Source organism: Camelina sativa, chromosome 9, assembly GCF_030686135.1.
Source record: "Camelina sativa cultivar CO46 ecotype springtype chromosome 9, ASM3068613v1".
NCBI lineage: Eukaryota > Viridiplantae > Streptophyta > Magnoliopsida > Brassicales > Brassicaceae > Camelina > Camelina sativa.
This window is the reverse complement of record NC_141888.1, coordinates 5,624,514-5,678,646: the sequence shown is the minus strand read 5'-3', so window position 1 is coordinate 5,678,646 and position 54,133 is coordinate 5,624,514. Positions and strand designations below refer to the sequence as shown.

The following is a 54,133-nucleotide window of genomic DNA, read 5'->3' as shown; positions in this document are numbered from 1 at the left end:
AAAAAGCTTTCATGTCTTAAGAAATAAGAAGAAAAGGGAACCATAGCAATAAGAAAGAAACCTCCATTCCACTAGAGAATTCAAATAAGAAACCTCTCCTAAGGCTTAAAAACAAAAGAGAAAAATGTATTTGAGAAGAGATCAACATAAAGGGTAGAACTAGGATCATTTGGGTTTAGAATGTTAGGATCAAACACTTTGGATACCTTTGGGTAGACAAGGTTTTGTTCTTGTATGTGTCTAAGTATTCTTACCTTTATCCTTCTTCTAAAGCTCAGTCTATTTTTATGAGATAACCTTGATATTGATAAGCCCCACTCTAAAGACAGACCATCATTGTCTCTAAACCTTTTACTACCAAGCCAAATGAGTTTAAGCATTGCATAAGTTGATTCATGTTCTTTTTTAATGAATGTTAAAGGAAATGGTTGATATGAATGCATGTGGATGTCTAAGGCTTAAATCAGTAAAGTTATGATAGGCTTATCTAAAATCTTTAAGTACAGCTCATTCAAATTGCATCATGGTATTAGTAACTTGGACATTGATTCTAGCTAGTTTATTAACAAGTTTTAGGTGCTGAGATCCCATTTTTAAACCTCACTTCCCTACTTATGTCTTGTTTATTTGCTTGAGGGCAAGCAAAGTCCATGTTTTACATTCGTTTATTTACATCTTTTGCATGATTTACTAGCTTGTTTGGCCATTATTGAGTAGTTTAAGCACTGTTTGTGCATTAGAGTAGGTTTGCATTGCATTTTCATGGTTTCTTGCATAAATAGGTGATTTGGACCCCAAGGAGCATGGAGAAGTGCTGAAGGAGAGTAGAGCCATCAAGTGAAGCATGCAAAGGAGCTAGAGCAGAAGAGAACCAAGGTCCGGAAGTCCACTCGACCACCACACTCGACCAGACACTCGACCGTGTGAGGAGAGGGACTCGACCGTTGGAAGAATCACAAGAAGAGGTCACTCGACCATGCACTCGACCGAGCACATGATCGAGTTGACCGAGCCGCCTCTCTATTTTGTCTTCTAGCCATTTTAGGGCTTCCCTTCCTTCCTATATAAACCCAATGTACTCTATGAGAAACCTAGTTTTTACCCTTTTGGGAATATTTACTTTTTGCTTAGATCATTAGCCACCTTTATTGTATTTTCACTAGAGTTTTAATACTTGTTGGTTCCATAACTTTCTAAGTATTAAGAATTTGAGTTTGCTTCCTTGTTCAATATTGTAGATCTTTGTCTTATCTTTCTAATCATGCAAGATTCATTAATTTCTGGGTTTATGATTTTGTTCATCATGGATGGATAAGGCTGGATAAGAGTTATGGTTGCTTAGACTGATAAAGATTGATTGTTAAATATCTCTTCTAGATTAGATGTGCTCTATGTTGTTCTTATATCTGAGAGGGTAAGAATAGATCTTAAGCTTCCTTGCATCATACCAATGTTTAGGTTGTTAGATATAGCTAATGCTAGATTATCATGCTTAACCTAAGAGATTAGATGTTTAAGGTGATTTTTGACATTGATGATCGGGATCTTTAATGCCTGTTTTTATGTGTCTTAGCTAGTGATAACTAGGTCTAGGAGTGTTTAAACTTGATTGTTATTGTCATGAGAATGGATTAGCAAGTATTAGAAGATCATTGTCTAGAGATTGAGATTTGTTGATCAGTTTAGGTGATTATAGCTTGATTCCAGCCCATGAATCCATCTCTAGGACCTACTTTGTTTATTGATTTCTCTATTTGAATACTGTTATTCGCTTCCTGTTTGATTTACTTGCATTTGGTTCTGTTTTGATTGTTGATCTTGGTTATGTTCTTCGTATCAATCCACTCGACCTGTCACTCGATCGAGCATATGATCGAGTGCTTGCTCGAGCTCCTTCCAGAGTTCTTCTTTATGTTATGCATCTTTCCTGTTTCATTTCTGTTCCATTGCATTCATTCTTGCTTAATCCTGTTTCACTATTTTTCTTGCACTAGTGTAGTTCTTGTTCTTGTTAGTATCATTTATGCTTTGTTTACACTGTTCACTTTGCATTTAGTCTCTTATCTTAGTAGTTTTACATTCTGCATTTCAATATTGTCATTAGGTTGTTAGAACAAAACCACTTTCATACTTGGCTTAACTTAAATAAGTGTTCACATCTTGATTGCTTGCATCTTACTCATTATGGATTGACATCTCTTATATTACAACAACATAAGAGTAATTGAAACCTCTTGCATTCCACCTGATCATTCATCATCACTGCTTATGTCTCTGTTTTCATGATTGCATACACTTATTGCATAAGTATCCTCTTTACACCACAAAAAAATATATGATTCAATTTGGCATCGTTGTCGGGGATCGAACCCGGGTCACCCGCGTGACAGGCGGGAATACTTACCACTATACTACAACGAACAGCTAGGGGAGTCCCAGAGATAGTAGAGGAGTTAGAGAGACCAGCAAGAGGTTGAAACTTCTCCAAAAGTGGAACAAGTGGCATGGCAAGACTGTTCACAAATTGAAGAAGAAGATGGGGAAGTCGACCAAGTACCTAAAGGGTTTAAAGAAAGAGATTGCTGAATTGAAGAGTGAAAATTCATCACCAGCACCATATAGACCTATTAGGAGGAGTGGCTCAACTAGAGCATTGTCTAGAGCTGAAAATCTTGTGGTACCAGCAAGAGCCTTGCTACATGAGCCAATTCAGAGGAGAAGAGGTTCAGGTCGCACAGAACAGCAGTTTCCAAGGCACTCGACCGGTTCACTCGATCGAGCACCTCCAATGCACTTGGCCGAGTACCTGTCCAGACTATCCAACATGACCTTGGAGGCGAGACCGTTGAGGGTGCTCGAGAGGAGAGTCAAAGAACTTCGGAGGAAGAAGATTCTTTTGATGAGAGTCCTATGGGACTGTGATGGTGTGGAGGAGCAGACTTGGGAGCCGGAGGTGAGGATGAAGGCAAGGTTCAAGAAGTGGTTTGAGAAGCAGGCCACGACTGAGCTTGTCTAGCCTGGTTCCAATTGGAGCGGGAATGGAGTATTCCAGCCAATCTCTCTTGATACTTGGTCGCTTAGGGGTGGTTGGTTGTGCGGGTAAGTACCAAGAAGAGTTGGTGATATCTAAAAATAGAAGCTTCTAGAAATAGGAAGTGTTGAGGTAGATCTAGTCGGGAGATACTCGTCGGCATCAGACTTGTTTGCTCAAGGCTGTGTGGGCCCAACTCATGTGATACCGATAGCTCGATGGACTTTGTGGCCAAAGATTGGGAGTGGTATGTTTGCTTGGATGACGATCCGAGAGTGCGCTTTAAGGTGACGACCCAAGAGCGGGATTTGGCGACTCCCTGGATACCATAGCTGTGAGCAGTGAGCCGGTATGTCTCGAGGGTTGCGACCTGAGAGCGGGGGAGTGAGTGTAAGTGACTTCCTGGATGTCGTAGCTTAAGGTGGTTAGCATGATAGCGAACCGGCATGATTCGTTGGTTGCGACCGCGGCCGGGGGGAGCACTGAGTTGTGAGCAAATATCATCTAGGATGTGAGTATATTAACTAGAGGGAGACCTCCTGGGTTCAGTCGGAGGTGTGCGGGCTGTTGCAACAGTGGCACGGGAAACCTTGGCTGACGGTGTTCAGTCCGATCGGAGGACGTGCGGGCCATGTTGATGGTGGCACAGAGTTCCTTGGTGGATGGACGGTGCCGCGGGATTCGAGGATGAATCCTTGTTGGTGAGGGAGAATTATAACCTCCGCAAACCAAATAGTGTGATTTGGGGATGGGTGTCGATCGACACCAGCTTTTTCTGGTTCAACCAGATTGAATTAAATTTTTGATTTTGGTTTGGTTGACTTAATTGGGTTTTCCCAAACTGAGTATTTAAGGGAAAAAGGTCGACATAATCTTGTTTAGAGGTTTTGGTCGCTGTTTGCAAAGAGAGAAAAGGAGAGAAAGCTTTTGTTGAAGTGTTCTTGAGTTTTTGGGAAGATTGCTAGCTGTTCTTGAGAGATCTGAAGCTAGGGGTGCATTAGGATCTTGTTAGGAGTGTGTGGACATCAGTTTTGAGTCAGAATCTCTTGCAAAAGAGGTGAGTGCATGACCATGGCTTATCTAATCTTGAGAATTCTATGTTTTTGTGTTCCTTGAGTTGTTTGATTGATTATTTGCTTGCTTGTGGTCGATTTGGGGTTTCTATGGCCTTATGTGGCGTGTGGAAGAGTTCGGGACGCTTGGGAATCGTTTGGAGGTGGAGATCTGCAATGGAGCTTTGAGGAAGACGATGCTAAATGTCAGTGTCGATCGACACCATTAGTGTGTCGGTCGACACTAGTGTGAGGACGGCTCGGGAATCTGTAGAATGTCGATCGACACCATGTGGAGAAGGCGGTCGATACAACTAGGGTTTTTGGGAGATGTCGAGCGGGTGTCGGTCGACACCAGGTTTTCAGTGTCGATCAACACTGGTATGGTATCAGTCGACACCAACCTTCGTTGGTTGATGATTGCTTGTTTCCTGGTTTGATGTATTTGTTTGATGTTTTTTTGACTTGGGATTCTCAAATGTTTGTGTGTATAGCCCAGTATATGGAAGGATTACCTCATTAAGTATTTCTGATAATACTTACGCATTTCAATTAATATTTTTGGTGTGCAGGTAAAGACAAAGTGTAATCATAGAACTAAAGCGATGGGAAGGAGGATGTTCTAGAAGCTTGATTGATTGTGGTCTAGCTATTGTTAGGTTGCTAGAGTTGAGTTGATAGAATATTGTAGGATGTTGGAATTTGTTATTTTGCTTGTTTGGTCATTTGATTATTATTGTTGGAATCTTTATTGGTTTATTGGAGTTATTTGGTTAGGGAAGGGTTGTTTCAGTGACTCATTTAGCAATCAAGATCGTTCGCGGCAAAAGAAACATTACGAGTTGTTTTTCTTCTTTCTGTATATCCTCTTCTCTATCAATTCATATTCTCATATGATTCAAGTTTGTTAGAATCGAGAGAGAGAAATAGTGAAATGGTTGTAGAGTCAACGAGCTCGAGTTTGAGCTAAATTTTGGAGACTACTCCGGCGAAACGCAGGATCTTATTTAATGATCCAAACTCATAAAATTCTCAGTATCGTTTCTTTTTTTACAAGCAACTGACAAACGAGTGAACGAGAAAGAGATTCGTTAGATCTAGATCTTTTAGAAGATGTAGAAGCAACAATATGTTTTATTGTTTTCCTTTATTGCAACATTAGTCCCCAAAGTGTTTTAGACATATTTAATCATCTTTTGGGTTTTAGAAACAGTCATTAATCATAAACATGTTTTCATTATTTAGAGGATCGAGAAGCAACAATATGTTTCATGTATTTAATCATAAACATGTTTTCATTTTTGGGTTAAAACAATCATTAACTTGTATCTTGTATAAAGTTACATTTTGATGTCTAAAATTATGAAAAAAACAAAACAAACAAAAAAAAAGTAAGTTAATCCGTAAAGAATGCTTTTGAATTTATATATGAAGAAAATATACAATTATTTTCTTTAGTATAGAGCTAAGAATTTGAAATTTGATACAATAATTTTAGATATTTTTTTTTATCCAAAAATTATATAATGTAGCGAAGGTGATATGTGATGGTAGTAATTAAACGACCGACCCATTTTTAAATATTTAATAAAGTAATGATCTCATACTCCATAACAACCTAACATCAACCAAATTCAAACAGCGGAAATACCAAACATTAAACCAGCAATTATTCGACAATAATCCAATAAACAATAAACCAATTATCAATAACTAACAACATGCTCAACAATAACCAGCAACTCATAATCTAACAATATCAAGAAGCAACAAATCAGCTACCTACCAACATTCTAATGACCTGACTCTATTGATATATCATGGTTTTTAGGTGTTTTTAGTCATGGTAGAAGTTTTATTTATGTAGTCTTTTAGGTGTTTTTAGGTTCTTTTTGAGTCTTTGCAGGGACATGTGCAATTTAGGAGGATTTAGAGCACATTCGAGCATTGAGGCTAAGTTGTGAAGTTGGGAGACGAGTTCAGAAGGATGCATCGACTGATGCAGTTGTTGGCATCGACCGATGCAGTGTTTACAAGTCAAATTGGAAGTTTTCCCAAAAGTTTTGAACATTTACAAAGCTGCCTCAAAATTTTTGATATTTGCATCATTAGTTCCTAGACGTGTTTTAGAAATATAAATAGAATTTTTAGGTCATTGTTTAGACCTAACCTTTATTTTTTCCTGCAATTTTAGAGAGAGATTTTAAAAGAGATTTTGGAGAGAAAAGCCAAGACTCCTTCAGAGAACCTTCAGAGAATATTCAGAACTCATTTACTTCTTCTTTTAATTTCTTAATGATATCTATTTTATTCATGATGTTTGTTTCATTCACCATGTCTGAGTAGATCTCTTGTTAGGTTTAGGGTTTTTAAAGAAATTCATGAATTGTTAGGTTATCAATTTTTTAGGATACAATCTATAGAGTTCTTCATCTAGATTGGTTTATTGTGTATTATTTAGTAGCAAGAGCAACCTAAAATCTGATCTTAGGTTAATTGATAGACATGAGAGTGTTATTAATTTCGTGAAATAATCTTAGATGAGCAAAATACTATTCGCAAAGAGATTTGGTTTAGGGATTTTGTGAACTTATCAAACATGAATTTAATGTTAGTTTAATCATTAGGATTTGCAAAGAGATTTGGAATTCAAGGTTTTAAACTTAGATAATTTTCACAGCGAGAGCTGTGATAACAGGATTTTCACCTAGAGTATCAATTCCCTATGCAGTTGTAGTACAAAGGGTTATCAATCCAAATGGTTGTTATGCTAGCAGATAAGATATGATCAGAAACAAGCAAGTCAAACCAAGCAATAATTGGGGTTTTATCTAACATCCTAGAAGAAATAAAAAGATAATAAAACAAGAACCACTCGACCTAAGTACTCGATGCAAGCATTCGAGTACATGATCAGGTGGGTTGGTCGGGTCAAGAAGTCAAGGATGAACAGCTCGAATGTATACACGAAGCTGGTGATCGAGTACCAGTTCGGGTAAAGGGTCGAGTTATAGAATGAAAGTTAAACAATCAATATAAGAAAGCTCCTAAGGATGGGGTAATTGACTCATAAGTGTTCCTGACCAATTTAGGATGTCCTACAAGCCTCAAGCAAATATTTCCTAGACAATGAATCTCTAAAATCTTGTTAAAACACTCACGTGATAGAAACAATCAACCTTGGTCACTCCCCTACCCAACTCTTGTTGGAGAAACATGACCAAGCAGGCATTACAAACCAATTCATTATTGTCAATAAACTCTTTACACATCTAATCTCTTAGGCTAAGTGAGTAAATCTCTAGCATTGATTGATTCAGCATTTGAACAACATTTCTCGATGGTAAAACACCCTAGATCTAATCTCAACCTCTCGGTCTGAAAATAGCATTAAGAGAACCAATCTAGAAAGGAATTTATATAACATAAACAATCAAGCTAAGACATCCTAACCGAACAAGAAGACATATTTTTCTATCCCATCCCTAGAAACTTTATTTCACTACTCAGATCTCATAGTAGAAAGCATAAAAACACAAATAAACGAAAATTGCATTATATTGAAAATAGAATAAAAGTAGAAGAGTACAGAATCGAATTCTAGAAAGAAATGTAAAAGAAATAAAAATGAATCCTGACGAAGTGAAAAAAGTGTTTGAATCGCTCAGACTCTCTTAGAGAAGCTCTCGCTCTCTGTTCTGAGTGTCTGCGGCGTGCTATGGCAAGAGGAAGAAGAGGGGGTTTATATATGGAGCCCCTTTTAACCTAGCTGCTCTGTCTGGCCCGAGGGTCTGCTTGATGCGGTGCACGAGGATAAGGTCTGGTTGTTCCTCGGGTAGGTCTTCGGGTTGTTCTTCCTGCTCTTAGATCCTCCTTGATCGGGTTGAGGTTCGGACTGTTCTTCTTGCACAATCGCTCCTTTGGGTACATGCTCGGGTTTCACCTTGTTTCCCCCATTTTAGGCTCTAAAGCACCTGTTTCCATCCAAAATGCACAAATTCAAGAATGCAGCACCCTAAATGGCCTAAATACAAATTTCTACAGTTAATGACCTAAAAACGCTAAGGTTATGGTATATATAATGCATAATATGGACAAAAGGGTGTCTAAAACATGTAAATTACATAGTTATCAAGCTAGTTAATTTTACCATTGTGATTTGAGTTCTAGAATTGTTCTTAATAAATCCTAACAATTATTTAATATGATTTTACGGAGTAACCTGCGAATTTCTCTGAACGTATCTTCTCTCTTATTGAATTCACTCTTGTTTTTATTGCTTTTCTTGCTCTTTTTATTTTAATGCAATTTATTCTGTTTAGCATAATGAAAAGACTATTAATTCTATTGTCTAAGCCTAGAGTCTATATGGATTAAATCCCAATATACTACAATGATCTCTTAATTTGAGAGAAAGTCGCTCTAGGGTAAATTTGAGCATATCAAATTTTTGCGTCGTTGCCGGGAACTCTTTCGATTCACCATTAGATTAAAGTCTTTAGTTTTGTCTAAATTTTTTTTTTCTTATTTTACTCACATGTTTTTTTTCTTTTTTTCTTGTCTGATTCAGGTATATGTCTTCTAAGCCTAAAACCAGGAACAATCGAAAGGTCCTATTGTGAAGCTTACGACCCAAGAGTTAAGACAACTAGAGCGTGAAAACAGAAAATCAGCCAAGTCAGCAAAGATGGTCAATCCAATCATTCTGAGATTTGATGAGGCTAGAGTTTTGAGGAATCAAGAGGATCATGTGCGCAACGAGCAAGGCCAGAAACTTGATGCTGAAGAGTGATAGAAGAAGAACTCGTCGTGGTTGATGAGAATGCATGTTGCATCGATCAATGCAGAGATGGCATCGATCGATGCAACCCCAAGGGCATCGACCGACGCAACGTTGGCATCAATCGACGCAATGTCAGAGCTGGTGCATATGTAGCTTAATTGACTGGACAGTAATGGAGAGCTTGTCAAGACTCTCGCAGACTTCAACAGGCTAGACTTGTTCTATGAGAACCGATCCGTGATTGTTCCTCCTCCATTTCCAAGGAATGACTTTGAGCTGAAGCCTGCCTACTTTGCTCTTGTTGGACAAAGGCCTTTCCAGAATTTGCCACATGAGAAGCCTCTAGACCATATGGAGCCCTTTGAGGATATAGTCACAAGCATTAAGGCGAATGGAGTTACAGAGGACTATCTCTACTGGAAGCTTTTCCCCTACTCTCTTGCTGGGGAATCATCTCACTGGCTAAGGCAACTGAAACCAGGACCACTAAAGACCTGGCATGACATCAAGGTGGCATTTCTAAACTACTTCTATGATGATGCGATGTCCGATAAGCTGAGGATTAAGCTTTTTCTACATTTAGAAAAGGAACAGTTGAGTCTTACAAAGCAGCTTGGGTGAGGTTCAAAGCATACTAGAGAGACCATCCGCATCATGGTTTCTCAGAAGTGCAGTTGATCAGTATCTTCTTCAGCGGTATTGACTGGAGGTATCAGATGGCTTGGATGCTACTAGTAATGGCAACTTCAAGATGAGGTACCCAGATGAAGTGGAACAGTTGATTGAAATACTAGCTTCAAGCAACAATACGAAGAATGTAGATCTACAGCGGAAGAGAACGCATGAAGGCCATGATTCAGTGCATAACCTTCTTGTGGGTAAGAAATCAGTCCACTTTGCTGCCGAAGTTGAGACTTGTGAGCCAGAGCCAGAGAATGAAGAGGATGTGAACTACATCAATGGGTATCAAAATCAGAGATTTTGTCCAAAGAAATTCTTCACAGGAAATCGAAACAACAACTTCACTAGGAAATATGGTTCTTCTTCTTACCAACCCCTCCCTCCACCCCATTCATAGCGCAAGATGGAATCAATGCTTGGATAGATTTTGGAAGGTCAACATAAATTAACAATCGATTTCAATTGAAAGCTTGATTCTGTCAACACTGAGCTGACCGGAAAATTTGATGCGTTTAACATTCATGTCAAGAAGCTGGAAAATCAAATTATTAAGATTGTTGGGTCTGTTAAAAGAAAAAATGGTTTTCTTCCTGGAAGAATTGAGTCGAACCCCAAGCAATTTAGGTGAAGGAAGAAGACACGTATACGGTAGCAGATGTTGCATCGACCGATGCACAGTTGCATTGATCGATGCAACCGCCACACAGTGTCGATCGACACCCCCCACAAACAGCTCCGGTTTCTCTTCCAGTTCCACCATTTGATTCAGAGCAAGCCTATAAACCTAAGGTCCCTTTTCCAAAGCATAGGAGGTCTAAGCAGGAGCTTGAGGAAGCTAGATGCAAGGAAATGATGGATAAGGTAATGATTGAGTTACCTTTACTAGATGCAATAAATCTTTCACCGCCACTTAAGAGAATGGTATCAAATGGTTTGAGCCCTGAAGAAGGAGTACTTCTTACCAAGGATGTCAGTGCGATTCTGTTGAACCAGCCTCCATAGAGAAAGAAGGTGACGAAGCAGGAAGTGGGTGTCTCTAAGAAAGTGAGTGCGATGATTCAGCCTGGAAGCTTTGTACTTGATTGCTCTATTTCAATAGAACGGTTTGCTCACTCACTTTGTGATCTCGGTTCTAGTATCAACTCAATGCCATATTCTGTTGCTGTGAGAATTTGGATGACATATTTCAAACCAATTAAAATCTCTCTTATCTTAGCTGATCGGTCCCGTAGAATTCTCGAAGGTGTGTTAGAGGATATTCTAATCAAGATTGGAGGTTGCATGATTCCTACTGACTTTGTGGTGTTGAAAGAGCCTAGTGATCCACTCATATTAGGACGATATTTCTTGGCTACAGTTGGGGCCATCATAGTTGTGAAGAAGAAACACATAGCCTTGAATGTGGATAATTTTATTATGAACTTTGACTTGGAAAAACTAAGAAGGACTCCTACTATTGATGGTCAGACATTCTCTATGGACATTCGCCCTAATAATAATCAAATCAATGAGCTTGTTGAAGACATTAATGATGGGTATTTCAATGATTTGGAAGCTATTGAGAAAGTGAGCAAGCAAGTTGTTAAGCTTGAGGATTGGAGTGGAGATCATCTAATAAAAACTAGAGACTGTGATGAGATTCTGATTTATGACAAGCTAATGCATGATGATATTTTTGTACTGGTAACAAGGATTGCTGAGATAAGCTGCAAAGCAGATCTGAAGACATAAGCATCAGGCTGTGCATCGATTGATGCAGCTGTTGTATCGGTCGACACACCTTCACAAGTCAACATGGACTTGGTTAAAACCGAAGATTTTTCGAGTTGATTCCTTAGCTGAAAGTCCTAGACCGATTGTGAAGCTGAAATCTCACAATTCCACACTAGATTCCGTAGGTAAAGCAAAGGTACGCATCTCATTTACTGAAACCTCTGTCTATCATCAATAAGACTTTCAAAGGTATTAAAACTGTTTTGTAGTTAACTAAGCCACGAGATTATCGTATATCGCTTGTTTCTTCTATTGATGATTTTGTAGGACATAAAAGAAGCAAAACCGTCCATTAGTCTTGCCATGGTCATGTTCTTCATGTCCTTGGTAGACCTCATTCATCTATTGCCTATACACCCCTTTGGATGATGAGATATTTTCTCAAAAGCATTCACTGTCATGTACTGATCCACCAGACGCCTGAGCTCCAACACCTCTAACACAATCAAGCTAATGACTGAAAACAAGCACTTAGTTGGAGGTAACCCACTCAGGTTTTTTTTTCTACTTTGAGTCAGTTTGAATTAGTATTGAATTATGAACTTCTATCTATCATGTTGTATTTAATCTTGTGTTTGAGTGATTATTAGCAGTGCTACTATCCAAGGAATGAGAGAAACACAATTTTAATTGCAGCTAACTCAAGAGTTTGTTTAAACTCTCTGCATCCGCAAAGTGCATCGACCGATGCAGCTATTGCATCGGTCGACACAGAACATCTGAATTGGTAACACGTTTTTGTTCACAATTTTAATACTTATTCATTTTTGTTTATTTTTCTTCCCCAATCTTAGGTTTGATAACACTGGAGACAATGTTGTTTAAGTCTGGGAGAGGCAGTTACTAATTATGTTTATGTTTATGTTTTTGAGAGTCAGTCCAAAAATTGTTTTATTTAGTCAAAATTTTTTGTTGGGAACTATGATTTTTCTTTTTAGTGTACTGCTTTGGTTGATTAATGCTGCAGACTGAGTCCAGAATACGACTAATGAAAAATCCAAAGGCTGAGTGAACCATAGACATCCAAATTTCCAACAGAATCCACCAAAGCCTAAGCCAATTTATGCGCTCTTCCTTTTACCTCATCAAGGAGATTGATGTTCATAGGGCTTGACTCCTCGTTCATACCTGACAAGTAAGATTTCAAAAAAAAAATGGTACTCCTCTCCCTTATCCAAGTTTGAAAGATTTTTCCTGAGAGCTTTGCTAAAAATATATATATATATATATATATATATATATATATATATGAGATGATTTATATCAGTCTAGAGGGATAGGTAAATTACTTGTGAATCTATTATTCTACTCTTGAATCAAATGATCACACAAAGCTTGGAAGATAGGGGTAGGTAATTATCGATGACCGCACTATTCGCTTGCACCTTTGATAAAAAAAAAAAAATAAATAAAAATAAAATAAAATAAAATAAAACAAACAAAGCTCAAAGGAAGATAAGAATATAATAAGTTTGGGGAAAGAAAAAAGTACCACAAATTGTAAAGATATTGTCTTGCTTGTTATTGTATTGTACGGAATTGAGTCTAGAAGGTTCTTCACATTGATCAAATTAATGAGTCCCAGCGATGAAGACTTAATGGAGGAAGTTGTGAAATCTTGTTTGAATTTGGGATGTCTACGAATGTCTACAGAGAATTACATGGTGGTTTAACCCCACTATTCGCCTACACCTTTGATAAAAAAGAAAAAGAAAAGCAAAGCTCAAAGGAAGATAAGAATATAATAAGTCTGGGGAGAGAAAAGAGTACCACAAATTGTAAAGATATTATCTTGCTTGTTATTTTATTGTACGGAAATGAGTCTAGAAGGTTCTTGACATTGATCAAATTGATGAGTCCCAGCGATGAAGGCTTAATGGAGGAAGTTGTGAAATCTTGTTTGAATTTGGGATGCTACGAATGTCTACGGAGAATTACATGGTGGTTTGATTTGGATTTGTCTCCTAAGCATATGGTTTATGGTTTGGATCATGGCATTACTTTAAAACGAAAAGGAGTTTCCGCATTTTCAAAACTTTTCCACAAATTAAGTTATTGATTTGTTTGAGGGCAAGCAAAAGCTAAGTCTGGGAGAATATCAACCTAACAGAAGCCAGACATTAACCAAACGAGCCATTAGAACATCCTCCTCTTCATCGCCTTGATTCCACGATCACACTTTGCCTTTACTTGCACCACAAACAATAATTGAGATGCATGAATATCATCACAAACTCAGTAAGATAATCTTCTCATCTACAGAGCTATACACACAAGCAATAAGATCTACATATGCCACAATCAACAAACCAGGCAATACACGAAGGAAACAAAGCAACAGCCGTTTGCTGAGGATGGTGTCGACAGAAACCAAGGGGTGTCGACTGAAACTGGTCACAAGGTGTTAACTGACACCCAACTTGTGTCAACGATACCTACTCGATCTCCTTCAATCTCCAGCTCTGATTTCTGCCTCCAAACACCTCACACACGTCCAAGGCATTCCCTGGAGTGAAACCAAGCCACAGGAATCACGAGAAAACACAGAAACACCCAAAGAAATCAATCAAAAACTCATAGAATCACATAAAACAGAGATCTTAGTTTAGATAAGTCATGGTCATGCATTCACTTTTGAACGAAAGATTTTTTATTCTACAACCACGTAAACAGCCTCCTAGCAAGCTCCTACCGCGTTTTTAGCCTCAGATCTCCACCCCCAGGGACCAATCTCTCAAGAACAAGCAGTGGACTTCTCCAAAACTCACACGAAACCTTTTCTCTTTTCTTTTCTTTCTCGGAACGACAAAGAGCGGCTATAAAACCCTCAAATCAACTTTTCCTTTAAATAACATGGTTTAGGGTTTCTCCTAACCAAACCATTCCAATTTGGCTATTTAAAACAGATCGATCGAACTATAATTTGTTGGTGTCAATCGACATTCATCATGAAACCAACGGCATACCCACATAGAGGTTAGGGAGGTCAAGTGACCTGAGTAAAATGTTGATATAAAGCTTTTTTGAATTTAAAGTACTAATGTTCTTGTAGCAAAGTTTGTTTTCTTCGGTAATTTAACACTCTGTAACCCAGGTTCAAGACTCCCAAATTACACCAATAGTCAGTTTAGTTTAATTGTGTTGGATAAGGCGAAATAGGAATTGCGAAAGAGATACCAAACATTCGTTGTTAAATTAAAACATAATTGGCGGCAAATTCTTGTGTTGGTTGCTAAGTTTTAATATCGAATTACAGTTATCATACATACGTGCATGTGCATTAATCTGTTTTTTGTAATCATCATCATGCATGACTGATATTAATAATTTATTTAAATAACAGAAAAAAATAAAAATATAAAATAGTATTGAAGTAAAAACTTTACTCATGCTACCGAATAAGCTAGCCTAGGAGATCTACTCATGTTTTGAGATTATTATCGTAGAAATGAGAGAATAAATATAATATACTAAACTTTTTATCTCAAAGAGTTAGAAAAGATAAAAAAATCTAACGGCTCAATAGTCACATTGTTCAACAACGTTAATCAACTTCACACAACTCCGGTCCATCGTTTTTTATCACTAAAGCTCCCCTTCCCAACCTGCCAATACAAGGAGGCCAAACAAGTAAGCCGGACGAATCCTAGAATAACAATCATGATTACAATTTACCAAACCATATATCCACTCTTAGTTCAACCAAAACTAATAAAGTGAATGCCGCCCAAGTTCATGGGAGTTAAGTATCCCAGTCCAAATCCATTTTCTTTTCAGTAAAAGAGTTGGAAATAGCATACCAATGATAGAGCAAGCTCAACGACCAGCATTAAGGGAAAAGAGCATGCTTTGTCCACCAGGTAAGTAAGCCACGTTCGGAGACCTAGCCAGTGTAGCTGCAACCTCCCTTGAAGCCTCAATCCTCCGAAGCTCGATTAGTCCCATTCCTGCTTTAGCTGTTGCATCTGAAATCAACTGAGCAGCTTCACTCTCACCTTCAGCTCTTATAACCGCAGCTCTCCTTTCTTGATCAGCCTTCATCACCACAAACTTTGACCTTTCCGCCTCCTGTTGAGCCACTTGCTTCGCCTCAACAGCCCTCGAGAACTCTGCACCGTACGATAAGTGCGTGATAGCTATGTCGTCGAGCTCAATGTTGAATTCCCTGGCACGCTTGACAAGAGCATCACGAACTAGTGCTGATACTTGAGGACGCTCAGTGAGAAGCTGATCAGCATTGAACGTAGCCACCACAGCTTTCAAGACCTCATTTCCAATCGATGGAAGTACCTTCTCCTCATATTCTAGACCCAATGTTTGGAAAATTTTCGGCAGACCTGAAACCTTCACAATGAACAAACCACATTACCACCCACTCTTAAAGTTCTGAATCACCAAAAGCTTCTTCTATATATATATATATATATATGAGTAACATAACATCATCCAAGAAACCAAAATATGCATACGGATTAATCCCTAAACCCCTAGATCTTGTCCACGAAATCAAACACACTAGTATCGAGAAATCATTTGCTAAAATCGAATACCTGATCCATACTAGGGATTTTTATTAACCTGATCTAAACCCATACGGATGTTAAAATTAATTTCACAGGAAGAATCAATCAGAGTGTAGTAGTACCTCAGGGCGAAAGAGAACACGAAGGGTGAGATTGACCATCTGAAGATCCTTGGTACCAGATTTGGAGGAGAAAGTGTGAGGTTTCGTACGGATATCGTAGATGTGAGGCCTCTGAAGCCAAGGGATCAAGAAATGAGTCCCTTCACCGACAGTCTCATCCATCACTCCCCTGAACCTATCGAACAACACAGCTCTCTCGCCACCATCAACCGTGTACAGCGACTTGTTCAGTGCCGTCGCCGCCACACCTATCCCGAACGCCGCCTTCCCCAACTTCGTCAGTAACGATATCGCTGCTTGTTGATTTGCCATTTTTGTTCACCACCACCCGAAAGAAAAAAAAAGCTTCGAATCGGAAGAAATTGAGAAACAAGAGATTTTGGGGGTTTGTTAGGGTTTATGAAATGATTTGGAACTTGGAAGAGAGGGTTATTTTTTTATTTTATTTTGCCGACAATTAGTGGATATGGGCTTTTCTTAAAAGCCCATTTTATTAACTACTATGGCCCACTATTAATTCCATGAATATTTGGGAGGAAGTAAAATAAATATAGAAAACAATGGGAAAAAAACAAAATGAGCAAAGCACAATTACAATTTGACTATGATGATCGATTCTGCACATTCAAATTAACTTTGAAACAAAAATTAATTACTAGTGAGTATTTTTTTTTGAATTTATAAATAACATTACATGCCTAAGTTTGGTAGAAAACAAAGAGTAAAATGATAACCACGATGTGTAATTAGTGTCAACTGAGTTTGCTAATTAGACTCTTTTTTATATTTTTGGTTCAACTGCTACTAGACTAGTTGTCATAAAAACATACAAACCATTCTCACAAGAAAAGAAAAAAAAAAGTAATTAAACCTTTTTATTATATTATATCAAAAAAACTTGTAGCATCTAATAAAATGATGTTTCATCATCCCGTAGAATGATGCAAAAATTGTCATAATAGAGACTGATAAGCGACGGAAGAGATTAAGAAGATACAAGCCCGTTTCTACCTATAGGCAAATGCGAATGGTCCATTAACAATTTTGAAAAATTCCTTTAGGCAAAAATGCCCAAATTTTGCAAAGAAAAAAAAATTATTAGAAGATTTTTGTTTCTTTTTTTTAATTTTGCCAAGGGCCCAATTATAGTTTAAGATGGGTCTACGAAGATAGGTTTGCAACGCGTTATTTATTTTTTTTGGCCAAAAACAAAACAAAACAAAAATCAAATGAAAAGACCAACGATTTATGATATTAATAATTTATGTGTTTGTTATTTAATGTGCTTGAAATTTGGGTATTTGTTATTTGTTATGTGTATATATATATATATATACACACATATATATTAACAATTTGTGTTATCATAAAATACAAACCGTTTTCACCAAAAAATAATAATTGAACTTTTTGCTTATATTATAGTTAGTGTATTTTAATGAAACACAAAACGTCCTCACCAATATATAATCAATGGGATTATTCTGATAAATTGTATCATACGAAACACATTTAAACGGTTCGACAATTAAAAAAAAAGAAATATTAATCCCTTGGTATCGTTCTTTCAACTTTTTTGACTTTTAATTAACATCATCTAAATAAGTACGGTAAATCAAGCAAAATACCAAATTTGATTACACATTCTTTTTGTCTTTGTTAGAGAAAACTATATATATATATATATATATATATATATTAAAATAGTAACTATCTATATGGAGTTGACTTGGAGTTTGGTTATTGTGCTTGCTTATCTTCGTTCTCTCCAATAGGCACATATCAATATCCAATAATATACTGTATTACTATTGATTAAGGTCTTTTTCTGTTCAGTTTATTTTTTTTTTTTCTCAAAAGAAATTTATTGAATTAATTTGAAGAATTACAAAGCTGTTGTAACAGCCAAAAAGGCTTTGTTACAGATTCAACATAATAATCAACATCTTGACAACCAAATTTAGCCAATGAATTACATGATCTTCTTATAAAATTACATTCACTTAATTGAAATTTTGATCTCCAAAATTGAATGTCTCTTAGTAAATTTGAGAGAGCAATATTTTCCTGCTGTCCATTTACTAGCTTAGTCAGTGTTTCACAGTCCCCTTCAAATATCAGTGAAGTGTACCCTCTAATCCAAGCATGTTGTAGAGCCAGTAAAAAAGCTTTTGCCTCTGCTTCTAAGGCCGAACCTGAAGGTAGCAGTCTTGAAGCTCCCCAAACTAAGGAGTCTCCCTGATAATTCCTAATTATCCAACCACCCATAGTTTCATGATTTTGGCTATTAAAAGCAGCGTCAAAATTACATTTTAGCATTGGAAAGTTAGGTGGTGACCAGGTGTGTGAATGAGTCGTATTTGTACGAATGTCACGTCCTGAAAGTAAAGGATTATTAATCCAGTCTTTTGTTTCACTTTGAGCTTTTAAAATCGTGATTGTGGGACTTTCCCGAAGACCATCGAAGACCATTGAGTTCCTAGCTTTCCATATCCTCCGCATTATCCAGAAAGGTAAGAGACAATCATAAATGTTGTTGTCATGTGGTTGAATATCAAGAAAGGTTTGAATAGAGAGTTCTGCATCCATTTGCATTCCATTTGTGGATTGCAGGGAAATACCCGACATCCGCCAAACCATTTGTGCAAAAGGACATGTAAACAATGCATGAATTATAGTTTCGTCCTCTCGGTTGCATCTCGAACAGATAGAAGGGATGCTCATACCTCTAGTACGTAGACGAGTTGTTGTGGGTAAAGCCCTAGAGAGAACTCGCCATAAGAAGTGTTTTATCTTTGGTAAAATTTCTAATTTCCAAATCCTGTTTTTCAGATTAATCGAGCCATGAGGTATGGTTGGCGCAGGGGTTGAATCTAGAGGGTTATGAGTTAGAAACCAGTAACCAGATTTCACTGTGTAATCTCCAGAGAGTGTATAACTCCATATTATTTTGTCCTCCGTTTCAACTTGAGATATATATACTTTTTTGAGTTCAATACAATCTGTTTGGTTTACAATGTTGTCAATCTGTTGTGTGTCCCACGCACGGCATTCTCCCGTCTTTTTAATCAACACATCCAATGTTAGGTTGCAATTTGGATCGAGTGTTCTTACTACTTGCGGTGGTGTTCCCTCCAAAACATTGTCTCTACCCAAACGGATTTTCTTACCATTTCCAATCAAGAAACGAGTTCCTTTTTTTATCAAGTCCAGGCCATGTAATAATGAAGACCATCCATAAGATTGTTTTTTGTGAACTTTTGCATCCAAAAGCAGATCATCAGGATAATAACGTGCCTTCATGACTCTAGCAAAGAGAGAATTAGGGTATTTTAGTAGTCTCCAAGCTTGTTTGGCTAACAGAGCATCATTGAACTTTTCAAGATCTCTGAATCCTAGTCCACCTTCCTTTTTAGGATATTTTAGTCTGTTCCATGAGATCCAAGGTATACCTCGTTGGTTGGCTTTTCGTTCCCACCAGTAGTTCATTAGTAAAGTTTCTATCTCTGAAGTCACCCCTTTTGGTAATTTAAAGCACGACATGGCATAAACAGGCATGGAGACTGCAACTGATTTCATCATTATCTCTTTCCCAGCAGGAGATAATGATTTTGCACTCCAGTGAGTTGTTCTCTTTCGCACTCTATCAATGATGTAAGTAAACATTTCCTTCTTTTTTCTCCCAAATTGTTCAGGAAGTCCTAAATATTTTCCCCCTCCACCATGGTTTGGTATGTTGAGTAAAAGCTTTAATCTATTTTGAGTTGCACCGTATACTCGAGATCCAAAGGTGATGATTGATTTCAACGGATTTATTTGTTGGCCTGAGTAATATTCATAAACATCAAAGGCATCTCGTAAAGCTTGACAATTTCGTCTATTGGCCTGACAGAAAAATAAGGAGTCATCCGCAAACTGTAGATGTGTAATTCTTGGCACACCATTTCCTATCTTTATTCCTTTTATATCTCCATCCTTTGCACTTGAAGTGATTAAATGGCTTAAAATGTCAGAGCAGAGTATAAAGAGGTATGGTGAGAGAGGATCTCCCTGCCTTATGCCTCGTTCTGGTCGAATATTGCCATATGGAACCCCATTTATCAGTACAGAGTAGTTAACGGACTTAACAGTTGCCATTATCCAAGCGATCCATTGATCACAAAATCCAAATAGCTGCAGAGTTGTTTGTAAGAAACTCCATTCCACACGATCGTATGCTTTACTTACATCTGTCTTTACTGCCATATAGGTCTGTGATACTCTTTTCCGAGTTTTCAAAGAATGCATCAGTTCATGAGCGATCATGACATTGTCCTGTATTATGCGCCCTGGTATGAAAGCAGCTTGTGATTCCGAAACAATTCCATTGAGATGAGGTTTTAAACGCTGGACCAGACACTTTGAAATTATTTTATATAGAACATTGCAAAGTGCTATTGGTCGATAGTCGGAAAGTGTTGTTGGATTATCAATCTTCGGGATCATACAAATATTTGTATGATTGATACTCGGCTTCATTGTTGCTGTTCGAAAGAAAGTTTTCACTTCATGTATGACATGCGGACCTACTGTGTCCCAACACTGTTTATAAAAGCGTGTTGTTAGTCCATCAGGACCAGGAGCTATATCATCTCCTATTAGACTAATTGCATCATATATTTCTTTATCACTAAAGTCTCTCGTAAGGCTATCATTAATCGCAGTAGTAACAGATGGGGTAAAATCCGCGAAAACCTCAGGATTGACATGGTGATCATTTGATGAGTAAACTTGAGTAAAGAACTCTTGCGCTTGCTCACCTATCGCTTTGTCTCCTCGATGTTGGTTTCCATAAGAATCAAGGATTGAAATCATTCTGTTTTTTGCATATCTCGACTTTGCAGATGCATGAAAGAACTGTGTGTTTCTATCTCCTTCAGCCATCCATTGATTGCGACTCTTTTGTTGCCAATGTTTTTCTTCATCACTGTAAGCTTTTGTCAAAAGTTCCTGTAATAAAGGTATTTGTTGTCGCGCTTGTCTAGTTGTGCTCTCCATCGCCAAGTTTAATTTATGTTGCAGACTTTTTATTCTCTTCTCAGCATTTAAAGAAGACTGATGTTTTAACTTTGCCATAGCTTGTCTGCAATTTGAGATTCTTTGAGTGATTGGAATATCCAAGTTATCATTTTCCATTGACCAACCTCGTTTGACAACCGAGTTGAAAGATGGGATGTCACATAGTCGTTTATCGAAATAAAAAGTTCTTCGGCGTTGTGGCTGTTTTTCATTTAAATGCAGAAGTATAGGCTTGTGATCTGAGCCAGTATAATCCAAAAATTCAAGTTCAGCATTTGGAAAATGTGCACGGCCGGATGAGTTAATCATCGCTCAATCAAGACAGCAATGAATCGTGTGTGAGTGTCGCTCACCCGTCCAAGAAAATCTGTTACCTTGTGTTCGCACATCTAAAATATCACAAACGGAGATCATCTCTCAAAAATCTCTGAAGGTCCACTCCTCTCTAGCTGGTCCACCTAATTTTTCATCATTTGAAATGATTTCATTAAAATCCCCCATTAGTATCCAGGTACTTAAGCGAGTTGTTGAAAGCTCTTTTAGTCTGTTCCAAAATTGGTAACGTTCACTCTGTGAAGGATGACCATACACACAAGACAAGTGGAAACTGGTATTATTTATAGTTACAGAGGCGTCAATGAGTCTCTCATCTTTTGAAATTAGGGTGAGAGACACATGACTTTTCCACATCAAAGCAAGACCACCACTCCTTCCTTGAGGGGGTACAGTTATTAAGTTTGAGAAACCTAAGTCATACATAAGTCTAGATAATACATCACATCTATTTAGAGTTTCAGAAAGGAAAAGAACATCACACTTAGTAAAAAGACATAGACGCCGTAAGCGAGATTTTGTTAAAGATGGCCTATGCCTTGGCAGTTCCATGAGAGCACTCTCATATTGGATCGAATGGGGGTACCGGGCCCCCCGCGCCTCCGTCGAATCCATTGGTGATCGAACATGAACCAACTGAAACCGTTGGTTTGTCTCTTTTGTGGAGTTGGCACAGGACCGCCTTCTCCTCTGCTGCTTCAGCTTTGTTAAACTCGCTCTCAAAACTTACTCTTTTTCGTTTCCTGAAGACAAATTCTGACAATGCATTATCACTGTTATCCTCATAGAGATGTCCTTGGATTTGGTTATGAACTCCTTTGCCAGCATATTTAGCCTGAAGATAGCGCAGTCTTTCAGCAGTTAAGTCGGGATCCTCAAAAAGACTCGGTAAAGTAGAGAGGGAATCAGATTGACCCTCATGTTGCGCTATTGGTGGTGGTGGAGGAGGCATCTGTAATCCTGGAATGAAATTCGCGGGATCTACAGTTTCAAGAGTTTGGGCGTCAGACATGTTGTTCTGACCATCAAGATTGATGTCATCATCATGATCATTGTCAGGCTCCTCCGGATCCGTATCACCATCCACATCAAAATGTAAGGGACATTCCTTAGCATCATGTTTCAAAGATCCGCACTTTTTACAGAAGTTTCTCAACTTCTCATAACGGTATTTGATAACCGTGTTCTCACCCACTATGAATTGAATATTCTTTTGAAACCGCAAAGGGTTCTCTAAATTCCAATCAATCCGTACACGAACTGCTCCTATTTGGGCAACATTTTCATCATAGTCTACTTCCTTAACTAAGCCAAGCCTGTTCCCTACCCATCTAACCATAGCGTTCGTTAAATAGAGTGTAGGAATACCTTGTATCTGCACCCAGAAAGGGATGATGTTCATTTCAGTCGCACTGATGTTGGGATACCATCTGTGAGTAGACAGCATCCAATCATTGAAGGACCATGGCCCTCGACGCAGAACCAGGTTCATGGATTCCTCTGTTTGAAAGCAGAATTGGACTCGGCCTCCATCAATTAAACGCCCAACACAATCATCCGCCAAACCCCAGACTCGAGGCATCTGTCGTATTAGAGCACAGAGATTCTGCTTCCTAGGATTCACCGGTGTCACCACTAACGAAAATCGATTGATATCAGCAGCGCGAGCAGTGAATTCCGGGGGAAGAACTGCCGGAAGATCCTCAATCCCCAGATCGAGATCTTGGATAGATTTCCTAAGATAATCACTCATTGTTTGGAAAGGGGGTGAGAAAAGTGATGAAAATCGATGAAGAAAGTTGAAAGAGCGAGGGGAACTGAAGGATATATAGGGTATCCATGGCGGTTTTCGTTGGCGGTTACTACCCCCAAAAGAAGGAGACCAAAAACTGTCAAAAGGAATTGACAGAAAATAACCGCTAACAGAAGTATCAATCCAAAAGACAGTGATACTTATGGCCGGAAAAGAACTCCTGATCGCAACAACAATCGGAGAAGTTAGGAAGGGTGACTGTAGAGGGTAATCACCCAGAAAATAGCCCTGAGAGAGAGACGACTCCATCTTTCATGTCCTTTCTGTTCAGTTTATAATAACAAAAAAAAACTCATAAAACGTCTTTTATAGAAAATCATAAAACGTTATGCGTCACAAACGTATAGATGTGGGAGTCTTATGTTTATTTGTTGGCTTTCTTAGAAAACAAAAAGATCAAAAGTATTTAATCTTTTTGTTTTGGCAGCATCAAACATATTTAATCTAAAGTCTAAACGATGTGTTGATTTAAAAAAAGTTGACGTACGAGACTATTTAGATATAGAATAAAATTATACAATTAATGATACTTTGAATGATGAATTAGTTTGACATTATTGTGCATTGAGATTTGAGGATATTTGGGATTTTTTTTAGGTGATTAAGATTTTCCATTTATTTTTGATGTTTTTACTAAGACAAAAATGTTATATGTGTCTACAATATTCTTTACCTCAACTTCAATAAAATCTAAGGACATATAAAATTGGGTTGGCATCAACAATTTTCTGTAAATTACCGAAATGAAGACTTTTAAATATTTATAATAATAAAGATGTATATCGTATATATATATATATATACTAGATGAGGACCCGCCCGATGTGCGGGGTTAAAATTTTATAAATTAAATTAAATTTAACAAAAGTATATTAAAATTTGTTGTATGTTATTTATAAATTTTATTTTTGTTATAATACACTAATTTATATCCATTTACAAATCTATTATGTATGTTACTATTAAAAGTGTGTTTTCTACACCAAAATATACTCTCTATATTACAAATATATTATTTATCACCAGCTAGAAAATGTCTATATGAACACATTAAGCCAACTATTTTACTTTCACTTATGCATAGTTTTTAATTACTTAAATTGTTGGCTAAAATTTGAATAAAAAATATATTAAATAATATATTAATCAATGATGTATCATCACAATGAAAAATCGTCGGCTCCGTACTCATCCCTTATAGAGAGAACTTTGCATCCAACCTCCTCTACCATGGAGATAACCTTGCGTCCAACCTCCTCCACCTTCCCCCCTGGGGAGATAACCTTGCGTCTAACCTCCTCCACCTTCCTTCCTTGGGGAGATAACTTTGTGTCTAGCCTTCTCCACCATAGAGAGAACCTCGGCTCTGCCCTCCTCCTGTGTGGAGAGAAAATGTTTTGCTATCTCAAAATGGCTTACTCCGATAATCAATGAAAGTAAAAATCTTTTTCTAACTTTACAAAATATTTTGATAGTAACTAATGTTAAATTTTCCAATATATTTGTGGAAGTGTCTTTGACACACCATGATGTAGCCTGCCTCTGTAACGCCTCAACCGCCACCTTGCTTAGTGAGCCCATGTCCACTCTCAATCCATGGGCCCACCTTCCTAAGTGGGTTCTTCATCTATTCCCGACCGTGGATCCACCCATATTCGATGGCCGGTTTGTTATGTCTAAGAGGCTTTAAAAACTTTCCGCAAATCAGGGTGTCAGAGTCTTTGAACTCATATGGATCTATCAACAACGATTTATGTTTTTCCAATTTATCTATCTATGTTTGTTGTACGCTTGTGTTTGATTAGCCTATTTTATCCATCCATTAGGTTGATGAGCTTCTATTCGTTATCTCTCTTTGGGATTGAATGAATAATGGTAACAATTATGTTAGCAAAAAAAAAAGAGTTTATGACCAACCAATCAAGGTTGTGAAATTAGAAGAAAATTAATTTGGTATAATTAAATAAACAATAGAAAATTATAAGCATGGTAATATATGAATCCCAAATAATTCAAAGATGAAAATATAAATTAAATAAAACAATCTAAAAATACTACAATAAATTTTAAAATACTATATTAGGAAAGGAAGACGCATATATTGATCTTTTTTTTGGGTTAACATATTAATCTTACCTATTTCCAACTGAAAAAGGAGAAAGTAGGAGAAAATTTTGCTTTTAAAAATTAAGAAAAATTTACCTTCCCATTAAAAAAAATTCTCGATTAAACAAAGTTGAAAACAATGTTTTTGAATAAATTATTTAAATATAAGACGATCTATGTTTATATAGAAATGAGTATTTACAAAATTTAGAGTTAATAATTAACTGTATATTGTTCTTAATCACTTTTCTATATTTTTTTGTAGAATTAATAACTTCATATTCAAAATAAGTAAATCATATTATAAATTTGAATTTTATGAAAAAAAAAAAAATATATATATATATATATATATATATATATATATTATTTTCTTATAGTTATTTTAAAAAACTTTGTATTTTTTATAAACTCTGTAATTTTTGATAATTATCTTTTTACATTATTAATTTTTTTAAAACAAAATATTTTATTTTTGATATTAAATTTCTTCTATTAAATATTGACTTTTACACATGTCAAAATCTCAGATTAATAACTTGACACATGTCAAAATCTTGTTAATGGTTAACTTTCAAAACCCAACTTTATATAATAAGATATTTGTAATGTATGCTTGTAAATTAATTGTAACGAAAATGTTGAGTTGAGTCATACTCATATATATACATTTTCAGTCGTATTTCTAACGGTTGACAGGTCATTCTCTGAAAAGTCGTCCTTCGTTCGTGCCATTTGTACACATATCTATCTATCTATCAAACTTCCCGAACTCAAAACACTGATTATATTACTCACTCAAACTTGTTAAAATATCAACCGAACGAAAATAATATATACTGTATTGATATACGATTTAGAAATCTTTTTATTATTAAATCATTTACCGGATACCATCGTTATAAAAAATTTCTTAGCTTGGATATGATTTTGTTACTTGTATCTACAAATCAATAATATTTGAATCGAATAGGATATTTTTTCGCGTGAGGAGGTGTTACATGTATAGCCCAATCACGCTATCGTCTTTATCAATAATATTAATTAATTTGATTCAAGTACAATTAATATGTAAGTGATCTCTTTTGTTTCTGGTGCTTCATTTTATTAATCTTTTTTTAAATGTATATATGTGTGTAACGACAACTAAGAATGTTTATTATATATCTGATCGTGGTGTGAATAAACACATACTTTTATACTTTATCTTTTTTTTTCTTTTAAGGTGGGTGCATGTAAGATATTAAATTTTCTTTGTGGCGTATTGAACATAATAAAACTTCTCCACAAATAGTTTTAGAAGTCAAACAAACCTCTCTCTCTATATATATGTATCTTTCTCTCATCGTATTTAGCTATATATATATATATATATGTGTGTGTGATTGTGTATATAAGTAAGGTTGCCTCAGCATTGTGAAGACTTGTTAAGCTCTTTTGTATCTTCTCTATCTCTCTCTCTCTCTCTCTCTCTCTCTCTTTTCCCTCTTCTACTCTTTCTAATACTGTGTCCCCATGGGAAAGCAAGCTCCTGATGTAGATTCACACACTAAAGATGTTGGTTTTCCACTCTTCTGTTTCTGTTTTGGGATTACTACAAAAATTACTCCTTCGAATATATATTTCATACCCAAATATAGTTGTATTGATGGATGTGTTCATATAACAGATGGATGAGAAAACAGCAAGAGAAAAAGAAATCGACGCCTGGCTCCCGATAACGTCATCGAGAAATGCGAAGTGGTGGTACTCTGCGTTCCACAATGTCACGGCCATGGTTGGAGCCGGTGTCCTCAGCCTCCCTTACGCCATGGCTCAGCTCGGTTGGTATTGTAACTAACCTTAATTAACTGATGCAGTAAATCAAAAAAGTAGTTAAGCTCACAACAAAATAGAACTTTGAGTTTGAATGATGCAATGATTTTCTATAGCGCGCGATGACGTTTAAACCGAACCCATTTGAACCAAATCGAAGTTAAACCAAACCAAATCAAATCGAATCACTTTGCTTAGAGTTTGGTTGTCAATATTTGAAACAGACTAACCAAATTGAACCGTAACCAAACCAACTTAATCTAGTTCCCAGCCATATTAGTAGAAAATAAAAATGTTTTGTGTCTAGGTAAGAAAAGGTTCATGTGATAAATTATGAGATATGATGAATTTACAACTAAAAATTGTTCTACATCAATTTTTTTAGTAAAAAGCATGACAAAATTTTCAATATGGATAATTTACTGAATATTACCAGAAATATAATAAGTGTCAATGATGTATTTACCCTACTAATAATTTCTAGTTTCAAATATATTCCAGATATAATTATTTTGATAATAGAGGAATATAATATGCAATTAACCACTGACTAATTCGGTCTTAGGCTAAATAAATTGACCGGTTTACAGGGGACCGGGTGTTGTAATTCTGGTATTGTCATGGATCATAACACTATACACACTATGGCAAATGGTGGAGATGCAGCGTTTTGACTGCTACCACGAACTTGGACAACATGCGTTTGGCGAAAAGCTTGGACTCTACATAGTCGTGCCGCAACAGCTGATCGTGGAAGTTGGCGTTTGCATCGTTTATATGGTCACAGGAGGCAAATCTCTAAAGAAATTTCATGAACTCGTATGCGAGGACTGTAAACCAATCAAACTCACTTACTTCATTATGATTTTTGCATCCGTACATTTCGTCCTTTCTCATCTCCCTAACTTCAACTCCATATCCGGCGTTTCTCTCGCTGCCGCGGTTATGTCCCTCAGGTACCTAAACAGATTTCTCAACTGAAAATTAATTTGAGTTGGAAAAGTAAATCCGATGTCATGAATTAAATGAACAGGATCCAATCTTTTTATTATTATTCCATTTTGGTGTTTCTAGCTACTCCACAATTGCATGGTCAGCCTCTGCTGCTAAAGGTGTTCAAGAAAATGTTGAATACGGTTACAAAGCGAAATCCGCAGCAGGAACTGTATTCAACTTCTTCAGCGGGTTAGGCGAAGTAGCGTTTGCATATGCAGGCCATAATGTTGTCTTAGAAATCCAAGCCACGATCCCATCGACGCCTGATAAGCCTTCGAAAGGACCAATGTGGAAAGGAGTCGTCGTTGCTTATATTGTCGTCGCACTCTGTTATTTTCCGGTCGCACTTATCGGTTATTGGATGTTCGGAAACGATGTTGACGACAACATTCTTGGAACACTCAAGAAACCGGTTTGGTTAATCGCAACCGCAAACATGTTTGTTGTGATCCATGTCATTGGTAGCTACCAGGTAATTTTGTTTTTTTTTCTTCTAAACCCTTTCTTTGGGGGGGGGGGGGGTTAACAGAACCGCTATTTTCAGATATATGCGATGCCGGTTTTCGATATGATGGAGACATTATTGGTTAAGAAAATGAATTTCAGACCGAATTGGTTCCTTCGATTCGTTGTCCGCAATTTCTACGTTGGTAAGACATTATTGTGTGTAATATATATAGTTTCTTGATACACAAGTTATGAATTAATCAAAATTACTATGATTCTGCAAGCCGCTACTATGTTCGTTGGTATGACGTTTCCATTTTTCGGCGGCCTATTGGCGTTTTTTGGTGGGTTTGCGTTTGCTCCAACAACATACTTCGTAAGCCTGTCATTACTCTAAAAACATTTTTCATATGTTTTGAGTTTTAAGTTTTAATAAACAAGACTAATTGATACATTTGTATTATTTGTCTTTTTTATTTTGCCAAAAAGCTTCCTTGCGTAATATGGCTTAAAATATACAAACCAAGAAGATACAGCTTTTCTTGGTGGACTAACTGGGTAAGTACCAAACAACACAATTACACAGTCTACATGATAAATATTTTCTTGTATTTGCTTGAGAACGTGTGTTTTGGCTGATTGAAGCTAGTGGTTGAGTTTCTAAGGATATAACTGTTCTTTGTTTCAATTCAGATATGCATTGTATTTGGCATTTTCTTGATGGTTCTATCGCCGATCGGAGGACTGAGGACGATCGTTATTCAAGCTAAAGACTACAAGTTTTACTCGTAGAGTACAACAACACAAAGAAGATTTGGATCATTTTAAAACTGATGCATAAGATTTGACATTGTCTCTTAAAATATAGCCTTTAAAGAATTAAAGTTTGTTTACAAGCCAAAACTGCATCTATATATCATATATGTATACGTTTTCTACAGTGTTTGATTATTAAAGATTTTGAATTATTTCCTGAAATTACAAAAAGAGAGCTACATTGCATATATATCTGCTTTGGTTACACATTTTCACTTTCCACTCAAAACATGAGTAGATTAGATAGTCATATTAAAATATTTAAAAGAGAGATAATTAAGAATAAAATTATTATATAAATTAAGATTTGGTAAGCAGATAACTAGAAATTGATTTGTTGTTTACAAAATCCATCAAATAAGTTATGTTAAAGCAAACAAAATGATTTTATATAAAAGGAAATAATGGTTTAGTGTTTGTAAAAAGCAATTAAAATAAATGGAAATATATAGTGCTAATAATACTCCCTCTGTTTCAAAATATAAGATGTTTTAAGGCAAAACACGCATATTAAGAAATAGTTACATTTATAAAATTTAGCCAATCATAAACAATACTGCATAATATAAAATATAAAATTAATCTAAAAGTTACATAGAAAGTTAGAAATATCCTATATTATAGAACAAAAATACTTCTCTAAACATCCTATGTTATGAAAGGAAGGGAATAATAATAAATAGCCTCGTTAAAAACGGAAACAATGAAAAGTAAAACGAGTTTGAGTTTGAACGAAGAGTTTTTTTTTTTTTGAACGAAGAGTTTGAGTTTAGTTAGGATTAGGACAATAGTTTCCTTATTTAGTTTTTGGAAATCTTCTAGAATTTACATTAAGAAATAGAAAACAGTCTCTCGTTTAGTTTTCCTTATTTCGTTTTCAAATTAAAATCATTCTAAGATTACATTAAGTAAGAAGTAATCTATAAATAGTATAGCTCAAGAGATCAAGTATTTTTTATTCATCCGATCATTACAAACAAGTTTCAGTCATTCTGATTCACGAGTGAGAGTGACGACGTTTTTTTTTTTTCTTTTGTTGCCGATAATGGAGCCAATATACAGCCCTTTGCCTATTGGATACATGTTTCGTCCTACAAAGTTTGTGATGGCAAATAACTTGTTGAAGAAAAAAGATTTGGGACAGATCATAACAGCTCGTAGGGTACCGGGAGATTTTCATGATATCTTTTCGAAACATCCTCGTGATTTGCCAGGCTATCCAAGAGAATAGCATTGGTATTATTTATGCAAAAAACGTAACCACCAAGTTACTACTAGTAACAACCTCTGGACACCAACGGGAGAAGTAACCAATGTATTAGATCCGAAGAATCGGAGACTAATTGTTGCTAGCAGACGTCGGTTTACTCTCATTGAGAAAGAAGAAGAAGGACAATATGATTGGTTCTTGGATGAAATTAGCCTCCCACGAACAGTTTCAGATTCTGTTTGGGCTTTTTTGCCATATCTTGGGCAAGAAGATTAAACCTGAATTTGATTATTTGCCGCTCATAATCGAATCTGAACCCGAATCCGAAGACGAAGAAAGTATTGATAACCCTGCAGAGATTTCGGATCTTCTTAAAGAGCAAGATGACGAAAATGTTCTTCCCCCAGGAGGCCAGGACCCCCCACCTCCTCCTGCACCTAATTAGATTCTTATGAACTGTCTTTAATTGTTCTAGAAGAGAGTTGCATAGTAACAAGATCTACTCAAGGTATTTTTGCATAGATAGTGGTGGTGGTGGTGGAAATTAAAGCCCTTTGACATCTCAGTTACATTTTTCCAAATCAGGCTTTCTACAACCAGGAAAGATTGTTGTCAAGTTTGTATCGCTAATACATTTAGGTTGTGTTAAACTATCTTATAGTGAGTGTCATAGGATGGGGATCCCCACTTGTGTGGTATTTTGTTTTTGTTGCTTTATGATGTTGGGTTGGTTTTATATAAATGCTTATGTATCATCATGTCTATCTCTTGGTCTGAATGTTAGTTACTTAAAACATAAAACCTGCAAAAATATAAAACAGAGCGCAACAAAGGAATCAAACCTGTTAAAGAGTCAAATCTGGAAATATTAAGGTTAAACACTCAAAGACAAACCTAACAAATTGGTTTTATTCAAGCTAAGACTACAGATTTAACTAGTAAATTACAACAACAAAAAAAAACAAGTTTTGAATCATTTTCAAAATTGATTAAAAAAAACAGTCCTATGGTCACTCAAAATATATTTATAGCCGTTCAGAGCTTAAAGTTTGTTTACAAGTCAAAACTACATCTATATATACCTTTTCTACACTGTTATTGAAGACTTGTTTGTTATTTGCCTTCATTCAATTATCCATGATCTTATCTAGATGATCTGTAATCTTTAAGCATGCTTCTCTTGTGCGGTTGTTTAAATTTTACCCTTATCTTACTTCCTCACTTAGGTCATCTTAGGCGTAAGACCATTTTTAACGCCAGAACAGGCAGACTGTTCTTGGGCTTTTTTAATTGCAAAATAAAGAATAGTGGGCTTAGCACAGGCAAAACTGTTCTTATTTCAGAACAGTTTTTAGGTTGTTCTTGTGCGAAGTGGGGAATTTTTATTGGACAAATATTTTGGTCGGTGGAGAGATATCTCGTCTCTTTGGTATTGTCGACATAGAATTTTTTTCCTTCTCTCCCAACTACGAAACGGCAAAACGGCGATCTCATCTCCGTTCTTCTCTCCCAACTACGAAACGGCGATCTCATCTCTGCTGTCTCCTCGTCGAAGCCCAGTGATTCCTCTGTCTCATCGGCGAACTCTCCGTCTACTCTCTCCATCGTATCGCTGTCCATTCGTCTCCTCTGTCTCATCGGCGATCTCTCCGTCTAATCGTCTCCTCTGTCTCGGGTGGCTCGCAAATCTCATCTCCGGTAAACAAAGGCGAAGGTAATCACATCTCCCGAATTTCATCGATGTTTCATCGATTTGGGTTTTTCAAATCTATGAATTAGAATTAGGTTTTGAGTCAATATTGAGAGTTGTGTGTTGTTTGAGTCAATTTTGAGTGTTGTGTTGTTTGAGTCAGTTTTTATGATGCTTTAGCCTTTGGTTTAGGGTTCAATCTCGTGTCTTTGAATTAGAGTCAATTTTGAGTGTCATCTGTTGTTTGAGTCAAACCTTTTTAGTGTCGTGTGTTGATTGAGTCAGTTTTGTTGATGTTTTAGCCTTTGGTTTAGGGTTCAATCTCGTGTCTTTGAATTAGAGTCAATTTTGAGTGTCATCTGTTGTTTGAGTCAAACCTTTTTAGTGTTGTGTGTTGATTGAGTCAGTTTTGTTGATGTTTTAGCCTTTGGTTTAGGGTTCAATCTCGTGTCTTTGAATTAGAGATTATTTTGAGTGTCGTTTGTTGTTTGAGTCAAACCTTGTAAGTCAATTTCGCTTATGTTTGAGTCAATTTACAGTGATGAACATTAATCGATTTTGGTTGTTTGTTTATGAGCCTTGCAGGTGAAGGTTATACATGGGAAATTAAATCGGATATTCATCATCAAACCTGCATCATCAAACGAAAGTTATCACAAGGTAAGTGTATATTGACAGTAAACTTTGATGAATTGAGTGTAGTTGTTGTTTGTATAGGAAAGGTTTTAAACTTTGTTTATTTCATTGGTGTTGCGGTTTAGTAAGTGTTGTGTGATTGCTTGTTTAGTCTCGGATGTTATAAAGTTAGTAGTGTCAGTGTTGTGTGATTGCTTGTTTATCTCGGTTGTTTTTAAGTAAGTAGCGTTAGTGTTGAGTGATTGAGTCTTGAGTCTTGAGTCTTAAAATGTTTAAAACTTTAGTCTTCAGTCTTAAAGTTAGATGTAAGTGTTGTGTGATTGAGTCTTCACTCTTATTAAAATTTTGAAAACCTAATTGAAAATTTGAAAACCTTTAAAACTTTAAAAACTTTTAAAAAAACACTCAATGACCATTATTTACTTCTGATTTGACTGAAGTAGGTAATGGTTATTGCTTGATTTAAAGACTCTAACAACAAAAAACTTTTGAATTAATGATCCTCTTACCTTCTCTATATTACATCCAATCTCTAGTAAGCTTCTTCATTGTATAAGACCTTTCTTATACGCTTCTTCCAATCTCTAATAAGCTTCTTCCAATCTCTAATAAGCTTCTTCCATTCTCTAATAAGCTTCTTTCTTCTTTAAGACCTTTCGCGTAAGCTTCTTCCATCTTTAAGTCCGATTGCTATGGCATCAAACAATACTCCTAACAGCCAGTCTCAATCCTATTTTAGCCTACTAGACTTCCCCTATGACAGCTTTGCTCCCAATGTAAACACTAGTTCGTCTCAAATCCCTGCTTTTAGTTCGCAACCTAGTTCAGTGCCAACTCAACCTCCTAGTCAATCAGAAGAGACAGCAGAACAGTTTAGGGAGAGATGGTTATGGTCTTCACAAGATGACCTAGTCCTGATAAGCGCCTGGTTAAACACATCGAAGGATGCAGTAGTTGGGAATGGCCAAAAGGCAGGGTCTTTTTGGAACCGTATAGGAGACTTTTACGGTACAAGTAGTCATGTACGTGGTGGTGCTGAGCCTAGGCTCCCTGAACATTGTAGACAAAGATGGCAAAAAATCAGTAAGGAGGTGAGCCAATTCTGTGGAGCTTTTGCGGAGGCAGAGGGTGAGAAAGCTATTGGGATGAACGATGTAGACGTTTTACAAAATGCTCACCAAATCTACACGAAGCTGTACAAGAAAAAGTTTGCTATGGAGTATGCGTGGACTGTGCTACGATTTGAACAGAAATGGGGAAACCTGGAGACTATGAACCCCACCCCAAAGACAACCAGTTCGAATAAAAGGAAAGCTGATGACACAGCTGGATCGACAGGTTTTGTCGTTGGTGAGCACGAGAGCAGACCTCCGGGCATAAAGGCAACAAAAAAACTAAGGAACAAAGGCAAAGCTAAGGCTACACCATCTGCGGAGTTTAGTCAGATGTTTGAGTTAAAACAGAAGGACTTGGAGGGCATGAAACAACTCCAAAAGATGTCTATTCTTGACACTCTCATTGCCAAGAATGAAACCCTAGACGAAGATGAAAAAGCGCTTAAGAAGAAGCTAATGGCGGAATTGTTTTAACTTAGATGAAAACCCTCGAATGTTTGTTTAACTATGCTTGTTTGCTATGTTTTTAATGAATACTATGCTTGTTTGTTTGATGGTGTAATCGTATGTTTCTTATGTTTTTAATGAATACTATGCTTGTTTCTTATGGTATATGTTTCTTATATGTGTGTTTATGAATAATATGATTGTTTGCTTTGGTCTAACTATATGTTTTCGTTATGATGATGATGTTTAATAACTCGGTGTGTTTTCGTTTTCAGGTTGAACAAGTCATGGATTGTTTATACGACTATGGTATAAACAGCCCTTTCGACGGTAGTAGCGATTCATCAGAAGAGGAGGCCGAGACTTGTTACTATCCTCCGGAACCGGCTCCTGCTATTGGTTTCATGAGTCTCTCTAGCCGTGTAGCTCAACCACTTCCTGCTAATGAGCCACAACTGAACCAGCTCAAGGAGCAAGTGACACAGCTCAACGACCAAATGATCCATCTCAAGTTACTTATGGTCCAACTCAAGGCTCAAGTGATCCAACTAAATGACCAAGTTATCCAGCTGAAGGACCATGTGATAAAGCTAAAGTAAATTTGTGTCATCATCAATTGTTATTGTGAACCCGGGATCAATGTCGGTATTTGGACTTTTGTTTAGGTTTGGTATTTGGATTTTTGTTTAGACTTGATGTTTGTGTCATTTTCGGTCACATGTATTTGTTTTGACTTCATGTTTGGTCACATGTATTTGTTTTCGTATGTTTGGATTTTTTAACAAAGACAGAGTCACACGTATCAAATTCACATGCACCAAGTTCACACTCTCAATGTCCGAACTCACATGCACCAAGCTCACACTCTCACATGCACCAAGCTGACACTATATATATGAGACGAGAACAACTCAAACTTACCAACTAAAACATATCAACTTACCAACTCAAACTTACCAACTCAAACATACCAACTCTTCTCTCTTCTCTCTTTTGTTCACCATTTTCTTCCTCTCACCAAAGACATTTTTTTCCTTAATCCTGGTATGGCATCTTTTTCCAACAATTTTCACTACCATTATGATGCCAATAACGATAGTTTAAACCAATACTTTCAAGAGCAATTTAATAACCAATTTCAAGCTGTTGAAGAGGAAAGTCCTGCCGAAAGGAAACCGCGTACATACATCGATAGAAAACGCGAAGAAGGGCATGAACGTTTGTGGAACGATTATTTTTCTGATAATCCGACATACAATGCTTGCCAATTCCGCCGACGGTTTCGAATGAACAAACCATTGTTCTTGCGTATTGTGGATCGTCTCAGTCAAGAAGTTCCATATTTTAAGCCAAAAAGGGATGCAACCTTACGGAATGGTCTTTCACCGCTACAACAATGTACTGCAGCAATTCGACTATTAGCATATGGGGCTGCAACGGACTCGGTTGAGGAATATATACGTCTTGCTGAATGTACTGCTCGTAAATGTTTGGAACATTTCGTCGTCGGAATAGTGGACTTGTTTGGCACTGAATACCTACGCCGGCCCACACCAGAGGATCTTGAAAGGCTACTCTTTTATAGAGAAAAGCGGGTTTTCCCGGGATGGTTGGAAGCATCGACTGTATGCACTGGAAGTGGAAAAATTGTCCAACCGCTTGGAAAGGAATGTATTCACGAGGCACTGGTAAGCCAACAATTGTTTTGGAGGCGGTAGCTTCACAAGATCTCTGGATATGGCACGCATTTTTTGGAGCTCCAGGTACTTGTAACGATTTAAATGTTCTTGATCAATCACCAGTTTTTAATGACATTATTTACGGTCGAGCTCCCGAAGTTACGTACTATGTCAACGGAAATGAGTATAATCTGGCTTACTATCTGACGGATGGTATTTACCCCGAGTGGGCAACATTTGTTAAATCCATCCCACAACCACAACACCCAAAGCATAAATTGTTTGCAGAACGTCAAGAAGGTGCAAGAAAAGATGTTGAGCGTGCATTTGGAGTCCTGCAATCTAGATTCGCCATGATTAAGAATCCAGCTCTTTTATGGTCAAAGGGTAAAATTGCATATATTATGAGAGCATGTCTAATACTCCATAATATGATTGTCGAAGATGAACGAGATTCATACACACTCTATGACGAACAAGAATTCCAACAAGATGATGGAACTGGAACTACTCCGGATCTTACGTTTTCGGTAAATATGTCTTCAAATTTTCAGGGATTAGGTGATGGCCATACAATGATCCGTGATAGACAAGCACATCTCAATTTAAAGGAGGATTTGATTGAGCATATATGGAATAAATTTGGACTTTAAACTATGTATTAAATAAATTAAATGTTTGTGTGTTTTAATTAATTAAGTAATATGTTTGTTTGGTTTTTAAAATAAATTTACAATGTTTTGTTGTTTCATAAAAATTTGGTATTGTATTATGAATTTTAGTTAAAGTTTTATAAGTTTGAAATTTAAATGTTCTTTTATAATTTTAATAATTTATAAGTTTATAAGTTTAAGAATATGATGAAGAATATTAAATAATTGTAATAAGTTTAATTTTAATATTACAAACCAAATTTATTAGATTTTATTATTGTTTTATGTTTAATAATATTATATTATTAAATCTTAAGATCTTAAGTGTTCTCCCTATAACTATCTTTTTAACAATAGATCTTAACTACTGATCTTAGATTATTTTCCTAATATATTAAATCTAAGAACACCAAAAACTGTTCTGCCTATAAAGATGCCCGTGTTCTTAGCCCAAAAAAATTAGAAAAATAATGAATAGTGGCATAAGAACACCAAGATCAGTTCTTAATGTAGAATTGTTCTTAGCTCAGTTCTAAGCTGATGTGGCAAGCTGTGAATGGATATTATTTTTTGTAAACAATTTTTCACAAATTAAAAGAGGATTTGATTGAGAATATATAGAATAAATTTGGACATTAAACTATATATTAATTAAATAAAATGTTTGTGTGCTTTAATTAAGTAATATGTTTGTTTTTTTTTTCTTTTTTTAATGTTTTTTTGTTTCATAAAATTTTGGTATTGTATTTTGAATTTTAGTAAAAGTTTTATAAATTTGCAATTTAAATGTTATTTTATAAGTTTTTATAATTGTAATATATTTAACATTATTATATTATTAAATCTTATGACCTTAAACATGTTCTTCCAATAACTAACTTTTTAACAAAAGATCTTAACTACTGATCTTACATTATTTTCATAATATATTTATTCTAAGAACACCCAAAATAATTCCCCCTATAAAGATGCCCTTATATAGATTGCTTTTAAACTATTTTTTCAATCCAAATGAAGAAAGGCAAAACATAAATATACATTAGAGAGGTTCTAATAAACTTATAGAGGGAATAAATTCCAATTCAAGTCTTAGTTTGAAGCATACATTACAAATTTACAATATTACAAAACCCAATAATGTGTACCATGGATTTGTTCGTACATATGTTGTGGATGTCATGGACACTTTGTACTTTAGACTTTATGATTGTCCGAGGCAAATGATCTCTATATCATTAATATATAGTGATTGATCGGGATTGTAAATTGTAGTACTAAATATTTTTTTAGGTTATTAAAACTGTTAATAATTTAGTAGACCTTAATTAGTTGTTGTATTAATAAAGAAACGAAATTGTATTATTATGTCTTGTCTTGAGCCACCCACACTTTAAAGTTCAAACAAAGTTAGGACATCTTCTTATATAGTTTAACCATATATATTTATAGATATTTGATATATAGTCATCCCCAAGTTTTCTATGCTTTAGACTTGGTGGTTGTGACATTCTTTCTTATAACAACATTCGTCTCAACTTAGTACAAACTCAAATACTCAATAATAATTCAAAGTATCACTTTGAAAAATCTTAAGTAGATATATAAACCTTTGACTATCGTTTATTATTTTGAATATATATATTTTTTTATAAATTTGTTTCGAATTTTCAAAATTCACGCTTTAAATTAAGTAATAAATATAAAAAGATTGAACACAATTTGATTCGGTGATATTATTTTAGGCTCAATTAGATAACAAATCTAAAATTCTATAAATTTTTATATAACTTTTTTGGTAAATTTGGAATATCTTTCCTGAAAAAAGAGTACCCATAAATTCCAAATCCAAAGGACACTAACGGTAGCGGCAACGACAATAACGACGGTCCACGAGACCCAGACCCATCTTGGTATGACGTCATCAGCACCTCCGCTGACGTAAAACCACGTCATCTTGACGATAAGCAGCGGCGCCAGAACGCACCTGCAGACGCTGTACGACGCGTAAAACGGCAGCGTCACGAAACGGCGCAAACGCACCGCGAGTGGCGCGTCTGGACCACGCGCATCCGCGAGCGTCCACGTGTTCTGGCACGCACTCGTGGCCTCGGCGACGACGAGTAGCGCAAGGAGAGCGCACGCGCCGTGGGCGACCAAATAACGGCAGGTGAGGAAAACGAAGAGCACGGCGGCGTGGTGAGCGGCGAAGAGCGAGTCTCCGCCGGCTGGGGACGGGAACACGGCGAGGTGGAGGAGATCGGCGAAGAAATAAGCGGAGCTGAAATCGAGAACGGAGTTTTGAGCCTCGGTGTTGGCGGAGGAGAAACCGCGGTTAGGGTCGGAGAACAAGGCGTTAGAGGCGAGGAAGACGGCGGAGACGCCGTGGAGGAGGGAGATTAAACAGCTGGAAGCGAGAGGACGAGACTCTGGAGTCCAGTTTTTGAAAATGAATAAGTAACCGAGAAGATAAACGAAGATGAAGATTGAGAAGAACAATGGAAGATCTCTGGTGAACGTGATTGGTTCCATTAGTGATAAAATAAGTTGAAGCTTTTTGAAGACGTCGATACATATATATATATATATATATATATATATATATATATATTATAGAGAGAGAGAGAGATGAAGATGATGACACGATGGAGATGGTTGAGGTTTGTTTAGATAATCGGGGAAAAGGGTTTGGTGAGGGGAACACGTAAAAACGACGCCGTTTAAAATGATATGCAAATCTTTAGAAGGCTGTGTGACATTTGTTTACTAATTTCATTTTCTTATGTTTTGTGCTCCCGTTTGTCCAAAATTTAAAAAAAAAAAAAATGTTTTGTGCTCCTTGACAAAAAAAATGTTTTGTGTTCTTTTTTCCAGGTTTTAAGAAGTGGATTCACTTTTAAATAGATTTCAGTATGTTCAAACTGCTTAAAAAATCATTGAAAATGTGATAATTTGTCAATCATATGTGCAATGTACTTGTTCTATAGTCAGTATTCAAACTTTTTATTCTGGCAACACTTGTTCTGTTTCTATAGTAGTAATCACATTTATTTTTATTACGTCGTTCCGTATAGTTGTCTCAGTCCTGTTGTCACCCTATTTTGTCATAATCAAATAACAAAAACATGATGTCATTCAAATATCCATTGATAGATTGTTGTCCGAATCGGATATAGATGACAAAATGTACAGAGAATCATTGTCAAGAACAAATGTAAAGATCAGATTCTTACACAAACAAACAATGGTCTTTGACTCTTTTTTTTTGTTTTTTTTTCTCTTTTTTTTTTTTGTTTTTCTGTTTCCTTTTTATAATCATACACTGACTACTAAGGACTTCTTCTAAGGGAAGTCGCGTGGCAAAAAGCTTCTAAGGTCTAAGCGTTTTACATAATTTAAACACCACACTGAGTTAAGAGAGATCCTATCCATGGAGGGCTAAGACCTTCATTTTTTGTCTGTGTGTGTTCACATCCGTGTACCTGCCCTGGCTATTATACTTTTATATATAATACATGTATATATTATATACACTTCTTAACGTTAATCGATTTCACCTTCTTCCACGTCGTTGCCTAGTTTTGGAACAGCGGGAGCCTGAGCCTCGGGTTCTTCTACATCATCATCATCGTCTTGTTTCATGTACAATCCAAGTTTCTCAAGGGGGTTACTTTCTTTCAGGTTGAAACTTCCAAGTGCGTCTAAAGGTCTCTCTGGACTGGTTTCATCTGGTTTTGGAACCGCAGGAGCCTCGGGTTCTTCTTCATCATCGTCTTGTTTCATGTACAGTCCGAGTTGCTCAAGAGGATTACTTCCTCCGAGGTTGAAACTTCCAAGTGCGTCTAAAGGTCTCTCCGGGCTGGTTTCATCTGGTTTTGGTACCGTCGCGCGAGCCTCAGGTTCTTCTTCATCATCATCTTGTTTCATGTACAGTCCGAGTTGCTCAAGTGGGTTACTTCCCCTGAGGTTGAAACTTCCAAGTGCATCTAAAGGTCTCTCTGGGCTGGTTTCATCAGCTGAGCTTGGTAATTGCTCAGGTGCACTCGAACTCAGCATCTCTAGGTCCTCGAGAAACCGCGAGTTCTCATTGATCTCTACAGTTTTCTCCATCTGCAGGGAAGTCAACGACATATATCATGTGGATCGTAACTTACATTGATGAAACATGTATATACTTATCAGTAAACGTGCTTCATATTTTAAACATGTATATACTTATTGAGTGTTTTTTAGGGTTTGTGATCCTGTAATGTAAGTCAGGTGTTTGCTAATTACCTTCAATAAAGCTTGGCGAGCTGCTTCTCTTTCGACTTCTCTCTTCCGCTTAGCCTCAGCAGCAGCTTCTGCAGCGGCCTCTGCTTCAGCTTGGCGACGAGCATCTTCAGCAGCCTTTGCTTCAGCTTGTAGCCGTGCTTTCTCTGGCAACAAAAGTAAATGGTTTTCAATTATAAGTAAAATGTTCTAGTGTAAAAAGGATCCAGAGAAACAACAAAAGTTAACAAATTGGGTTGTTAATAATATATAAACAACCTTTCTTCTTTTGCAGTTCGAGTTCTTCTCTTTCTTTGCGCAGCCTTTCTGGATCACCCTTAATACCATTCTGCTCTCACAAAAGATCAAATTCAAACCAAATTAATTCCCAAAGGATCACGAGGACTGCTTTGAGGATACTGTAGAATATGTGATCCACGCATTTAACTCAGGATCAACTAATGCAAATGCGGTCGTCACTATTGTGTGTGAAAACTAGTACGCTAATTAATATCTAGGTCCGTTCGACGACTATTATCCTCTTTGAGTTTATAGAAGTTTAGAAAAAGTAAACCTCAGGTAAAACAATTCTAATACTTTTTGCTTTAAACAAACTAAAATAAAACAATTCTAATACATCTCCAAGTTTCTGTGACTGTTTAGACTAAATCCAAATACCCTGCTACAAAATATAAAACCCAAACGTTATTTCTATTCTTCCTAAAATATCGTTGTTAAACCAGTGGGCCAAACAATTTTACCAAGAGTTCTCGCCAGAAGCATAATCCACTCGCCACTTAAGACTAATAAAGATAGGCTAAATTGAGGATAATTACAGACCTGTGGAAGTGGTTTCTCGCGTGCTTTTAGAATGATATCTGCAAACCGGTTCTTCAACAGCGCAGCTCTATAGCGCTTCTCAGATGAAGCTGGAGTCTCTAACATATTTCCTGAAGTATTAAAAGTTGACAAAAGTGTGAGATTACTCACTTCATGGCTCAAATTGAGAAAAAGGGTAACTCCTTCTCTCTACATCTCACCCTCATGTTGGCCATCTGATTCATCAGTACCAGGCTTCTGCTGAGAACAAATATCCATCTGCTCCAGCGCACCAGTAGATTCTGTAATGAATACACCAGCATACAAACTGTAAATATGTATTTTTAAGAAAATTCTTCAACATAATTTTGTATCCAACAGCGGTAACCAATGTCTATTTACACTACAGATATTACAACAGAGCAAACTTTGGATAAACCTCTCCAGGAAACAGAGAGTAGTACAGAGGAAGTAGGGTGGAGAAGTAAAACTACAATCTTATGAATACTGTTACGACCATAATAAGAAGTTAAAGGAGATAAGTACTCACGACTTCCTTCAAACTCAATTCTTGTATTTTCATCTCTTTGCGCCTCAGAATTTGCAGTTTCAGGCATCTGAAAAGTAACCAACTGCATGTTTTAGATTCATAGGAAATTACATGCCTCAAAAAGCTGAGATTATAGATTATTATACCTTGGCAGAATCATCCTGAACCATGGGTTTAGCATCATCAGATAGATCTTCCGAGCTACCAGACTCCGAATCTGAAAAGCAACACTCTATTCAGTAACACACAGAATCTGATACAATAACATGATGCTACATAAACCTACTAAACATTAGATTCTCGATTCTGCACATATTTGTTAGCTAAGCTGTAGATCATTTGATCAAAATAAAATAGAAAGCTAAGCTGTAGACTTTTATCCTACTGTTCTTCAGAAAAAGGCTCCCTCGATGTAATCACCGGAAACAAATTTAACAAACTTTTAATAATGATTACATCAACAAATGAAATTTTGACGAACTCCACAACCACCATAGAATTTGATAAGATCTAACTAAATTATGAAATTCAACAGACAGGAAAATTATTTGCGCAAACAAATAATCATATGGTAAACAAAACAAAAAAAACCATACCAATATCATAATATGACCATAGGCTGGAATATATAACTATATAAGCTTCTGATATATACATGAGTTATTGACATATTATAACATTCACAGAGACCTACGACAAGAAAATGTTAAAGGAGTTGACGTATATATATGGGTTGCAACTAACCACTGGAGCTCCTTGAGATAGGAGGTTCATTTCCACCGACATATTCATCAGCCAATTCATTTCCTAGAAAAGGAACACAGAAGCAGAGAAAAAGTAAGACAATTGGTGAACACAGAGACCACTGACTAATATAATCCCGGAACACAATTTGCTAACAGAATTTGATTTTCACCTCGTTGCACAGATGAAGTGCTCGGTCCTGATCCATTAATAAGCTGCAACCAAAGAAATCCGCTTCGTCTCAGTAAAAAGTTCTACTAAAATGTAATCCAGCAGGTGAGATGATTACCTCTATTTCACATGGTTCAACATTCGCCTGTTTTGCTTCTTTATTTTGTATATATTCATCTAGAAGGTTTTGAAGAGTGACCAGTACTTCATCACTGAGGACATCAATGTCTATCTCAATTTCATCTTCTGCAATTTCTCCTCCATTCGAACTGTGCTTCTTCAAAAAGTCAATTATATGTGCAGGAAGTTCGTCGAGTAGTGACTCGAGTTGTCTGCCCAATTTATGTCTCTCCTCTGCTGACATAAGTGGCTTCACGGGTTCTGGAACACACTCTCTAATAGGTGAAGCCATCTTTCTCTTCTTCGTTGGTGGGACAGATATAGCAGCTTTCCCTTCGTCATTGAGCTCCAGTGATATTGCAGGCAGCGTTTGCATGCTACACGCTGGTAATTTTTTTTCGATAGTTTTCCACCGCGCTTCAAATAATTTACTAAGGATATCCCCCATAATGTGAACATCATGTCCTGGAGGGTTATATGTCATTGCATTGGTAAATGTAAGCCTCACGTCAGCAGCAAACTCATGTGGGCTTGAATATAAACCAGAGGCTAAGTTCTTCTTCACTGTCCCTAAGTCCATGGGGTGTTCGATGATGGTGAGATAGTCAGGTATGTTCAGTTTCACTACATCAACTGGCGCCTGAAAAACCCAAGAATGCGGATGGGACCACAGCTTTTTCAGCAGCGTGTCACATTGCTTCATCAGTGTAATGTTAGGAGTGCTAGTCATAGGCTCTTTCGAAGACTCAAACTTCCCAGAGGTACCACGATTCCATCCACGAGAAGTCCCAGTCTGATGCCGAACTTTCTTTCCCGATCCCATCGCAAAATCAGAAGGCTTCTTCGTATTGCTGGCTCGAGATGATAGCTTATGAGCAGAGCTAAAACCAACCCTATCACTAGTAGACGACATAGCAACTGGGTTCATTCTCTGCAACTCAGCATTTCTAAGAACTATTTTTGTCTGCTCCAGCTCCATTTTGAGCCGATATATCAAATCCCTCCTCTCAGACTGTGTCATATTATACAGAGAAATGACTTGTCTCTGGACACCATAAGGATCTTCATCATTAGGATTCAACATAATACACTTCCGTGCAGGAGTAGTAGAATTCTCAGATGCAGTGACCTCAGTATCAATCTGTGCAGAGCTCCCAGAGCCCTCTGATTCATTAGGCGCTTCAAAAGTATTCCGATAATACCCTCCCGGGAACGCAGCACTTTCAACCATCGTTTTGGCACAGATATATAATCAAATCTTCACCAGCTTCTACAGCTCATTTACAAGAGACCTGCATCGTACATATCTAATAACTTAATCCACAGAAACTAATATTTCAACGCTCTAAACCACAAAGACTGTTCCTTTTAATTGCAACATTTTCGTAAAATTTCGACAGGGGGAAAAAGCTTGTTAGAACACAACAAGCCAGATCTAATCATAAGTGAAATAACAACGTTGGAATCTCAGAAAACCTGGAATATAACCGTAAAAATTAAACCTTTGCCATTCCAAGTTTCAATTTATCTAGTTTTTGGATTCCAAAATTCGAAACCCTAGCCTGATGCCAAATTCAATTGAAACCTAATCATTCGAATTGAGAAAACCCCAACAAATAAAAAAAGATCGAAAATATTTGCATATCCTAAAGCTGAATCCTCACAAATTTTTCACAAACCAAACCTCTTCCTCCCACAGAAATTACCTTTCAAATCAGACAACACGGAGCTTTGAAAAATCTCAATCTCAGACGCGAGCTCACCAGAGAAGAAGCGATATTACAGAAGAATTATCCCAGAAGATTTCACCGAAACCCTAGAATAAAAATCGCCCCCAATTTCAGAATCTCCTAAGATCCGTGAACCATGTCCACAAACACGGCACAAAGTAGAAGATTGAACAACCAAAAACCCTTGAATCTGGAAACTGACTACGAATCCAAACCTGAATCTCTCGTGACCACCAAATCGACGACAACCCTTAAAAGATCAGAGCTTTCCCGTGATTAAAAAAAAAAAAAAGAAGAAGCTGGAGACAAAAACGAAGTCGAAGAAGACTCAGAGAAAGAGAGAGAGGAAAACAAAAAGTTTCTTACATTAATTTTATGTTTTAAAAATATATAGTTCACCGACAAAAGCCTACCTCTAATTTTCTGATCGGACGGTTCATATTGATTGAAGGACTCGCCGCCAGATCCATATCTAACGGTTAATGTGATCTTGTCTGCGCGGATTTAACGACTTTACTTAACGTGCGTTTCCTTTACGTGTCCTACGTGGCAATATTTTTTAACAGGTGGGAAAATTAACGTGTGACGTTATTTGGACAGTGATCATTGACTTTTTATTATTATTGGTAGTTTTGTTTGACTGGTTATATTTCTAGAAGACGTACTGGTGTGGTGAGTGAGTTCACTAGCTAAATGAAATACGACATGGAGATGGAGTTTGAAACGTAAAACGACACGTATTCTTCTGATGTGTGTGCCGTTTTATTGATTTTCTTGTTCGGAGGACCATAGTGTTTTAATATTTTTTTTTATAATTCAGGTATTCAAAGCCCAGTGGGCCCTAACTAGCCCACTAGCCCGAAGACAGCAAGAGTGGTTCTTGGAGGCCGCATAAGCCAATGTTAAATTTTTCTGTGGTGGCCACTTAAGGTATTTGCAGCCGGCTGTTTGCAGAGTGTTTTAATATTAAATTATTAATCCGAGAAATTTTGTGGAGATTTTTTTTTGTTTGTCGGCCACAAGACTTTGTATTCAATATAACTGTCAACATACAATGTTGCATGAGATTACAAAATCTGACTTCCTTATCCTAGCATTTTTAGCCAGACCATCTACTATTCCGTTTACTGAACGTGAGATTTTTACAAAATTTATAGTTTTATAGGAGGAAGCAATGTTCGCAAGGTCCATCAAATGGTTGCTATGAGAGACTGGTCACTGGGTTGGAAGTTATATCTGCATTTGGAGATGTGAGACGCTCGTTGTACAGGGTTTCTGCATCTTTTTGTGGAGATTAATATGATGGGAACAATTAACAGTATTTTTTCAGAATTTGACACGAAGCAAATTAGTGAGGAACTCGTCTGGTCTAAAAACAACTGGATGGGCTAGGCCCGTTTTGATTTTATTATAAATAACGCCAACTTGATATATCTGTCCATAAACGATCTGATAATGGTGGATTTGGTTTTGATTTGGGGCCATCGGTTTTTCTTCTCTTTAATTATTACTTATTAGTTTGGTTACTTCGGTGTATGTAAAACATTAATGAACTGCGTTTAACTAGACGCAACGGTTATGATCGTTGTTGTCGGGCCACCTTTAGGACCGCCAATGTCATCAATCATTGGTTCTTCTCTAGATTACGAAATTGTCTCACCCATAATCTTCGCCATATTATAATTACACATATGGGCTTTTGGTTTTTGAAAACGCAACTCTCATCATCAAACACTGAATGTATTTGGAAAACACACACGTTCATTAAAGCAAGGAGATGATTGATATAAGTTGTACCTATAGCAGAGTTTTGGATAAGACATTAACTTTTCCAAATCATTCATCATCTTTGAATAAGGTCTCGTCTTTCCTAAGAGAAGAAAGAAAAACGATATTAGACGTAAAAGAGAGGAGATGGAAATATATTTGAGTCTTTTTGAGAAGATTCAAAAGCTCAAGTATTCTCATTTGTGAAAATATACTACAAAAGTGATGCAGTTTTGGAAGGGATCAACCAAGAGTAGGATGAATTCACACAATTTAAGAAGTAAAAGCTAGAATGACTGGACAAAATAACCATCGGCAAGATGAGACAAATCATTAATCATATATATAAAAGTAAAGTTTCACTCTCTACTTATTAGTACACTTGGCAATGACTTTAACAAAAAAAATAATATTAAACCATAAATTAAAAATATTTAATTTTGACATTTAACTCATATTTTAAAACTGAAATCATATAAATTATGCATTGACTTTCTCCATTGAATTGTATTCAAACAAGTAATAAATTAGAATTGTAACTCTCATTTTTCTAAATGTAATTTCTCATCACTTCTTTTCCTATAAATACTCATTTTCTTATTTTCTTAGTCTCTCATTCTTTCATTCTCTCATCTTCTTCCACTATATCTCAATTTTTTTTTTTTTTTTTTTTTGTGTTTTTTGTGTTTTTTTGTTATTGTTGTTGTATGGCTCTAAAAAGTCAAATTAAATATCATTGTAAAAGCTTAATTCTAAATTTTAATTTTAAAGTTTGTATGATGTGTATATCTTACATTGTTTTTATTTTCTGTTTTAAAAGGTTTATCTTCATTGTCTATTTTAGATTAAAAAGTTATACTTAACCATAAATTAAAAAACATTTAATCTTGACATTTACTCACATTCTAATATAAAACTGAAATCATATAAATTATGCATCACTTATTTTCCTATAATACCCATTCTCTTATTTTCTTAGTCTCTCATTCTTTCATTCTCTCATCCTCTTCCACTATATCTCAATTTTTTTTGTGTTTTTTGTGTTTTTTTTGTTATTGTTGTTGTATGGCTCTAAAAAGTCAAATTAAATATCATTGTTAAAGCTTAATTCTAAATTTTAATTTTAAAGTTTGTATGATGTGTATATCTTACATTGTTTTTATTTTCTGTTTTAAAAGGTTTATCTTCATTGTCTGTTTTAGATTAAAAAGTTATACTAAACCATAAATTAAAAAACATTTAATCTTGACATTTAACTCTCATTCTAATATAAAACTGAAATCATATAAATTATGCATCACTTCTTTTCCTATAATACTCATTCTCTTATTTTCTTAGTCTCTCATTCTTTCATTCTCTCGTCCTCTTCCACTATATCTCAATTTTTTTGTGTTTTTTGTGTTTTTGTGTTTTTTTTGTTATTATTGTTGTATGGCTCTAAAAAGTAAAATTAAATATCATTGTTAAAGCTTAATTCTAAATTTTAATTTTAAAGTTTGTATGATGTGTATATCTTACATTGTTTTTATTTTCTGTTTTAAAAGGTTTATCTTCATTGTCTATTTTAGATTAAAAAGTTATACTAAACCATAAATTAAAAAACATTTAATCTTGACATTTACTCACATTCTAATATAAAACTGAAATCATATAAATTATGCATCACTTCTTTTCCTATAATACTCATTCTCTTATTTTCTTAGTCTCTCATTCTTTCATTCTCTCATCCTCTTCCACTATATCTCAATTTTTTTTGTGTTTTTTGTGTTTTTTTGTGTTTTTTGTGTTTTTTGTGTTTTTTTGTGTTTTTTGTGTTTTTTTTGTTATTGTTGTTGTATGGCTCTAAAAAGTCAAATTAAATATCATTGTTAAAGCTTAATTCTAAATTTTAATTTTAAAGTTTGTATGATGTGTATATCTTACATTGTTTTTATTTTCTGTTTTAAAAGGTTTATCTTCATTGTCTGTTTTAGATTAAAAAGTTATACTAAACCATAAATTAAAAAACATTTAATCTTGACATTTAACTCACATTCTAATATAAAACTGAAATCATATAAATTATGCATCACATCTTTTCCTATAATACTTATTCTCTTATTTTCTTAGTCTCTCATTCTTTCATTCTCTCGTCCTCTTCCACTATATCTCATTTTCTTTTGTGTTTTTTGTGTTTTTTGTGTTTTTTTTGTTATTGTTGTTGTATGGCTCTAAAAAGTCAAATTAAATATCATTGTTAAAGCTTAATTCTAAATTTTAATTTTAAAGTTTGTATGATGTGTATATCTTACATTGTTTTTATTTTCTGTTTTAAAAGGTTTATCTTCATTGTCTATTTTAGATTAAAAAGTTATACTTAACCATAAATTAAAAAACATTTGATCTTGACATTTACTCACATTCTAATATAAAACTGAAATCATATAAATTATGCATCACTTATTTTCCTATAATACCCATTCTCTTATTTTCTTAGTCTCTCATTCTTTCATTCTCTCATCCTCTTCCACTATATCTCAATTTTTTTTGTGTTTTTTGTGTTTTTTTTGTTATTGTTGTTGTATGGCTCTAAAAAGTCAAATTAAATATCATTGTAAAAGCTTAATTCTAAATTTTAATTTTAAAGTTTGTATGATGTGTATATCTTACATTGTTTTTATTTTCTGTTTTAAAAGGTTTATCTTCATTGTCTATTTTAGATTAAAAAGTTATACTTAACCATAAATTAAAAAACATTTAATCTTGACATTTACTCACATTCTAATATAAAACTGAAATCATATAAATTATGCATCACTTATTTTCCTATAATACCCATTCTCTTATTTTCTTAGTCTCTCATTCTTTCATTCTCTCATCCTCTTCCACTATATCTCAATTTTTTTTGTGTTTTTTGTGTTTTTTTTGTTATTGTTGTTGTATGGCTCTAAAAAGTCAAATTAAATATCATTGTTAAAGCTTAATTCTAAATTTTAATTTTAAAGTTTGTATGATGTGTATATCTTACATTGTTTTTATTTTCTGTTTTAAAAGGTTTATCTTCATTGTCTGTTTTAGATTAAAAAGTTATACTAAACCATAAATTAAAAAACATTTAATCTTGACATTTAACTCACATTCTAATATAAAACTGAAATCATATAAATTATGCATCACTTCTTTTCCTATAATACTCATTCTCTTATTTTCTTAGTCTCTCATTCTTTCATTCTCTCGTCCTCTTCCACTATATCTCAATTTTTTTGTGTTTTTTGTGTTTTTGTGTTTTTTTGTTATTATTGTTGTATGGCTCTAAAAAGTAAAATTAAATATCATTGTTAAAGCTTAATTCTAAATTTTAATTTTAAAGTTTGTATGATGTGTATATCTTACATTGTTTTTATTTTCTGTTTTAAAAGGTTTATCTTCATTGTCTATTTTAGATTAAAAAGTTATACTAAACCATAAATTAAAAAACATTTAATCTTGACATTTACTCACATTCTAATATAAAACTGAAATCATATAAATTATGCATCACTTCTTTTCCTATAATACTCATTCTCTTATTTTCTTAGTCTCTCATTCTTTCATTCTCTCATCCTCTTCCACTATATCTCAATTTTTTTTGTGTTTTTTGTGTTTTTTTGTGTTTTTTGTGTTTTTTGTGTTTTTTGTGTTTTTTGTGTTTTTTTTGTTATTGTTGTTGTATGGCTCTAAAAAGTCAAATTAAATATCATTGTTAAAGCTTAATTCTAAATTTTAATTTTAAAGTTTGTATGATGTGTATATCTTACATTGTTTTTATTTTCTGTTTTAAAAGGTTTATCTTCATTGTCTGTTTTAGATTAAAAAGTTATACTAAACCATAAATTAAAAAACATTTAATCTTGACATTTAACTCACATTCTAATATAAAACTGAAATCATATAAATTATGCATCACTTCTTTTCCTATAATACTTATTCTCTTATTTTCTTAGTCTCTCATTCTTTCATTCTCTCGTCCTCTTCCACTATATCTCATTTTCTTTTGTGTTTTTTGTGTTTTTTGTGTTTTTTTTGTTATTGTTGTTGTATGGCTCTAAAAAGTCAAATTAAATATCATTGTTAAAGCTTAATTCTAAATTTTAATTTTAAAGTTTGTATGATGTGTATATCTTACATTGTTTTTATTTTCTGTTTTAAAAGGTTTATCTTCATTGTCTATTTTAGATAAAAAAAAGTTATATTACACCATAAATTAAAAAAAAAAAAACATTTAATCTTGACATTTAACTCACATTCTAATATAATACTGAAATCATATAAATTATGCATTAAATATAGGGAATTTGGCCAAAAATGCCATTTAAAAAAAAAAGTTGTTAGAAATACCAGTTTATAGTTTTTCTTGTGAGAACTGCCATTTTTCATCTTTGTGACATAAATAAAAAGACAAATTTACCCCTATAATAAAAAATGAGAAAAAACTATCTATTAATTGTTTGGTATAAGATCTTACAGTTTCTGCGGTAGACAACATTGGCTGTAGACATAATTCTCTTTATCATCTAAATTTTTGGTCCACAATTTGATGTCCTGTATTTATAATCCATAACTTAATACTTAAATTGGCCTTTGTTGTTCTACTTTTATTTATGTCATATGAAACACATTTCTCTTTCAATATACAAGTTGTAGTAGTGTGGACATTTTTTTTTGTTAGCAGTGGACACAAATCGTCAGACCAAACCTTGAGTGTGGTCTACTCAAGAGATGAAGGACATAATAGTGGTGGACAAAAATTTTGGCTGTTGGATGTGGTCCACTGGATTTGCAGACCTGCAGTGTGGACACGTTTTTTGTTAGCAATAGACACAAAACACATGACCAAACGGATATGGTCCAACTCAAGAGAAAAATGGACATGATAGTGGTGGACAAAAACCTGGTAGGCTGGATCTAGTCCACCAGACACCGGATCATGTAGTATAGACAAATTTGATAGTGGTGGACAAAAACCGGGTCGGCTGGATCTGGTCCACCGGACACCGGATTTGCAGACCTGCAGTGTGGACAAGTTTTATTGTTATCAATGGACACAAAACGCATGACCAAACATATATAGTCCACTCAAAGAGAACGAAAGACATAATATGGATGGACAAAAACCTGGCCGACTGGATCTGGTCCACCAAATCTGCAGACCTACAATTTTGCTTACCTATTGTCGGATATAAGAACTTTGGAACTAGACCTAGTGGTTTTAGCCTGCTACGGAGGAGGCAAGCGAATCAGACGGAGGTCTCAACTCTAGAACTCGTCTCAAATGTTTTTCCGGCCACGACAGACGGAGGTGAAGCAGTCGGAGGATTCGACCATAGTAGAATTGCTGCATGATGAAATCCATCATTGCATGCAGGAGAACTTAAAAAAGTGAGAGATTCAGATAACAATTTCATATTGAAAAAGAAGAAGATGAAAAGTCTGGTAGAAAGAGAAAAATCGAGAGTTATGAGAAGAGAGAGAGTTGATCGTTTATGTCTAAGAAACAAAGAAAAAATTAATAATAATTTTGGATTTAAGAAAAATGAAGGGTATAAAGGTTATTTGACAATAGATGTATGGCAGGCGGAAAAGAGAAAGGAAAAAGTGGCATTGGTGATAATGTTTGTTACTGTGTATGGCAGATCTGATAATATTCTCTTAAATATATTTCTCCACTCAATTGTATTAACACAAGTAATAAATTAGAATTATAACTCTCATTTTTCTAAATGTAATTTCTCGTCACTTCTTTTCATATAAATACACATTCTCTTATTTTCTTAGTCTCTAAGCCTCTTCCACTATATCTCAATTTTTATTGTGTTTTTTTTTGTTATTGTTGTTGTATGGGTCTAAAATTTAAATTAAATATCATTGTAAAAGCTTAATTCTAAATTTTAGTTTTAGCGTTTGTATGATGTGTATATCTTATATTGTTTTTTATTTTCTGTTTTAAAAGGTTTATTTTCATTGTCTATTGTCTATTGTAGATTAGCATCTTATAAGTCATTATTTTTCATACTCTTACAATATTCACCACACAATAAGGTCATGGGGTTGAAAAGATCCATCTTTAATTCTCTATTATGTAGTCTGGTTATCTCACATATTCATGTATCATTTTTAATAATTTATAATGATCAATATAATATTATCAATTTTAAAGTCTTTTTAATTTTGTAAAGTCTATAAACTCTATTCATAAAGTCTATTTTGTTTTGTGATCCAACAGATAAATATGTAAAAACCAATATAATATTTATATTATTTAAGATTTGAGGTTTTTGAAAACAAGAGAACTTAATTAAAAAAAAAAAATTGTCTTTTTGATTAAGCAAAATGAAAAAATGATTCCAAGAAGAAATCATGTTTAACTGGAAGTGAAATATAGAAAATAATATAATTTTAAAAATACCATTTAACTAAATCCTCTAAAGATAAATTCATTAGTATGAAATTCAGCACTATAAATTAAACTGATGATTTAAAAAAAAAAAAAATTGAAGTTATCCTTGGGGTTTTAAAAATTATTAGATCGAAGTTCATATAATTTTATAAGAAAACTAATTTAGTTTGTCACTTCAAAAGTAATATTTTCAATTTGGAATATTATGCGTGAGTGTTGAATTTATATCACCAAAACAATAAAAAAAATGTAAGTTTAAATTTTGATTGAGCCACTTGGTATTCATTTTCTTTTAAGTCAAAAATAAATTAAAATATTTATTTATAATTAACTCACTTTTAAATGCATTTAACTCCATTTAACTTAAATGTAACTCCTACCCAATAAATTTACATTCATTCCTCCAACTAATATATTTATCTTTCAAAAGAAAATGTTTTTGGTTAATTTTAATATTTTTAATCATTTTAATTATTTTAATATATAGATATATATATATATATATATATTTATATTGCTTTATACTTTGAAATGAGAAATATTTTATACACAATAATTTTATACATCGTTACTAAGTTTTTTGATAATATTTTATTTGATTCAATTTTACTATACTACAGTCTTATCTTTACAATGTCATTAAGAAAAACTCTTTAAATCAATATTTAACCTCTATAAAACATGATAAACATATATACACTCATATTAGGAAAATGTTTAAATTTCTATAGTATTATTTATATTAATATAGCTTATCAATTTGTAATAATTTTTTGTAGTATTTGTTAAT

The 54,133-nt window shown here is 35.2% G+C and overlaps 4 protein-coding genes and 3 pseudogenes across 7 annotated transcripts; 3 read left to right on the top strand and 4 right to left on the bottom strand.

The window, feature by feature from the left end:
* Window positions 1-14,769: 14,769 nt before the first annotated feature.
* Window positions 14,770-16,383, bottom strand: LOC104710550 (prohibitin-4, mitochondrial). 2 transcript variants are annotated; one of them, XM_087467767.1, is made up of 3 exons: window positions 15,966-16,383; window positions 15,121-15,664; window positions 14,770-14,905 (listed from the first exon to the last, which is right to left on the bottom strand). In XM_087467767.1, exons 1-2 carry the CDS (start codon window positions 16,275-16,277, stop codon window positions 15,137-15,139), a joined length of 840 nt encoding a protein of 279 aa, XP_087323893.1. In that variant the 5' UTR covers window positions 16,278-16,383; the 3' UTR covers window positions 14,770-14,905; window positions 15,121-15,136. The 2 variants fall into 2 exon arrangements, with proteins under 2 accessions (XP_087323893.1, XP_010425473.2); XM_010427171.3 differs by having other exon boundaries at window positions 14,770-14,925; window positions 15,966-16,378.
* A 1,443-nt stretch (window positions 16,384-17,826) lies between these two features.
* LOC147937764 (uncharacterized) lies at window positions 17,827-23,426 on the bottom strand (annotated as a pseudogene).
* Window positions 23,427-26,628: 3,202 nt separating this feature from the next.
* On the top strand, window positions 26,629-29,520 carry LOC109125181 (lysine histidine transporter 1-like). 2 transcript variants are annotated; one of them, XM_087463687.1, is made up of 8 exons: window positions 26,629-26,832; window positions 26,945-27,102; window positions 27,681-28,046; window positions 28,165-28,558; window positions 28,631-28,736; window positions 28,818-28,909; window positions 29,023-29,091; window positions 29,227-29,520. In XM_087463687.1, exons 1-8 carry the CDS (start codon window positions 26,791-26,793, stop codon window positions 29,323-29,325), a joined length of 1,326 nt encoding a protein of 441 aa, XP_087319813.1. In that variant the 5' UTR covers window positions 26,629-26,790; the 3' UTR covers window positions 29,326-29,520. The 2 variants fall into 2 exon arrangements, with proteins under 2 accessions (XP_087319813.1, XP_087319814.1); XM_087463688.1 differs by having other exon boundaries at window positions 26,667-26,832; window positions 26,945-27,098.
* Window positions 29,521-30,394: 874 nt separating this feature from the next.
* LOC104715035 (uncharacterized) lies at window positions 30,395-31,004 on the top strand (annotated as a pseudogene).
* Window positions 31,005-33,577: 2,573 nt separating this feature from the next.
* On the top strand, window positions 33,578-34,474 carry LOC147937763 (uncharacterized). Its single transcript, XM_087465256.1, has one exon. The coding sequence runs from the start codon at window positions 33,578-33,580 to the stop codon at window positions 34,472-34,474; it is 897 nt and encodes a 298-aa protein (XP_087321382.1).
* A 4,056-nt stretch (window positions 34,475-38,530) lies between these two features.
* LOC104710548 (TLC domain-containing protein At5g14285 pseudogene) lies at window positions 38,531-39,565 on the bottom strand (annotated as a pseudogene). Its single transcript, XR_015565691.1, has one exon. The product of XR_015565691.1 is annotated as a TLC domain-containing protein At5g14285 pseudogene (transcript).
* A 410-nt stretch (window positions 39,566-39,975) lies between these two features.
* LOC104710547 (transcription factor GTE8) lies at window positions 39,976-45,551 on the bottom strand. Its single transcript, XM_087464740.1, has 12 exons — window positions 45,377-45,551; window positions 45,138-45,247; window positions 43,430-44,723; window positions 43,313-43,355; window positions 43,141-43,203; window positions 42,543-42,613; window positions 42,397-42,463; window positions 42,068-42,148; window positions 41,868-41,977; window positions 41,307-41,376; window positions 41,052-41,194; window positions 39,976-40,886 (listed from the first exon to the last, which is right to left on the bottom strand). The coding sequence occupies exons 3-12, from the start codon at window positions 44,660-44,662 to the stop codon at window positions 40,320-40,322; spliced, it is 2,448 nt and encodes an 815-aa protein (XP_087320866.1). The 5' UTR covers window positions 44,663-44,723; window positions 45,138-45,247; window positions 45,377-45,551; the 3' UTR covers window positions 39,976-40,319.
* Between the last annotated feature and the right edge of the window lie 8,582 nt (window positions 45,552-54,133).

Coding starts and splice junctions, on each gene's coding strand:
- LOC104710550 (XM_087467767.1), bottom strand. CDS start 16,277: ATGGCAAATCAACAAGCAGCGATATCGTTACTGACGAAGTTGGGGAAG. Junction 15,665..15,965: donor GTGTTCTCTTTCGCCCTGAG/GTACTACTACAC, acceptor TTCATTGTGAAG/GTTTCAGGTCTGCCGAAAAT.
- LOC109125181 (XM_087463687.1), top strand. CDS start 26,791: ATGGGAAAGCAAGCTCCTGATGTAGATTCACACACTAAAGAT. Junction 27,103..27,680: donor GCCATGGCTCAGCTCGGTTG/GTATTGTAACTA, acceptor ACCGGTTTACAG/GGGACCGGGTGTTGTAATTC. Junction 28,737..28,817: donor TGTCCGCAATTTCTACGTTG/GTAAGACATTAT, acceptor TGATTCTGCAAG/CCGCTACTATGTTCGTTGGT.
- LOC147937763 (XM_087465256.1), top strand. CDS start 33,578: ATGGCATCAAACAATACTCCTAACAGCCAGTCTCAATCCTATTTTAGC.
- LOC104710547 (XM_087464740.1), bottom strand. CDS start 44,662: ATGGTTGAAAGTGCTGCGTTCCCGGGAGGGTATTATCGGAATACTTTT. Junction 43,204..43,312: donor CACTTCATCTGTGCAACGAG/GTGAAAATCAAA, acceptor TTCCTTTTCTAG/GAAATGAATTGGCTGATGAA. Junction 41,195..41,306: donor CGAACTGCAAAAGAAGAAAG/GTTGTTTATATA, acceptor TTTTGTTGCCAG/AGAAAGCACGGCTACAAGCT.